This window comes from Procambarus clarkii, chromosome 30 (assembly GCF_040958095.1).
Source record: "Procambarus clarkii isolate CNS0578487 chromosome 30, FALCON_Pclarkii_2.0, whole genome shotgun sequence".
Taxonomy (NCBI): domain Eukaryota; kingdom Metazoa; phylum Arthropoda; class Malacostraca; order Decapoda; family Cambaridae; genus Procambarus; species Procambarus clarkii.
The window spans coordinates 10,080,765-10,152,853 of NC_091179.1; the positions used below are offsets into that span (position 1 = coordinate 10,080,765).

Genomic DNA, 72,089 nt, shown 5'->3' on the forward strand with positions numbered 1-72,089 from the left:
ATCGGGCCTTGAATAGTAGGCTGAGAAGTGCGTTCTGGCTATTAGGTACGACATATATATATATATATATATATATATATATATATATATATATATATATATATATATATATATATATATATATATATATGTTGTACCTAATAGCCAGAACGCACTTCTCAGCCTACTATTCAAGGCCCGATTTGCCTAATAAGCCAAGTTTTCATGAATTAATGTTTTTTTCGTCTACCTAACCTACCTAACCTAACCTAACCTAGCTTTTTTTGGCTACCTAATCTAACCTTACCTATAAATATAGGTTAGGTTAGGTTAGGTAGGGTTGGTTAGGTTCGGTCATATATCTACGTTAATTTTAACTCCAATAAAAAAAAATTGACCTCATACATAGAGAAAAGGGTTGCTTTATCATTTCATAAGAAAAAAAATATAGTAAATATATTAATTCAGGAAAACTTGGCTTATTAGGCAAATCGGGCCTTGAATAGTAGGCTGAGAAGTGAGTTCTGGCTACTAGGTACGACATATATATATATATATATATATATATTGGTGGAAATTTTCAACACTAGCAAACTACTATTGTATTATAATACATCATCATTATATACTAACTACAGTAGTTACTAATTTCACTAACGGTAGTGTCAACATAAATTAACAATTTATCTGCGCATTAGTGCTAGAATTCTCACGAAATCGAGTAGCAAAATTGCGTCAGATAATGTCTAGTTAGACACGTTTATTATCAATGTGTTAGAGAATTGAATGTGGTTCTCTAAAATTATCAGTATTCCGTGTAATAATTACCTACGGATAATATGACTCCCGATAATCCAAAACCGAGAGTTATTAACTGAAATTATTATCAAGTAGCAGTTTTATCTGTTATGTACGAATGCTATGGAGAGAATAAAAATCTTCTCCATTTCTCGTTTAACACCATTAAACGAGAATATGATAATATTTAAGTCCCTATAATTGCAACCCGGTTCTCATCAACGTATTACATCAATAATTACGCAGAAAAGAATTATCCGTGATTAATAATGTCTGTGGTGAATGCGAGAGACGGGTAGAGGGAAGGCGGAGACACCATTGTACACGAGACATCCCTGGCGTGAAGAGTGGCGAGACACGTGGTAGTGACTGGGGAGTTTTTATCGACAAGAATTACGTTGATACACGTTTAATAGTCAACAATTACCTATTCACGTGTTCTATAGTGCCCTGCCAGTTAATAACGCGTCAACAATTGAAGCCACGGCCCGTAATTACGCGTACACAGCAGTGGACGCCTGGGACTGGCTGACGCGGTTTCGGCAGACTTTAGTATTTGATACGCTCATGTTAAGTATACCATTCTCGTTTGATGCATCATCCTAGATTGTATATTTGTGGGTAGTCTGTCGTTATACAGCATGGATACCTAATACACAACGTTAGTTTATTTTCCACATGTTCTCAGTGTTCATGAATATTTGAAATAATTCGTAGCCTAATCAAATGCTACTTAAATTTCTCTGATTTCAGCGTGTATACGAGGAGTCGACAAGTTGTTTCTCATCGTTCGTGATATTCACCTCGGGTTCTTTCTTTATTGGGATCCTGTGACCACGAGGACGAATGATGAAATGGCGTTACAGAAATCGTCTTACAGATAGGACATTTATTTCGTACAACTTTATCTAAGATTATTACTGATTTCCATATAATTCATATAGGATCTTTACAGTGAATAATTTATTGCCAGAAATGATTATTTGGTAATTAATGTGTTTGCTCTGACTGTTGCTCAGTAATTCATAATCTTTAATATTCATAATTTGAGTTATCATATCTTTGAATCTATTGTAGTTTAGATTTACTATGTTACTAACTCAACAATGAACTAGTGACGAACCACACTGGTTCCTAGATATATATTAACTTCTAGAAATACCCCCCCAATGTTGATATTTGAGGCTTTGACTTTAATAAATTAATAATACAGTCTATTCATTATTTTCAAGTGATTATTCATTTAAATATTATCCATAGACACTGGTTCTCTAGTGTCATTCTAATGATCACTAATATTCGTTTTCCCTCTTTTCTCAAAAGTGGGTGGTCCTTCGATTTACTTAAATACAATAATCAAATAATTTAATATATGAGTTCAAGCCCCAGAAGTCCAACATATATATATATATATATATATATATATATATATATATATATATATATATATATATATATATATATATATATATATATATATGTATATATATATATATATATATATATATATATATATATATATATATATATATATATATATATATATATGTCGTACCTAATAGCCAGAACGCACTTCTCAGCCTACTATTCAAGGCCCGATTTGCCTAATAAGCCAAGTTTTCATGAATTAATGTTTTTTCGTCTACCTAACCTACCTAACCTAACCTAACCTAGCTTTTTTTGGCTACCTAACCTAACCTTACCTATAAATATAGGTTAGGTTAGGTTAGGTAGGGTTGGTTAGGTTCGGTCATATATCTACGTTAATTTTAACTCCAATAAAAAAAAACTGACCTCATACATAGAGAAAAGGGTTGCTTTATCATTTCATAAGAAAAAAATTAGAGAAAATATATTAATTCAGGAAAACTTGGCTTAATAGGCAAATCGGGCCTTGAATAGTAGGCTGAGAAGTGAGTTCTGGCTACTAGGTACGACATATATATATATATATATATATATATATATATATGTCGTACCTAGTAGCCAGAACGCACTTCTTAGCCTACTATTCAAGGCCCAATTTGCCTAATAAGCCAAGTTTTCATGAATTAATTGTTTTTCGACTACCTAACCTACCTAACCTAACCTAACCTAACTTTTTCGGCTACCTAACCTAACCTAACCTATAAAGATAGGTTAGGTTAGGTTAGGTAGGGTTGGTTAGGTTCGGTCATATATCTACGTTAATTTTACCTCCAATAAAAAAAAATTGACCTCATACGTAATGAAATGGGTAGCTTTATCATTTCATAAGAAAAAAATTAGAGAAAATATATTATTTCAGGAAAACTTGGCTTATTAGGCAAATCGGGCCTTGCATAGTAGGCTGAGAATTGCGTTCTGGCTACTAGGTACGACATATATATATATATATATATATATATATATATATATATATATATATATATATATATATATATATATATATATATATGTAGGGTTGGTTAGGTTCGGTCATGTATGTACGTTAATTTTAACTCCAATAAAAAAAATTGACCTCATACATAATGAAATGGGTAGCTTTATCATTTCATAAGAAAACAATTTGAGAAAATATATTAATTCAGGAAAACTTGGCTTATTAGGCAAATCGGGCCTTGTATAGTAGGCCGAGAAGTGCGTTCTGGCTACTAGGTACGACATATATATATATATATATATATATATATATATATATATATATATATATATATATATATATATATATATATATATATATATATATATATATATTAGTATATTTTGGTAGCAGTCTTTCCTGTAGACATATATTATTAAATATGACCGAAAAAGTAAGATTAATAATTCTAACACGAATTTTCTCAATCTGCCCTGACAGGTACAAGAGGACTGCCCTGACAGGTTCAAGAGGAGTGTTGTTAACGCATATGTCGACCGTGCTCTCAGCCACAGCTCAGAATGGAAGCAAGTCGACGAAGAACTCTGTAGGGTAAGGCAGGTCCTAGTCAATAACGGCTTCTCCAATGGTTTCATCGAAGACATCATAAGAAGGAAAGTGAAAAGCCATGCAACCTCTGAAGAGACAACTAACATAACACCTATACCCCCTATTAGACTATTTTACAGGAACTTCTTTTCCACAGCTCATAAAACGGAGGAAAGGGTCCTGAAAGATATTGTTAATAGAAACGTTATCCCTACAGACAAAAATCAGAGGATACAACTGACGATTTACTATAAAATCAGAAAAACGGCCAGCCTTCTCATGAGAAACTCTCCAGACACAAAACAGAACGCTTTAAAAGAGACTAACGTCGTCTATGCCTTCAAATGCCCACTTGGGGACTGTAAGCTCCAAAAAACCCAGTATATAGGCAAGACAACAACATCTCTTTCTAGGCGTTTAACGATGCATAAGCAACAGGGCTCCATTAAGGAACATATAATCTCTTCCCACAACCAAACCATCGCCAGAGAAATCCTAGTAAACAACACAGAAATCATCGATAGATACAGCGATAGCAGGCGGCTTGACGTTTGCGAGGCACTACACATCAAGAAGTCAACACCAGCAATCAACAGCCAATTATTGCACAACTATATTCTACCCACCTCAAGACTCCGCTCCAATATAGAAGCATCAAGAAATATGGACCAATAGGCTTTCTACAAACACTTCTATTCAATACCCATTGTTTGTGTTCTGTCTTGTGTTGATACTTTTAATACCCTATTAATATCCCCTCTTGTTCTGTCTTGTGTTAATGCCACATCACCCCTCCCACCTCACTCAAATGTAGATATAAAATCGGAGATACGTAAGTTCTAATCAGTTGTGTATTTGTGAACTAAAGTCTTTGAAAATGTAATAAGTTTTACGAAACGCGCCCGTGTCGCGTCAGACTAGAAATAAAAATGAATTTTGGAGGATTGATTTTTGATTTACCTCCAACAGTGAAGCGTAATGTACGAAAGATTGAGAAAATTCGTGTTAGAATTATTAATCTTACTTTTTCGGTCATATTTAATAATATTATATATATATATATATATATATATATATATATATATATATATATATATATATATATATATATATATATATATATATATATATATATATATATATATATATATATATGTCGTACCTACTAGCCAGAACGCACTTCTCAGCCTACTATGCAAGGCCCGATTTGCCTAATAAGCCAAGTTTTCATGAATTAATGTTTTTTTTACTACCTAACCTACCTAACCTAACCTAACCTAACTTTTTCGGCTACCTAACCGAACCTAACCTATAAAGATAGGTTAGGTTAGGTAGGGTTGGTTAGGTTTGGTCATATATCTACGTTAATTTTAACTCCAATAACAAAAAATTGACCTCATACATAATGAAATGGGTAGCTTTATCATTTCATGAGAAAAAAATTAGAGAAAATATATTAATTCAGGAAAACTTGGCTTATTAGGCAAATTGGGCCTTGTATAGTAGGCTGAGAAGTGCGTTCTGGCTACTAGGTACTACATATATATATATAATATATATATATATATATATATATATATATATATATATATATATATATATATATATTTATATATATATATATATATATATATATATATATATATAATATATATATATATATATATATATATATATATATATATATATATATATATATATATATATATATATATATATATATATATATATATATATATATATATATATATATTTATATATATATATGTCGTACCTAGTAGCCAGAATGCACTTCTCAGCCTACTATGCAGGGCCCGATTTGCCTAATAAGCCAACTTTTTATGAATTAATTGTTTTTCGACGACCTAACCTACCTAACCTAACCTAACCTAACTTTTTCGGCTACCTAACCTAACCTAACCTAACCTATAAAGATAGGTTAGGTTAGGTTAGGTAGGGCTGGTTAGGTTCGGTCATATATCTACATTAATTTTAACTCCAATAAAAAAAAATTGACCTCATACATAATGAAATGGGTAGCTTTATCATTTCATAAGAAAAAAATTAGAGAAAGCATATTAATTCAGGAAAACTTGGCTTATTAGGCAAATCGGGCCTTGCATTGTAGGCTGAAAAGTGAGTTCTGGCTACTAGGTACGACATATATATATATATATATATATATATATATATATATATATATATATATATATATATATATATATATATATATATATATATATATATGTAAGAGGTCAATTTTTTTTTATTGGAGATAAAATTAACGTAGATATATGACCGAACCTAACCAACCCTACCTAACCTAACCTAACCTATCTTTATAGGTTAGGTTAGGTTAGGTAGCCGAAAAAGTTAGGTTAGGTTAGGTTAGGTAGTCGAAAAGCAATTAATTCATGAAAACTTGGCTTATTAGGCAAATCGGGCCTTGCATAGTAAGCTCAGAAGTGAGTTCTGGCTACTAGGTACGACATATATATATATATATATATATATATATATATATATATATATATATATATATATATATATATATATATATATATATATATATATATGTCGTACCTAGTAGCCAGAACGCACTTCTCGGCCTACTATGCAAGGCCCGATTTGCCTAATAAGCCAAGTTTTCCTGAAATAATATATTTTCTCTAATTTTTTTCTTATGAAATGATAAAGCTACCCATTTCATTATGTATGAGGTCAATTTTTTTTATTGGAGTTAAAATTAACGTCGATATATGACCGAACCTAACCAACCCTACCTAACCTAACCTAACCTATCTTTATAGGTTAGGTTAGGTTAGGTAGCCGAGAAAGGTAGGTTAGGTTAGGTTAGGTAGGTTAGGTAGTCGAAAAACCATTAATTCATGAAAACTTTTCTTATTAGGCAAATCGGGCCTTGCATAGTAGGCTGAGAAGTGCGTTCTGGCTACTAGGTACGACATATATATATATATATATATATATATATATATATATATATATATATATATATATATATATATATATATATATATATATATATATAAAATAAACCTACTGTGCTTTTTTATTGTAACAGAACCAGGAATCAAGAAGCTGGTTGTTAAAAGGCAACATCACCCTTCACTGTGATTGGAATGGCGAAACAAATGACATAAACATTGTAAGTGCTGTAGCTTATTTTTGTAAAAGATGTTAAATAAAACATCAAGTGTTTCATTTTATTATTGTCTGTTGTAGGAATGTGTATTACTTGTTTGGTTCCATTAATATGGATTAATATATCGTACTGAAGGAAAGACAAAATAACATAATAAGTACAATAACATTTATTCTGCTAAATATCTTTTAAATATTGATTGTATGCGGCCATTAATAAGGGGCGCTATCAGAAAATGGTAGTGACAGTAAAGAGTTTGGGAACGAAGGGTTAGCAAGTTACAGTCTTAATAACCTAGTTACACCCTTTGATGAGTTATTACATTAACAATTGGTTCGAGAACGACCACATCTACAGTCTCCAGTTTCAAGTTGTACAAACTTATAATACATACCTTACCCCCCCCCCATCCAATGGGAGGCGGCGGCAAGCCTACAATATCACCAGCGAACTGGAGATATTTGTAAAAGATCTGTTGGTAGATCAAATGGGTCCCGGGTTCGTTCTCAACTTACAATCGAGAATTCCAGATTCGAATCCCGGGCAGCAGAAATGGTTGGGCGCATTTCCTATCACCTAAGGCACCCGTTCACCTAGCACTAAGAAGGTACCCAGAAGTTAGTCAGCTTGTTGTAGGGTTGCATCCTGGGCGGGGTCAGTAATTCGACCTTTGGGGGTGGGGGACCCCGATCACGTCATCCTAACGTGTATGAATACACTCTGGCGTCCTGTCCCCCGACACAATGAATAATTATATAAATTATTTAGCATGGATCAATAGGTCTTGTGCAGCCTCCTTACAGTATGATCACAGTATGGCAGGAACAGCACCATCAATGCCCCAACCACAAAGGACTAAATATCACAGAAAGAGAAATTTAAAAATATTTTCAAGAGTAAAAGATGATAGGGCCGTCGGCCCCCTTATTTATAGTTCAAGATAGCATGTATTATCACCCTGAGGTATTTGACAAACACACTACCAGCTAAAACAGACATGGTTATATTCTTATTAAAGATTTTCCAATTCTTTATATACACCAGAATCAACACCTGACCTGGCAACAGTGTACTAATATATTTTTTGTGTTCTCTTCGTATTCACCAACAGTGACTTGTAGAGCAGATGTATATGTCCATGCAAGTATAACTATGTTAACAACAACAGACAGACCAATTCCTAGTAATTCTGAAACTGGCTGAAGTTTCTTCTTATAGAACCGATAATTAGACTGCTACTTCAACACCATATGGCCAGGATTTTCACGTTTCATCTGCAATTATTTAATTTCATAATTACATATATAAACAAACAATTAAACACAATATAGAGTATTTTATAATAATTATTAGTTAAATGCCAACATAAATGTGGTTAATTTTTGGAAAATATGAGTTTAATTAAAATATGTTACATATGAAAATAATTTGCTCCTGATGGCACCATTGATTGTGTTGTAATTTGTTTGCACAAGTGATACTAAGAACATTCTCCCACAGCTCATTGTTTGTAGGTTAAGAGCTCTCCACAGACTGTTTACAGGCAAGGTGCACATCAGTAGCTAATTTGAAGCCTTATCCTATTTATATGACCCCCTGTTGGATCCGCTAATCTCTGAACACCCTGATCTCCAACGAAGAATACAAAAATTATATCGAATCGTTCCATCTTGCCCAGGGTTCGAGTCCCTTTCTCCTTTCTGTACAAAACATGTCATCTTTCAAGTAAATTATTTGCCTTTCCGTAGGATCGTCTTAATATTCGTGACTTGCACGATTCACTAAACTTTAAAAAGGTTTGTAACGTGTTGTTGAGCAAAACAACGGGAGAGTGAAGTGAGGGAGAGTGAGAGAGAGAGAGAGGGGGTTGGGGTTCACTCTCTCACAGTGCCGGCAAAAAGCCTGCAATGTTTTAGTAACGGTAAATATTCAAAATATATGTAATTGACTCACTTCTAAGTAGTGTGTACGGATGACCAGAAGTAAGAATGTGGCCCAGAAGATCCAGGCACCAAACACTATGATGATGATGACCACATACCACCCTGGTAGATGAAGACCGGCGAGTATAATGAGAGCCAAGGCTATGAGTATCAGGATGATGATATTGATCAAGCACATTATCATGTAAGGAATCAGCAGACGTGACTTGTTCTGAAAAATGAAAGAAAATATGTATAAGGCAACTGTTAACTTAATGAAAAAATATATTTATATCAAAATATGTATATGAATAATGAGGATACAGGACATTGTACACAAAAGTTATTATGTTCAGATGACGGGGGTTTTTCAGACGACGGAAACTATATCTTCACTACACACAATCCTTATCACTATAATTGCTGGATTGTAAAAACAAATTAACATATAGAAGATGCAGTGAAAATTTCCTTTCATAGAAAACGAGATTTCACTGCCACGTCGTTATTAAATTCACCAGCTAATTCTGTAGCTGGTGTTCTTATTATTCTTAATACCTTGGTCCATGGACTGTAAACCTTATAAAAACATCTCCCCTTGAATTAACTTTATTATTAGTACCAAAATAGAGTAAATGGGACCATTCTACCTCTTCTTGATATCTTGACAAGAGAGCCAGGGCATCAGTGGAGGAGAGCCAGTAGTCAGCCATTTTAATTAGACAACAGTCGCTGGGGCAAATCTGGCTCCAATAACTCCCTTGGACGGATGTTATTGAGAGTAAATTAGTGTTTCCATTATCAACAAGCAGTCATCATCTAAACAAGCGAAGTGTTCAATTCCGAAATCATATCTATTCATTCTTGGCCAGTACTGTTAGGTAGATAGTATATTTCCGGTTAGGACACGAGACACCGACCAACCCCCCCATGGTGAGCAATATTCTCATCCCCTTATTTAAATTACCAATATTTCCTCTGATATAGCTGTTATATATATATATATATATATATATATATATATATATATATATATATATATATATATATATATATATATATATATATATATATATGTCGTACCTAGTAGCCAGAACACACTTCTCAGCCTACTATGCAAGGCCTGATTTGCCTAATGAGCCAAGTTTTCATGAATTAATTGTTTTTCGACTACCTAACCTACCTAACCTAACTTTTTCGGCTACCTAACCTAACCTAACCTATAAAGATAGGTTAGGTTAGGTTAGAAGGGTTGGTTAGGTTCGGTCATATAACTGCGTTAACTTTAACTCCAATAAAAAAATTGACCTCATACATTATGAAATGGGTAGCTTTATCATTTCATAAGAAAAAAAATAGAGAAAATATATTAATTCAGGAAAACTTGGCTTATTAGGCAAATCAGGCCTTGCATAGTAGGCTGAGAAGTGTGTTCTGGCTACTAGGTACGACATATATATATATATATATATATATGTCGTACCTAGTAGCCAGAACGCACTTCTCAGCCTACTATGCAAGGCCCGATTTGCCTAATAAGCCAAGTTTTCATGAACTAATTGTTTTTCGACGACCTAACCTACCTAACCTAACCTTACCTAACTTTTTCGGTTACCTAACCTAACCTAACCTATAAAGATAGGTTAGGTTAGGTTAGGTAGGGTTGGTTAGGTTTGGTCATATATCTACGTTAATTTTAACTCCAATAATTTTTTTTTTACCTCATACATAATGAAATGAGTAGCTTTATCATTTCATAAGAAAAAAATTTGAGAAAATATATATTTTCAGGAAAACTTGGCTTATTAGGCAAATCGGGCCTTGCATAGTAGGCTGAAAAGTGCGTTCTGGCTACTAGGTACGACATATATATATATATATATATATATATATATATATATATATATATATATATATATATATATATATATATATATAGTATTTCTGCTTTTATTTGTGAGTGCTCTTTGGCAGGTGGAACAGAAGAGGAACAATAATTAACACTAGGAATCTAGTACTCCAGTTGATAAGCTGGAGGGCAGCTACACCTAAAGTGTGTCGACTGGCTTATTCATCAGTGTTCATACTGGTTGTCTAGGATATAATAACAATAAGATAAGGCCTCTCATTTTAAGTTTCCTATGTAGTCTAATACTGTAGTGAATGTTTACTAACCAATAATTTAAATGGTTGACTACATGTGAACCATAAATCCCCCATAATGTGCAAAGGCGTCGATTTGTTTGAATTTTAAAAAATACAGTCCACTTTACACCATCATACAATTTGCTATCGATATATATATATATAAATTAACGTAAATATAAATTACCATATTAACTCATATAAATTAAATATATATAAATCTTACAGGTCCATTCCCCACACCGTCCCCTCATCCTCCCGACCATTCTCCGCTCCCCTCGTCCTCCCCACCATCCCAAACTCCCCACTCCCCTAGTCCTCTCCACCATTCCTCCCTCCCCGGTCCCCTTGTCCTCCCCACCATCCCCCACTTCCCTGTACCCACGTCACCCCCACCATCCCCTACTCTCCCGTCCCCTCGTCCTCCCCACCATCCCCTACTCTCCCGTCCCCTCGTCCTTCCCACTATTCCCCCCCTGCTCGTCCCCTCGTCCTACCCACCATCCCCCACTCCCCCATCCCCTCTTCCTCCCCAACATCCCCTCGTTCCCTCTTTCAAAAAAACACATGTTTTTTACCTGTCACAGGCATGGCATCTCTATAGTAGGTATATAAAAACATGCGCGTATTCGAATGGAACGTTGTGTAAAAATTTCAAAGCAATCGGTAAAGAGGTTTCGGAGAGTTCCCTCACATGAAAACTCACTTGAAAAACAATTTAAAAAAAAAGTTTTTACCTATCACAAACGTGACATCGACATAATAGGTATATAAAAACAAAGGTGTATTCGAATGCAATGTTGTGTTAAAGTTTCAAAGCAATCGGTAAAGAGGTTTCGGAGATTTACCGCACATGAAAAACATGAAAATCAAAATTAAAAAAAAAAAAGTTTTTACCTGTCACAGACGTGACATCTATATAGTACGCATATAACAACACGCGCCTATTCGAATGGATCGTTGTGTCAGAATGTCAAATGACACTGAATATATTTAGACATGTACATGCATTTGAAAACGGGTAGGAGTATGCTTATACTTTTAGATAGAAATAGACACAGGTAGGGCGGTACAGGCAGGGCTAGAGTGCCCCCACTACAGGCAGGGCGAGAGTGCCCTTACTACAGGCAGGGCGAGAGTGCCCTTACTACAGGCAGGGCGAGAGTGCCCTTACTACAGGCAGGGTGAGAGTGCCCCCACTACAGGCAAGGCGAGAGTGCCCCCACTACAGGCAGAGCGAGAGTGCCCCCACTACAGGCAGGGCGAGAGTGCCCCCACTACAGGTAGGGCGAGAGTGCCCTTACTACAGGCAGGGCGAGAGTGCCCTTACTACAGGCAGGGCGAGAGTACCCTTACTACAGGCAGGGCGAGAGTGCCCTTACTACAGGCAGGGTGAGAGTGCCCCCACTACAGGCAAGGCGAGAGTGCCCCCACTACAGGCAGAGCGAGAGTGCCCCCACTACAGGCAGGGCGAGAGTGCCCCCACTACAGGCAGGGTGAGAGTGCCCTTACTACAGGCAGGGCGAGAGTGCCCCCACTACAGGCAGGGCGAGAGTGCCCCCACTACAGGCAGGGCGAGAGTGCCCCCACTACAGGCAGGGCGAGAGTGCCCCAACTACAGGCAGGGCGAGAGTGCCCTCCGCTACAGGCAGGGCGAGAGTGCCCCCACTACAGGCAAGGCGAGAGTGCCCCCACTACAGGCAGAGCGAGAGTGCCCCCACTACAGGCAGGGCGAGAGTGCCCCCACTACAGGCAGGGTGAGAGTGCCCTTACTACAGGCAGGGCGAGAGTGCCCCCACTACAGGCAGGGCGAGAGTGCCCTCCGCTACAGGCAGGGCGAGAGTGCCCCCACTACAGGCAGGGCGAGAGTGCCCTCCGCTACAGGCAGGGCGAGAGTGCCCTCCGCTACAGACAGAGCGAGAGTGCCCTCCGCTACAGGCAGGGCGAGAGTGCCCTCCGCTACAGGCAGGGCGAGAGTGCCCCCACTACAGGCAGGGCGAGAGTGCCCTCCGCTACAGGCAGGGCGAGAGTGCCCTCCGCTACAGACAGAGCGAGAGTGCCCTCCGCTACAGGCAGGGCGAGAGTGCCCTCCGCTACAGGCAGGGCGAGAGTGCCCCCACTACAGGCAGGGCGAGAGTGCCCCCACTACAGGCAGGGCGAGAGTGCCCTCGGCTACAGGCAGGGTAGACAGTTCAGATACAAGCAGTGGACCAGGAGGGCCTCAACTAGGCCAGGTCTGTGTTCCCAATAATATACGTGCATGAGAAGAAGTCACATGTGTACTTCTGCAGTTACTTAGTTTGTACAACCAACAGACACACCTGGATGTCTTAAGGGAAGCAACATATGTGCATACGTATTGTTGGAGATTTCCAGCACTTAATTACTAACATTCTGTACCTTAAGAAACTATTTTTGTACTGTGTAATATAATTTACTAACTCTAAATAGATAGTTTAGTAATATTGAGTTTAATTTGTTAAGGCGTAATATCCTCTCATTTCTCATCAATTTTTGTCAGGTGTTGCATCGGCCCACACGACTATAGGGAAATATTTACATTCACGAGAATTATATTAAGTTCTCCTTATTTCACATTCTTTAATGAGAATTATTATTTAATAATCGTATTGTCTTGAATATACTCGGCGAATTAAAGCTGATAATATGTTTTTATTCGATTAAACAATATAGTTTATTAGCTGGTAATAGTTCATACAGTTATTAATTGTTACTCCAGCGTTGAGCGAGAGTGCCCCCTTATGACTGAATTTTTGTCTAGCACTGTCTTCTATCGAATAGCGTTCATTTAATGATTAAGAAACGAGAATTTATATATTGTCAAATTAGACAAATTAAATCTCTGTAATTTCTGATAAACCCTAGTTCCATAAACCCTATAAATTAAATAAATCATAGAAAATATTTAGCGCGTCTCAACACGACTGCGCATGCGCGAGCGACCCGAGAGAGAAGGAGGGGGACTCGGCATGTGACGCCATGATCAGGGAGAGTGTCTGGAGGCTGAGCGTATCATCATCTTAATAGATAATCATCCGTGCATCTACGGACACCATCAACACGCAGCAGCTTCATTATCTCACAGACACCGTGTCCGGCTAACCAGTTTGTCCTTACTGCATTTTTGTATCCACATTCAATCAGTTAGTTAGGACGGTTAGTCGTCATGAGCATACCCTATAAAACAAACCTGTAAGTTTCATTCTCCTTATCTCCTCACATTAATTTCTATGAATACGTGTAGAATCATATGTTTTAAGAGACGATAACTTCTGCAACGATCACGTGTTCCCAGAGTAGCCTACTGAAACAAGGTTACGGCGACGAGTTTACGAGTTTCCGAGACACATGTTACTGTTCCTACTAACAGCTAAGCTGGTTTTCCCCTTTTTGTAGATAGCCTGTATTCATTGATTTAATAATATCATATTCCTACATATTAATTATATATGTGATTTATGAATTGATGCGCATTAGCATCTCATTATTTTATTATGTGAAGTGCATTAACTTCTCTTTACCAATTAATTCCCCCCCCCCCACGAAAGTGTGTGGAAGGATTTGGCTCTATAGTTTACAGTAAACTACAGTTCATTTATTATACATTAATAAATTTCAGTTACACTTTATATAAGAGATCCATAGGCACTGGTTCTTTAATTTATTTTCTTTTCATAAGAATGGTCCTTCGAATTATATATTATATTATTAGCACTATTCTGGAGCCAGATTTTCCCACATGAATAAATATGAATATGATGATGAATTAGAAATATGAGTAAGGATGTGAATGAATATGGTTAAGAGTATGGGGCATACTCTGTTGGGATCAAGATGACGTAGACTCGTCTAAGTTCCTGTAGTTGAACTAATAATAATAATATTATTATGATCACTCATTCAGTTACTTGCCAGACACAGCAATGCTTAACCTGATTGATCAAGTGATGATATACATCACTCAATGTGCCACGGCAGCATATTACCATTCCTTCATAGTAAATAGTTTGCTTAATGTCTTTTTTTTGTTTTTCAAAATTCAGTAATGTAAAACACATGGAAACACCTTAAATAACATGCTATGCTTATTATCTAGAAATCATGTAAATGCTAATTGTTTGCATTATTAAAATTACAACAAAAATGAAAATAAATGTCAAAGTGAACAGATATGAAACAAAATTGCATTAAATAAAGATGTTATAAACTGGACTTAAAATCCAAAAGAAGAAAACAAACAAAATGTGTATTTTGATGGATTTCTTTAAGCGACATCCACACCATCTGAGGATAACATCATAGATATAAATCTTACCTTGAAAATGCCACAGATGAGAATGATGCTCAATATCAGTTGAATGAAGCTCGTCACTACATCAACGCCCACAAGTCCAAAGACTGTAACATACATAAAATAAATAAATGTCGTTTCCCTCTTAAATACATTATTGTGTTATGTTTCAGAACACGTGAGTACGTATTATATCATATATTATGATACATTACGGCACATATTATGATACATTACAGCAACTGAAATATGCATTACAGCACATATTATGATATGACACATATTGTAGCATATATTATGATACTTTACTGCACATATTATGAGATGACACATTGTAGTATATATTATGATATATTGCAACATAATATGAGATGATACATATTGCAGAACATATCATGATACATTACAACACTTTGTAGCACATATTATGATACATTGCAACACATATTGTAGCACATATTATGTTACATTATAACACATATTATGAAACATTATTACAGATATTGTAGCAATTTTTTTTTTTTAATTTTGCCCCGAGGGGCGAGGTTATTGGGCAGCGCCACTCATCCATCGAGTGGACACACCGCCAAAGCAGCATTTATAACACCCCCCAGAAGGAAGAAAACCCGCTGGGTTGTTCATCCTATCACTTGTACCCAGACACCACTGGGACTTGCTTAACTGTCTCAAGTGAACAGTTTATCAAACAAGAAGATTAACATTTGTCAATCTTTAAAATCTTACGTTATCATGCGGGTGCAAAATGGGGGAATCATTTAAGAGCAGTATCTATATTTGACAAATAGTATTTTCCTAACTCAAACAATGTGGGGTTTATTATTCTACACATATTTTTAATGACTCTTAGTGTTCACATTCTCTCAGGTAGTGGTCAAGACGGTGAACGTCACTCTCGCCACAGATTGCCCGAAACGCTATGCGTACTAGTGGCTTTAGGTATTGTATGTATTACCTCTATCTTTAAATCTAACAGAATGTTTGTACTGTAACGCTGCAACTATGTATATACTGTTCCTAAATAAATTATTATTATTATTATAGATTCTGCAACTTCGCTGCTCAACTGTTGCTTCCATTCCGAATCTCCATGGATACTTGTATCAAAGATGGATTCTTGCTATTACTGATTTCCTCCTGTGGCCAATTCCTCTTCGTCCATAATGATTGAGATTTCCAGCTGCAACCATATTGTACCAGCGTATAGATTCACTGATTTTGTTCTTCTACCCTTCTTTCCTCAGTTACGTTGTCATGGTGATGTTGGATGATAATACCTCTAATTTGTAGAAGAATCTTGGGTATGAAGTTTTCAATATGGTCTCCTTCAGCAGCGAGCACATTTGCTCACTCATTTCCACAAATTCCAACATGGAAAGAGATCCACAGAAATTTGACAACTCTTCCCTGATTGGATAGTATTCCCACAGCTCTTAATTTCTGCGACTATTACAAGAATTTCTGCCCGATTTTTACTAAGGCTTTGTAGTGCTGCTTTAAACAAAACACTGTTAGTGTTTCGTTCAAAGAATCTTGATGCCATAACAATGGCAGTTATCTCTGCTTGAGCTGAAGAGCTCAATATGTGCTTTTTCTACTCCTTCCCAGTGCTATATAGTCGTAATGGCTTGGCGCTTTCTCCTGATAATTCCTTCCTTCATATCTGCATTGAAAGGCATTAGCCTTAATTACAGTGTAAGTTGCACCAGCCCTGCCATTGACAGGATTAGATGACCCATCAGTTTAGATTTGATCTAACTCATTTCTGGCTTCTTTATAAATTTCCTCAAGATACTCGTGCCTCATTTCTTGTGGTATCATGTTGGATTTTTTCGTTGTCATCTCATTGATAATAATCCTGCAAGGGTCATCATCTTAGGAAGGATGACTCCTCTACAGGCATAAGCTCACAAGCTTGCTAGCAGGTTCTTCGAGGTATCTTGAGATGATTTCGGGGCTTAGCGACCCGCGGCCCGATCCTCGACCAGGCCTCCTTGTTGTTACACAAGTCTGAGGTAGCAGACTGATCTGTGATGCCATTTCCCCTTCGGCTTCCCGGAGCTATCCGGGCTGATATGAATATATTAGACCCCTGGCATCAGTCAAAGCGGATGGAGTTCTAGGCCTACCAGGGGACCATGAGCCAGAACCTGGTTCCCCTCAAAGTGGCACGAGGAGCAATGGCCTATTGAAACCCCCGTGTGCTTGGAAGTATTCTATGTCTGCCATCGACCGGATCAGGCACCCAGAAAGGTAGGCACCCTAAAACAAACAACTATCTTGTTAAAAAATATTGCTATCGAAAGCCGAACTATTGGGTAGAACTCCCAAAACGAAAAACGAGCAAACGAGCATGACGTCACCACTGTCACTGAACCGCCGCCTGTGCAGTTCCCCCTCCCCGGGAGAAGGAAGGGAGAGCCCTAGACCCCCGTGCTGACCAGCCACACCTTCCTTCCCAGTTCATCAGTTCCATCAGTTCTGTGGCTGATGTGAGACCTGGCGGTTGTGCGGCTCTGACTCTAGACTTGTATCAGTGCTGTACCTTGTGGTTGTGGTCCTGTTCGTTGGTGGTGTGCGTGCCAGGAGTATTTTCACCAGTACTCTGGCTGCATGCGCCTAGAGTTCTCTTCCCTATGTGCCCTGTAAGTACTGCCCTTGTGGCTTGGGGTTCTCTTCCACAAGTCTGTCGGGATCCACCTCTACCATGGTATTTTGCTGCTCGGTGATTGCCCGCCCTTGGAGTCAGCTGAAGCAATTAGTAGTTCACTTGGTAGTTTAGGGTGCTGGTTAGCAGTACCTTACCTGGGCTTCCCCTAGCAGAGCATCTAAGGGCCCTGGAAAACTCCACTGGGGCTCAGTGGTCCGATGGATGCATCCCATTGATCCCATCTTGCTTCGTGCGAGTTTGAAGGTTGCCCCTAGTCTCAGGGGGACGATCACAGCTTGTTCCTCCATCATGCTGCCTGTTAGATCAGTGACACCTTCGACCTGGAGTCCTGCAAGTGGTGTTGCTTGCATGTACTCCAGTTCACCCAATCTACTGATTTTGATATTCGGGTGCAGGCAGCTTCGGTGTTGCATGCACGTTTTAGGTTGCTGCAACGCACTAGATTGGCTGCTCACCCGGATGCCGCTAAGGCTGCCCCATTTTGGTTATAGGGATCGACTCGGACTTGGGGGTGTTAGACTCCTTGTCTCTGTTTTTTTCGCGCCCCCTAGTCCTTTTCCTGCTATTGTTCGACCTGTTTCTCCCCCCTTTCCTCCCTGCTTCTGGCTCCGAAACGTCTGAGGGCTTCGGAGTCCGGGCAGAGTTAAGTTGGTGGTGAGACTCGAGCAGTTTCAGGGGATGCCGCATCCGATGCGGTGTCGGAGGCATTCGAGCCCGTTTCTCCAGCTGGTGCTTCAAGGTCTGACCAGTGGGCGCCCTCCCTTCCAGCTTTTCCAGCGGTTTCTGCCTTTTCCTTTGAGGCAGAGGGAATGAAGGACAACTCCGCCCCGGATCCTTATGTGGAGGTTCTTGGAGCGTGGGAGGGGCTGACTTGGGCCCCTGTTTGAACCCGCTTGAGGTTCCCTCTGAATGGGGCTTGTTGCTGCAGGGAGTGTGGGTTTTCTTATCCTTGTACGAATCTCATATGGCGTCAACCCCTCCCCGGGTTCAGTTCCAGGTTCCCTTGGGTACTTTGGTTCTTTTCTTCAGGAGGTATTCGGTCTCCTGTATCTCATCTCATGAGGTACAGGAGACCATTGAAGCTTACTTCCTGTGCGACCCGAATTATGCCTCGATAATGGATCCTTCCTCTTTCGAGTTCGGTTCTTCTTTTCCTTACTGGGTGCATTACGAGGTTCTGGAGTTGTCCTGGTTGGCAGAGAGTCTTGTTTTTCATTGGGGCATGGCATACGTTCTGTCGGTCCTGCACGCTTGAGTGGTGAGAGGCCCTTGTGGTGGTTTAGGTTTACCTGGGTTCAGGTCTACACATGGAGTCTGAATGCCTCAATGCGTGTTTTTCGCCCATGCCTTTCTGTGAGATGTTGGCCTAGTGCAGCTTCACGTGCAGGTTTGATCCCTTTCGGCTGCCCTGGTCGCTGACGACTTGCACACCCGTGACCATTTGACGTCGGTCTTACATTTCTTCTTCCTTCTCGAGCTGTCTTCGGACTGACTTGAGGACGTATAGGCGCTCGGGGCCGATCTTGGGTCTGGTGCACTGCTCTCGGTGGTGCGGGTGTCGGCTGCCCTGTTGAAGCTGTTTATGCCAATCCTACGGGAGGTGGTTTCTCTGTTCTTGGCTTCTCAACTTGCATGCTGGCAGGTGGTGCTCTCTCATTTCGTGGAATCTGGTTGGGCCCTGGCTCTTAGGTGTTCTACACCTTTTTGGCCTTTGCTGTTTGCAGAGTCTGTGGTGGTGCAGTATCTGCAAGCAGCTTCTTCGAGTTGTCGTCCCATGTCCATCTTCTTGGTTCCCTGGGGGCCCATGGGGGGGGGGGTTCTTCCCAGAGGGGTCGTGTCAGGGCTTCGGGGTTCCTCCCGTCGTGGTAGGCCAGTTGTGCCAGTTTCGGAGTCGGCGCAGACTTCAGAACTGACGACGAATGGTCAACGCTGTGATTGCTCTGCTTGTAAGTCGGCTTCACGTAAGGGGCATTGACTCTTTCGTGGTTCATCCCATTGATGGGGCGATGGGGAGAGGCTCGCGCTGTTCGCCCATGCCTGGTCTGACGATTTGTGGGCGTTTCGGTCGTTTCTTGCGGCCTGTGGTGGTGTTGGGTGGCCCCTCCCTATTTGGGGAGTTCGGGGCTGTCAGAGCAGGACTCCTCTCTTGCGCTCTGTCGGGTCATGTTGGAGTGCATTCGCTTGGGCGTGGTCGTAACGTCTTCGTCCCTCAGGTGGGTTTCCCACCTATTTCCAGTTCCGAAACGGGACCGTGCGGACCTGCGGTTCATTCTAGACTTGTCACATTTGAACCCCTGGGTCTATTGCCTCTCCTTTCGGATGTCTGCTCTGTCCCAGGTCCGTCTTCTCTTGGAGCCAGGTGTTTGGATGGTGTTCCTGGATCTCAGAGATGCGTATTGGCACATCCTGATTCATTTGGGGTTCAGGGACTGGCTCAGTTTTGTTGTAGGGCGTCAGGCTTACCGCTTTCATTGTCTTTCCGTGTTACGGACCCGAGCCCAGCGTCGTAGCACGGAGCAGCGACGTCCACGCCATCTGTGAGTCAGCTCCCGAAACCCCCTCCAAATAGACGACGCCATCTAGCGAGGACGGGATATACCGGCCACAGGGGTTGGTTTCCCGTCTTAATCAGCTAGTGACATAACCGCTGCTGACCTCTGGTGAGGTGACGCTTAGACAGCAACGCCATCTATGGAGTGGATAGGCGGGCGTTTGTGTTTAAGCCTGTAAGTGAGGTACCCTAGGGTGTCCCTAGTACTGATGACGTGTCTGATTACAGAGTCGACCTGGGACTGCTGGATTGGACGATGGGCAGTCTACCCAAGGCAGCCATAGTATCTCCACGTGTTTGCTGCAGCAGCTGTGAGTCACCTCCCGGATGAACACTGTTGTGTTAGCCTGCCTGTGAGGTGGCAGAACCAGGAATTGTCGTACCCGGGGCTGACTGGTGGAGAAGACTAGCCACTGGGGTGTTGTTGAGAAAGGAGAGTGATCTGTGGAATCACACGAGGCTCCTGCCTAGGGCTCACAACCCTAGTATCGGTCGTGGAGTGGCCTACGTGGCGGAGCGGATTGGAACCTGCCAGCTACAGGCTGGATTTGTGGTTGAAGGCCTCCACGATGGTACACCCAGTGGGACTGTGATTTGGGTGGCCTGAGGCCAGGGTAGACTCGCTGAAGGAATCGAAGGATTCATCGTGAGGCCACAAGAAGAAAACCAGGGCTACTCGTCTTGAGCACCGTGGAACATTCTGCGTCTTCAGAGGAAGACGATTCTGCACATTGAACATTTATACCCCCCGTGTGACAGTATATATATTTATTTATTGGTGGTGGTAATTATATATTTAATTTGGTGTATTTGTATCCCTTCCCCTTTAATTTACTTGCGTTACGGAACACACCCCTTGAAAGCCACTACTAACTTGGGGCCGGATACCCAAACTCTACTAACATCAGAGAAGAACCCCAGTTGCGACCCAATAGGGCTGTAACATTCAGTCACCTTGGATCTGGCACCTGTGTGTTCACATGCCTTACCCGGGACGTGGTGGCCTGTCTGCGTCTCTTAGGGGTTCCGTCTGCTCGCCAGGGATTTGGTTCTTTCCCTATTCGCTGGGTTTTGGTTCCTGGTGAACTGGAGGAAGTCCCATCTGGGTCCCTCTCAGGTTCGGTCTTGGCTGGGTCTTGTTTGGGACTCTTGGTCCACTTCTTTTTCTCTAACTCTGGAGGCTCTGGTGTCGCTAAGGCCCCGAATTCGCCTGTTTCTTGGAAGGCTCCCGGGGTCAAGAAGTGGTTGCTCGAGGGTTTGTGTGGGAGTCTGAACTTTGCCGTAATGGTCAACCCGCTGGATCGGGTTTGGCTTCGTCGGCTGTTCTGGTTCATTCGGGGACGTCCCTTCTGCCTCTCTCGTGATCGCTGGGTTTGGTCTCCGAGTGCCTTAGGTTGGCTGCGTCGCCAGCTTTTTCTTTGGGCTATTAAGGGTTCATTGCCTTCCTCGATGTGTTCATGAACGCGTCGTCTCTTGGCTGGGGCTTTGTGACCAGTACTCACCAGGGACGGTGGGGTCCGTCCTTCTGTCGGGCACACAGCACGGTGCGGGAGTTTGCAGCTGTATGGATGTTACTTTGGAGCATTCGGGGCTCGCGGATCGACGATCTGGCTCCACTCGGACTGCTCCCCGATGGTTCATTGCCTGAATCGTGGGCATTCGATGTAGTCCTTGGCTCTTTGGGGCTGGTCGCTTCATGCAAATCGTCTCCTGAGTTCTCAGGGTTTGGCTCTCCTGGCCCTCTCCGTTTGGCTCTTACAACACATATCATGGCATGACACATATTGTAGCACATATTATGATACATTACAACACATGTTATGACAAGAAACATATTGTAATGCATATTATGACATTCAGTCTAGTTTTATGATACATTAAACCAAATATTGTTACATGTGATACAATGTATCACATATGCTATAATGTGAGTACATAATACATATGTGATAATATTATAATATCACATATGCGTTTTATATTATATTATTATAATATAATATTATATTGCACATATGTCTTAATGTGATTATAATATATTTTCTATATTATGATATAATGGCCTATATAATGACAACTTATAATATATAACACACAGCATGGCATAATTATAGCATTTATTGTAACACATATTGTAGTTTATATCACAGCACATATTATTTGTAATACATTATGACACATAATATGACATGTCTTATGACATGCAATGACACAACTTGCTGGATACAGAGAAGCACCTATTATGACAAATAACATCTCACATCATTATATCCCAAATTATACTCATTTTTACATTATGATTCATTTAATCACATATTATGATTACGTTAACATATATTGATTCAGTGATTGATTCATTGTACCATTATTGATTAATTGTACCATTATTGATCCATTGTACCATTATTGATTCATTGTACCATTATTGATCCATTGTACCATTGTTGATTCATTGTACCATTATTGATCCATTGTACCATTATCGATTCTTTGATAGTCTTGTGATTATATTTCATCATATACCATGATTCATTTTATCACTTTGTAATTCATTGTCACATTTATGATTCATTGGGCAACATATTCGGGTAATTATAGTACATGACATGGCATATACAATATGATGTATATGCCCGAAACTGCCCGAAACGCTTTGCGTAATAGTGGCTTTAGGCATTGTATGTACTAGCTCTATCTATTAATCCAACAAACTTTGTGAAATCTCTTGTATGTATGTACCTTACCTAAATAAACATTTATTTATTTATTTATTTATGATATATTATTCTACACATATCAGCCCATTATGGTGTATAATGCATATATTATGTCATATTCTGTAGAACACTATATTTCAGTTAATATGTCATATTATTGCATAATGACACATCATGTTGCATATTAAACATATTATGGTAGCTAATCCAGAACATAGCCATCAATATGGAAATGAATACAAAATGTACCATAAACGAATCAAGGGGTCAGGAATTCGTATACATACTCAAATTCAGCATCAGATGTGCACACTCGGTGAATACTTCTGCACTATGAGTTTGGCCAGAGCAGAGTTGGTGAGCCAGTTGGTGCGCCGTCCCATTAATCGCGATGCGTATGAAGTTGATGATATTCAGGATGGCACTGATCTGAAGCATTATTGTGTCGTTACAAAGGGAAGATGGCTTAGTTTATCATTACTAAAGTTATTACTTATGCACACTTATTTGAATTTTAATGTAGGGATTTATAGGCAGGTTGTTGCTCCATGGTTGGTGTGTGATCTGGCCTTGGAGCGTCTAGGCCCTGCATTGCTCAAGCCTAGCAGTCTAAAAGGAAAGTATTTATAGTAACGATGTGGCCGAAAGGTCACATATGACGTGATGGACCACCAGAAAGAACATCTTTGTATTAGTGAACTTTGCTAATATGAACTACCCTAATCATCCTAGTCCTAATGAACACTATCTGAGGTCTAATGAAGTACATATTATGTAATATATATATACATATTATATACTTCATATACATGAAGTACATATTATGTAATATATATATATATATATATATATATATATATATATATATATATATATATATATATATATATATATATATATATATATATGTGTGTGTGTGTATATCACGAAAATAAACACGTGATTAAGAATGTGACCACGGAGGAAAAATGAAACAGGAAATTTCCTTAAGTACTTTCGTATATTAAATACATCTTCAGAAGGTCATTTTACAGATCGAGTGATAAGTATAAATAGGCAGGAAGGAGTGGTGAAGTAAGGTGAGGTACAATACTTGGACAACGCAGACGGCCCATTGGCCCATCAGATGCACCCAATTGGCACATCCGATGTAGCCCAATGGCCCATCTGATACAGCAGACATACAAGCATAATATATAGGTAATTATAACATAAAGAAGTAAATATATACAATAAATTAGTGAGACAAATGTTTTTCAATGATTCTACTTAAATCGCCCTTTAGCTGATCTATTAGAAATGGATCTAAGTTATATAGACCACTGCTAATATTCAAATTACTTTCTTTGCTGATCTGTATCAAAGCAGATTCAATTATGTTTCTGTTATAGGTGCTTTTACAATTTGTTATTGAAGAGGCACTCTCCCAATCAATTTGGTGAGCTTTTTCTGACAAATGCACAAACAAAGCATTAGACAATTGGCCATGTCTTACAGAGTATTTACAGTGTCTTACAGAGTATTATAATAATGTATGCAGTGAAAGGATTCGCCCAAAGAATGTGTTATGTTTACCATGTTTCTCTGGGTTTGAGAATATTGTCAAGGCCTTGAAACTTTTTAATATAGATGTAATGTTTAGCTACGAAAACACTGTTGGTAAGCTATTAGTAAGGAACAGCCCTCGTAGTGATAATTGCGTCATTTATAAAATACCTTGTAAGAAATGTAATAAGTTCTATGTCGGGCAAACATCTAAAGATTTAAAATGTAGAATATCGCAACATAAATACTCTGTAAGACATGGCCAATTGTCTAATGCTTTGTTTGTGCATTTGTCAGAGAAAGCTCACCAAATTGATTGGGAGAGTGCGTCTTCAATAACAAATTGTAAAAGCACCTATAACAGAAACATAATTGAATCTGCTTTGATACAGATCACCAAAGAAAGTAATTTGAATATTAGCGTTGGTCTATATAACTTAGATCCATTTCTAATAGATCAGCTAAAGGGCGATTTAAGTAGAATCATTGAAAAACATTTGTCTCACTAATTTATTGTATATATTTACTTCTTTATGTTATAATTACCTATATATTATGCTTGTATGTCTGCTGTATCAGATGGGCCATTGGGCTACATCGGATGTGCCAATTGGGTGCATCTGATGGGCCAATGGGCCGTCTGCGTTGTCCAAGTATTGTACCTCACCTTACTTCACCACTCCTTCCTGCCTATTTATACCCATCACTCGATCTGTAAAATGACCTTCTGAAGATGTATTTAATATACGAAAGTACTTAAGGAAATTTCCTGTTTCATTTTTCCTCCGTGGTCTGACATTGTCATATATATATATATATATATATATATATATATATATATATATATATATATATATATATATATATATATATATATATATATATATATATATATATATATATATATATATATATATATATATATATATATATATATATATATATATATATATATGACAATGTCAGACCACGGAGGAAAATTAAAACAGGAATTTCCTTAAGTACTTTCGCATATTAATTCATCTTCAGATGAGGGGCCTCGTAGCCTGGTGGATAGCGCGCAGGACTCGTAATTCTGTGGCGCGGGTTCGATTCCCACACGAGGCAGAAACAAATGGGCAAAGTTTCTTTCACCCTAAGTGCCCCTGTTACCTAGCAGTAAATAGGTACCTGGGAGTTAGTCAGCTGTCACGGGCTGCTTCCTGGTGTGTGTGTGTGTGTGTGTGGTGTGAAAAAAAAAAAAAAAAAAAAAAAAAAAAAAAAAAAAAAAAAAAAAAAAAAAAAAAAAAAAAAAAAAAATAATTAGTAAACAGTTGATTGACAGTTGAGAGGCAGGCCGAAAGAGCAAAGCTCAACCCCCAGAAAAACATAACTAGTAAACACACATATATATATATATATATATATATATATATATATATATATATATATATATATATATATATATATATATATATATATATATATATATATATATATATATATATATATATATATATATATATATATATGCAACAATGATCACAAAAACACTGATCCAAGTATGCAACATATGTATATATATATATATATATATATATATATATATATATATATATATATATATATATATATATATATATATATATATATATATATATATATATATATATATATATAATAAATACCACCTCTGGCTGGAACAAGGGGAACCCATAGCCTCGGAGGAAACCACGCATAACACATTAGAGGAGATGTCTCTCTCTCTATATATATATTTATATATTTATATATTTATATATATATATATATATATATATATATATATATATATATATATATATATATATATATATATATATATAGATATATATATACTTACTTACTTACTTTCACTTACAAGATGGAGAAGGATGGGAAGCTGCCCTTTCTTGATGTAACAGTCATGGAAAGGAGGGGAGGTTTCCACACTGCAGTCTACACTAAGGAAACAAACAGAAATGTGCCTCAATGCCAACAGTGACTGCCCAGACAGGTACAAGAGGAGTGTTGTTAACGCTTATGTCGACCGTGTTCTCAGCCACAGCTCAGGATGGAAGCAAGTCGATGAAGAACTCTGTAGGGTATGGCAGGTCCTAGTCAACAACGGCTTCTCCAATGGTTTCGTTGAAGACATCATAAGAAGGAAGGTGAAACACCATGCAACCTCTGAAGAGACAACTAACACAACACCTGTACCCCCTATTAGACTATTTTACAAGAACTTCTTTTCCACAGCTCATAAAATGGAGGAAAGGGTCCTAAAAGATATTGTTAATAGAAACGTTATCCCTACAGACAAAAATTAAAAGATACAATTGACGATTTACTATAAAACCAAGAAAACGGCCAACCTACTCATGAAAAACTCTCCAGACACAAAGCAGAACACTTTAAAAGAGACCAATGTCGTCTATGCCTTCAAATGCCCACTTGGGGACTGTAAGCCTCAAAGAACTCATTATATAGGCAAGACAACAACAGCTCTTTCCAGGCGATTAATGATGCATAAGCAACAGGGCTCAATTAAGGAACATATAATCTCTTCCCACAACCAGACCATCACCAGAGAAGTCTTAACAAAAAACACAGAAATCATCGATAGATACAGCGATAGCAGGTGGCTTGATATCTGCGAGGCACTACACATTAAGAAGTCAACACCAGCAATCAACAGCTAATTAATGCACAACTATATTCTACCCACTTCAAGACTCCGCACCAATATAGAAGCTTCAAGAAATATGGGCCAATAGGCCCTTTGCAGTTACTTCCATTCTTCCCTTTAACTTACAAAATATTATACCCATTGTTTCGTGTTCTGTCTTGTGTTGAAAGTTTGTTTTTACCTCATCCAAAACTGTTGTAACATATCACCTCACCCAAATGCAGGTATAAAATGAAAGCTGTTTAAACTCTGTTTAGTGTTTGCAGGTTATAGTTGTGTGTGTGTAAACTAAAGTTTTTGAAACTGTAATAAGTTATTACGAAACGCGTTCAAGTGTCGCGTCAGACTAGAAATAAAAATGAATTTTGGAGAATTGAGTTTTCAATTACCATCAACAGTGAAAAGAATCATAAGAAATATTGAGAAAATTCGTGTTAGAATTATTAATCTTACTTTTTTGGTCATATTTAATAATATATGTCTACAGGAAAGACTGCTACCAAAATATACTAATATATATATATATATATATATATATATATATATATATATATATATATATATATATATATATATATATATATATATATATATATACATATATATATATATATATATATATATATATATATATATATATATATATATATATATATATATATATATATATATGTATGTATGTATGTATATATGTATGTTGTTGTTGTTTTTGAAACAGAATGCCTTGAAAGAAACCAACGTCGCCTATGCCTTCACATGCCCACTTGGGGGACTGACAGCTCCAAAGATCTCAGTATATAGGCAAGCCAACACCGTCTCTCTCTAGGCGATTAACAATGGACAAACAACATGGCTCCATCAAGGAGCATATAATCTCTTCACACAACCAGAACATCACCAGAGAAATCTTAACAAGTAACACAGAAATTATCGATAGATACAGCGACAGTAGAAGACTCGAAATCAGCGAGGCCCTACACATCAAAAAGTCAACACCAGCAGTCAACAGCCAATTAACACATAATTGCATTCTATCCACTTCAAGATCCCGAACCGACACAGAAGCAAGAAGAGAAAATACGCAATGTGCCCATTGATTCGTGTTCTGACTATGTAAAATTATCTTAACCCATTGGTTTGTGTTTTATCACCTCACCCAAAAACATTTGTCATATCACCTTACCCAAAAACATTTGTCACATCACCTCACCCAATAACAAATATTTGCATGAAATGGAGTACATAAAATTTGTCTTGGAAAATGTGAGCAGTCTCTTGCGAAACACTTCTAGGCATCACACTATAAATAAAAATGTGAAAATGAACTTTGGAAAGTTAACTTTTCAATTATCCTCGACAGTGAAGAAAAACGTTAGAAATATTATGAAGATTCGTGTTAGAATCATTAATATTACTCTTTCGGTCATATTCAACAACATATGTTAAGGATATATGAAGGAATTTCATACAACTTCATCACCATGGAAGCTGTGAGAATTGTTGGGCATCATCAACTGTTGCACCTCCCACTACTTGCCCTCAAGACCTGACTGTGACCTCCCGTAACCTCCTGAAGCGGACCTACCCCCCCCCCCCCAGACTAGTGTACTTTGTGCACTAGTTTGCACAAAGGTGCTTTATCTGCCAGAATCTCATGGCTCAAATACACCTTTTTCTGCCATGTTGGCAATACTCGACTCATCTGTTTTGTTTGCCATATCCAACTACAATGCGACAGCTTACAACCAGATGGCTATATGGCAAGATTTTATTGAATCATCTGACTTTTCTTGACGCTGGTTATACTTAGGAAAAAGGGGTAGCATTGTAGCTAAGTCTCTCAGTGAAACATAACTCATTTTTAAGAATTTTTGGCTCTTAATTGACTGGAAGCAGAATAGTGTTACAGTTCAAGCTTTATTAACAAACAAAAAACCAGGAGTACTGGTAGGACACTCCACAAGTGATCTGCTTCATATGTCTATGTGGCTACCAGTAACTGTGGCGGCTAACAGGTAAATACCAACAATCAAGTGACTGTCCATGACAGTACATTGTTTCATGGTCAGTTCAATCAAAATATTGAAAGTGGAAAGTTATGTGGGGCGATTTGGCAGTAAAGGAAGGTCGAGCTTGTGTTAGAGGTTGTACCTATGACTAGCTTACACATGACTGATAGAAGAAGCAATTCACCATTTTGCTTTTAGGAAATTTCAGAGAGTGCACAGGAGTGCATGAAATTCTAACTTTCTTAATATAGCAGCTAGAAGGTCGAAATTGGGGTTCTTTGAAAAGTAGACACCCTCGGCTGTCCAGAAAACTCACGATGGCCGCCGTAGCATTACTGAGTAAACAGTTACAGCATTAGCACGATTTTAAGCATCTGGCTGCTTAGAAACACTAGGTGTGGGAAATTTTTACCCACCTACCTATATTATCATCTAAGAAATGTATAATTTTTATATTATTTCTATATCATATCTAAATCAAATCAAAATCAAATCAGAATCATTATAGATTCATTATATATCTTGATCCTAGATGACAATGCCACTATGATCACGTACACCATAGGGCCCTATAGGTGCCTACGTGACTTTGTGCATGATCTCTCAAGGATCCAGAAGCTTCTAGAAGGATTTCTTAATTAAAAAACTATTGGAACATTAATTGCTTCCGGTAGGGATTATAAATCGAATCCTTAATAAGAATCAGTGGTACTATCATGTACTACTTATAATCTATAAATCCTATATCTAATTATATTATAATCACATCTTATCTCAATCATAAGTCTAGACAGTAAAAATAATCAATCAATATTCATTGAAAGCTACCCCTCAAGGGAGAGGGAGGAGCATCTGGGGAACAAGAAGCGCCCACCACACCCTGCGGCACTATGCATTTGTTTACAACACAGTGAACAAGTGTGACGGATCCTTAGCGAACTTTACTAGCTCAGGACACCTTATCTAATTATCTTTATCACCAGTGAACACTCTCTAGAACTGGGGGAGTACCTGGACAATATATCTACAAGGAAAATCCCTAGAACATTTATATCTATAAGTGTAGAGTGGAGCACACAGTGACTCTTGTCTCCACCTTCACCCTCATCTTTCTGCAACTGCAATTAAATAAAAATCATGTAGCAACACTACTAGATCATCATACAGCAAAGCTGTTATATAAAATATCATGCCTATACTCGTGACAAGAGAGTTATCAAATCTGGCACACTGTCAGACAGGCATTCTGGCATTCAGAGAAGTATATTGAAGGTTATTTTAGTATATTAATTGGCCAATTGTATGCTTGTATGACTTGAATATCCTATAAGTCTGTCTGTCAGATATAAAGCGAGGCAACGCCTCATACCTCAGTAAGTTTATTAATATTGTAGTACAGTAGTTGAATCTTTAAGCACCAAAACTCATGAGTGTCCAGTGTGTGAGAAAAGATTCAGTCGCAATAAGTAAACAAAACCTCATAAGTGTCCATTGTGTGGGAAAGGATTCAATTAAGCAGACTGTACCTCATCATATAAATTGAGTATAAATATATGTGTATATATACTTGAATATATAAATTAAGTTAACAATTGCTTGCTTAGTTATTTTTTAAGTTATCATATAAGTTCATTTAATTGAATATAATTTCTTGTACTGAGTAACAGTACTTAGACTACATTTAAAGTCATTTATCATACTTTTACAATTTAAATTGTTGTTTATAGTATAAGAATATATTGGCTGTTAATAGTTATGGTGCTAGGCTAGACTATGTACATGTTTAAATTTCTGATTTAAACAGAGCCAGTGTTCAGTCATATAACTGAATTTATTAAATCTTATCCTTGTATAAAATACAAGCTGATGTGAGATACCTGTTGGCAGGTGGACTGTGGATCTTCAATCAACCTATCAACTAATTCATTCACCTCACCTGCCCCTTACAGCCCACAATCTGTCATTAGGAAAAGAGGAGCTAGGATTTACGACCCTAGCTAGAGATTTTAGTTGAATTAATTTGCAGACAGTAAATTTTTAATTTAGTTCAGTACAAGTCCCTGGTAGTCTCCTTTCATATCAATCTCGACAGGTTTTTCCTACAACAGGCGAGGAGCTAGGTGATTGTAAGCTGGTGCCCCTAACGGGTTTCCCTGGCCTTAGGGTAGGCCTCACCGGCAGGTGCTTCTCATTGGCCGAGGCACTATTGGGCCTCCAATATGCCGTCACCTGATTGGCCATCTCAAAAGACAAGGGGGATGCCACCGGCACCTTCCCGTCTAATGGACTTCATTATGATGAGCAATCCTGGGCTGTGTAGACGTGTTGTCCTGATTTCGGCCAAAATCAGAGTAATTTCCTGTCTATCGTAAAGTTCAGCAAGCTCAAGTATATCTATTCCGTCTAAGCGTTATCGTCTCAGAATCCGGTACCCGCTCGGCGCGAATAGACACATTTAGCGAAGATACATTGAAGTGTAAATCCACGCCACACGTGTTCGTCTACAAGTGCATGAGGACTGGAGTATTTGATCCGTGTTCATATGAGTTCTAAAGAGCGATCTGTCACCATATCGCTAAGTAAACTGTGTGCAAAGAATCTAGGAATACGATTCCCAATGGTTGAGTTCAAAATTCTGAGTGAATTAACGTAAAATTGATTGTGGACGGTGTGGACTCTGCATGCTCACTTCTCCAAGATCCTTTTATTTCGTCCATTGTGCTGTCGACCCCGTGTTTTTATCACGTGGTGTTCATTTTGTTCCACCAGTGTTTCACCAGCAGATCACGCTGCTCAAATTCTCACCCCAAGTGCGCTCTAAAATGCACCCTCTGCCTCCACCCTCTATCTTTGGGTGAGGGAGCTGGGGGGGGGCAAAGAATTCTCGCCCTTGTGGCCTGGTGGCTTGCTACCTCACCCGCTCGCCACCTCCACTCCACCTCACCCTCCACCAGTGGTCCCTGTGCACGAGGACCTCCTACCACGGGCTGCCTGTGTGGTGTTCAATCTTCAGTCAACAGCGGAATCCTAGTGAGCGTGGTAGAGTGTGATGAATGTATACCGGTATTTTCAAAGTGAGTACTCAAATAATTAAATTTCTGTATTTGTTGTCTGAAGTGCATTATTCCTTTGTGCTGAGTTAGCCAGCCTAACGGCCTGTTGTTTCTTTTTTATAATCCCACAACGGGAAGATCCACAACCGGGAAAGCACAATAGGTACAGGCAGTTATAGCCAGTCTGTGTGTTAACTGTAATACTGACCTGAGAGTATTTGTAATCTTTCACTTTGTTACACATTTAGTATTTGCGTGTTTATATTAATTGTGGGTATTATTTAGTGTGGTTTAATTTATACCATCACTCTTTGTATAATCATTTCCGTGTTGTCTTTCTTTTCTTTCGTTCCAGAAGACAAGCTGTTATAAAAAGTAAGAGAGGGTGTTTTACTCCTTTATTTCTGTGTTTTATTATTGGTCATTTATTTTGTGACAGTGTTGTGTTATGCTATTCAGTGCTGTGGTTGAGCACTGTATTTGCTACTGTATTGTGTTGGTCTATGTGACTGAGTGGTGTGTTGATTTGTGTTCATTTAAGCGCAGTCAGTGATATTGTAATTAGTGTAATTAATTACCATCATTAGTAGAGTGAGGTAATTAGCAACGTGTTGACTAATCGGTGTTCGTAAAGCGATCTCAGTGATCAGCTAAGTGCTAACATAATTCTTTGTGAGTTAATTGGCTGTTAGTTTTGACAGTAATTAGTGCAGTTACTCAGTGATTGCTAATTACCGGGTGTTTGGCTGTTTTACGGCGCTATGCCTTGTTTGGTTGTTTGACTGTGTTGACAGATTGTAATTAACGTAAATTACCTTGCTTTTGTTTGACTGTCCAGGTGACAGTAATTAACGTAATTAGTGTTGCTAATAAACGTAAATTTGTTGAGATTTGTTTTGATTGAAATTGCTTAGATCAATTGTCTTGTGTTTGTCATAGTGTTGTAACGTAACTGATTGCTTTGATTGCCGTCCGAAAGACGACCTTCATCGTAATTAACTGGGTGTTGTATGGAGGTTGGGCGTTATTTTTAAGAGGACGGGTTGGAGTGACAGGTCTGTCTGTTGTGTTTTAATTGTTGTTGTTATTATATTGTTTTGCCGCAGTCGTTACAAACTGCAACTTGACCAACTGAGTGGTCGCCCACTGTTTCAGTTTAGTTAATGTTGGAACCGCAAGCGGTCTGAACCAGAAGTCCGATTATTCCGGCTTGGATAGTGTTGACAGAGTGCCAGTATGGACTTTAACGTAACGTTAAGTTATTGTGTACTTGGATTGTTATTAATAAGTTTTATGAATAAATATCATTGGTTGAACTACAAGTGCCTTTCCGTTCACACCTTCTAAGACCCTTGTTCCCCATTAATTAACTCTGTCTTACGTTTTGAAGTGAAACATACATGTTGCTCCGGATACTTGAACTCAAGCCAATTTCATAGCCACACACCAATATAAATGCTTTGGTGTGAGACCCACTAGAGCTACTCTGACAACTGCCCTCAGCAGTTACAGAAGCTCCACGACCCAGTGGATCATAGAGTGCCAGGGATTTGGACTCCGGCGGCGGCTCTATGCCACCTACGTCAGTCTTAAAGTAATAAGCTGTCATTACAGCACTCGTTTGCTGTCAGTGCAGTCCTTTCTGACTGAGGTCACGTGTATTAATGCCATCCCCAGTAGGCAGTAATCTCACACCTTGTCTTGTCGAGGATCACCATGTCAAGAGAACTACAAGTTGTTCTTACCAAGGACAGAAATCCAATAATAATACTTCCAGTCCGTAACCTGAAGCAACAGCAACTTTGTGGTTCCCACATCTTGAAATCTGAAATATAAAAATCAGATATATTAAATTCATGTACACTAATAATTTGCTCACAGGACATATATTGACGTTAAAAGTATCCCAGAATAACGTAACAAACAGAGAAAGAGAACATTGGAAAAGTAGATAACATGAAACCTTCTATGCTCAATTAAACATCAGTGGGAGTGGAATTTTCTTCCAGTTTTACAATTCTACTACTATCAGTCTGTTATATATATATATATATATATATATATATATATATATATATATATATATATATATATATATATATATATATATATATATATATATATATATATATATATTAGTATATTTTGGTAGCAATCTTTCTTGCAAACATAAGTTGTTGAATATGACCGAATGGGTAAGATTAATGATTCTAACACGAATCTTCTCAATATTTCTTACGTTTTTCTTCTCTGTCGAGGGAAGTTGAAAAAATAACTCTCCAAAGTTCATTTTCACAATTTATTATGGTCTGACGCCTAGGGATGCGTTTCGCAAGGCACTCCATACTTTTTCAAAGACATATATGCAATGCTTTAGCAAGAGCTTATATTCTCTTGGAATGAGGTGATACAGAATGTGATTGAGACGAACACGTGGATGAATGGATATTAATAGGCTATTACAAGCATGAACACAGCTTATGTTCATGCTTCTACTGTCTCTGTGTTGGTTTGGGGTCTTGAATTAGATAAAATGTAATTATGTGTTAACTGGTTGTTGATTGCTGGTATTGACTTTTTGATGTGTTGGGCCTCGCTGATGTCCAGTCTTCTGTTGTCGTTATACCTGTTGATTGTTTCGGTTTGTTAAGATGTCTCTGGTGATGGTCTGGTTGTGTGAAGAGATTATATGCTCCATGATGGAGCCCTGTTGCTTGTGCATTGTTAATCACCTAGAGAGAGAGATGTTGTTGTCAGTAGTAGGGATGATGCTCCGTGTAAAACCGAGATTTTTCCAGTCCAGTTTTAGCTGGGTCTTCGGTTTTCCTTACAAATTTTTCAGTTACTGTTGGAGTGTTGGATTTCCTGATGATTTTTTTTTCCAGTTTCATCTGGCGCCTCGGGATTCCTGATAAATTTCCCAGTTTCAGCTGGAGTGTCGGGTTTCCTGATAATTTTTTCCCAGTTTCACCTGGTGCTTCGGGTTTCCTGATAACTTTTTTCCAGTTAATGCTGGCGCTTCAGGTCTCCTGATAAATTTCTAAGTTTCCAATTTGGAGTTAAAGAATTCTTATGGGGAAAATTCAAACCGAAAATAATTTCAGAGTTCATAGAAGTATGTTACAGAAAAATTTAAGGGAAAAGTCCACTCCCGTCTTACTGAGAATAAACTCTACAGTCATTTTTTTTTCAAAATCACTCGTACGTTCTTACAGGTTTCTTATGAGAAAAATTCAGACAAAAAATCACTCATACATTCTTAAAGAGTTCTTATGGAAGAAATTCAAGAATTTTCAGAGTTCAGTTTTATGAAAATACTAGCTGTACCCGGCCACGCGTTGCTGTGGCTCAGCAATGCATGTGCGATGCTGAGCCACAGCAACCTTCCCCTGTCTCCCAGTCCTCCCCACCATCCCCCCCTCTCCAATCCCTTTCTCCTTCCCACCATTTCCCACTTTACCGTCCCCCTCATCCTCCTAACCATTCCCAACTCCACTGGCCCCCTTGTCCTCCCCACCATCTCCCACTCCTCCGTCCCCTCATCTTCCCTAGCATTCCCCTCTCCTTCGTCCCCCTCATCCTCCCCACCTTGCCCCACTACCCTGTCTCCTTGTCCTCCCTACCATTCTCCATTTACCCTGTCCCCTCGTCCCTACCATCCCCAACTCCCCCATGCCCTCGTCCTCCCCACCATTACCCCCCCTCCCCTCGTCCTCCCCACCATTACCCCCCTCCCCTATCCACTCGTCCTCACCAGCATCTCCCAATCCCATCCCCTCGTCCTCCCCACTATTCCCCACTCCCTTGTCCGATACATTCCCAAATGATCTGATGTTCCCATCAGAAAATTGGGAACATCAAATGATCTGATGTTCCCATCATTGAAATATAAGAAAAACAGTTAAAAAACGAAATGAAAAAAATGAAAAACATAAATAAACAAAACTCACGAAATGAATGGAATGGTAAACAACACAGCTCAATTCCAACGCATTGTCACATAAAATAATTAAATCAAAATGAAAGTGTATCTAAATTGTGAAAATTCAATTTATCAACAAAATCTGAAACATTGAAATGGAATCGTAACATATTTAGTATAGCGTCTGTTGCTCCTACGTTTAACAGATGGCACTGTTTTTCAAAAAGAGCATGCACTTACCAGTCACAGGAGTGGCATCTATACTTATTCTCACGAAATAAACAGAATGGTAAGCAACACAGCTCAATTCTAATGCAAAGTTACACAAAATAATTAAATCAAAATGAAAATAAATCGAAATCTATGAAAATTTAATTTGTCAGTGTAACTGGAAACATTAAAATGGAATCGTAACGTATCTAGCATAGAGTGCATTGCTCTTACGTGCAACAGATGTCGCTGTTTCCTAAAAACATAATGTTTTTACCTGGCACGGGTGTGGCATGTATACTTATACTCACGAAATGAATGATATGGTAAACAACACAGCTCAATTCCAATGCAATGTCACACAAAATAATTAAATCAAAATGAAAAAAATCGAAATCTATGAAAAATCAATTTATGAATGCAATCGGAAACATTAAAATGGAATCGTAACATATCTAGCAAAGTGTGTGTTGCTATTACATGCCACAGATAGCGCTGTTTTAAAAAAAAAAAACATGTTTTTACCTGTCACAGGTGTGGAATCTATATAGTAGTTATATAAAAATATGAGCATATTCAAATAGTCCGTTGTGTCAAAATTTTAAAGCAATTGGTGAAGAATTTACAAAGATTACAGTGTGTGTTGCTCTTAAGTCCAACAGATAACGCTGTTTTTGTAAAAAATGCATGTATTTTCCCTGTTACAGGTCAGGCATGTATAAAGTAGATATATAAAAACACGCACTTATTTGAATGCAACGTTGTGTCAAAATTTCAAAGCAATCACTAAAGAGGTTTTGAAGATTTCCTACACATGAAAAAAACAGTTTTTCAAAAAAGCATGTTTTTTCCCATCACAGACGTGACAACTATATAGTATGTATATAAAAACCTGCTCGGATGCGAATGGAACTTTTTTGTAAAAATTTCAAAGCAATCGGTGAAGAACTTTCGGAGATTAGCGATTTTGAACAAACAAACATTTACATTTTTATTTACATAGATTTCACTGTTCATATAATCATAGAAGTTTATTGACAAGTTTAAGACCAAATTTCATCAGAGACCATTTTCATCAGAGTCCAGTAGAAGGCAGAAATAGACCCGAAATTGACAGAGACCATTTAAGACCAAAAATCACCACTGAATTCTTAAAGAGTTCATATGGAGAATTCAAATATTATCAAAGTCCGTTTGAAGACCAAAATTCGTCAGAGTCCAGTAAAAGACCGAAAATTAGCCAGAGTCCAATTTATGCCCAAAATTCATCAGAAACCATTTAAGACCAAAAATATTACAGAGACCAGTAAAAGACCAAAAATTAGCCAGAGTCCACTTTGAGACCAAAATTCGTTAAGAGTCCAGTAAAGGCCAAATAATTTCAGAAACCATTTTGAAGAACCGAAATAATTTCAGAGACCATTTAATACCAAAAATATGACAGAGTCCAGTTTGAGCCCAAAAATATTCAGAGTCCAAACTGAGACCAAAATTCATCAGAGTCCACTAAAAGACCGAAAATTTGTCTGGTCCAGTTTAAGCCCAAAATCCGTCAGAGTCCACTTTGAGCCCGTAAATATTCAGAGTTACTGAATACATTTACAGTTAAAGACCAAAATGTGACAGAGACCATTAAGACCAAAATTTAACAGATATTGCATTTATAAGTATAGTTTCGTTACTAATAGCCCAATTTTAGCCCAAATTTAAACAGTCATATTTCAGACGTAGTACAATAAATCCAAACAATTACCGAACTCTAGCTCATGTCTCCGCCTTAGTTCCCTGTCGTAGATTCAATACTAACAGTCCTATCCCCCTGAAACTCGGTAACACTATTTTCTTTTTTTACTACTTATGTAAAAGTAGTAAAAAACTTTTTTACTATTTTTTTTACTGTTTATGAGATGAAAATGAAAACATGACAGAGAACACAGTGAACATAGAAGAGAGGTGAAAAATATAAACTGAACATGCTAAGAACATTATGAGAAAATGGAAAACATGGACAAACAGGTGAAAATATGATTTGAATGAGCAGAAAACATGAATAGTGGGTATAAAAGTTGTACAGAGAACTTGTGATGAACATTTGCAAAACATGAAGAATATGACAAAGAACACAGAAACATGGAGTGAACATGAATAATGAGTATACAAGCTGTATTTTTTTTAAATTCTGGGGAGAGAGGGAGGCTTGGGTGAAGTTGGGGAATGGGTTAGATGAAGGGGGAGTAGGGGGAGATAAAGGAGAGGAAGATAATGGGGGAAGGTAAAAGGTGAGGGGGAGATAACGGCGAAAGGGAGTTTGGGAAGGTAAGGGAGGGGGGAAGGTAAGGGATGAGAAGGTAAGGGGGGAAGGTAAAGGGTGTGGAGGGATAAGGGCGAAAGGGAGTTTGGGAAGGTAAGGGAGGGGGGAAGCTAAGGAGCGAAGAGAGATAAGGGATGAGATGGTAAGGGTGGGAAAAAGTAAGGTGTGATTTGACTGTGTCATTATTACATAGCTGAGTAAACAATAGGTATTTAAGGAAAGGTGCGATCTGACCGTGCTATTTTTATTACCGTGTGAATATTAGCTATATTATTAGTGATTATTTACATAGCTTAGAAAAAACAGGGTATTAAAGGACATATATTATCATATTTAATTTTATAAAGGTGATAGACAAGAGAGCATCTTGATCTGAATTAATTTTGATGAACATTAAACTAAAGCGGAGGACAAGAGTTGGAGTTTGGTAATTTGCTTTTGGTTTATTTTACAGGGGGTCTGAAATGTAGTTGGATTTTAAATGTCAGGGGATTTGGGCTGATAATAAAGAACTTGTACAAAAGAACTAAGGCAGGGGACAAGAACTAGAATTCGGTAACACTTTTTTTCATTACTTACTCAGTTAGAAGTAGGTCTACTTTAAATTTCGGGAAAATTGTTGAGGTATTAATGGTGATATGAGAGGGGGTTAAGGTGGGGGGGACAAGAGTTGGAGCTCAGTAATTGTTTAGATTTATTGCACTATGTCTGAAATACAGCGGTGTTAAATTTCAGCAAAATTGGTCTGTTATTAAAGTATACCAATGATATAAGGTTGGGGACAGGAGCTGGAGCTCGATAATTGTTTAGATTTATTTTACCACGTACGAAATATAGCGGTCTTAAATTTCAAGGGGTCTGGACTGTTAGTACTAAATCTACGACAGGGGACTAAGGTGGGGACATGAGCTAGTGTTTGGTAATTGTTTGATTTATTGTACTACATCTGAAATGTGATTGTTTAAAATTGGGCTATTATATATATATAATTCTGGCTACTGGGTACGACATATATATATATATATATATATATATATATATATATATATATATATATATATATATATATATATATATATATATATATATGTCGTACCTAAATTAAACATATATACATATATATATATATATATATATATATATATATATATATATATATATATATATATATATATATATATATATATATATATGTCGTACCTAGTAGCCAGAACGCACTTCTCAGCCTACTATGCAAGGCCCAATTTGCCTAATAAGCCAAGTTTTCATGAATTATTTGTTTTTCGACTACCTAACCTACCTAACCTAACCTAACCTAACTTTTTCGGCTACCTAACCTAACCTAACCTATAGAGATAGGTTAGGTTAGGTTAGGTAGGGTTGGTTAGGTTCGGTCATATATCTACGTTAATTTTAACTCCAATAAAAAAAAATTGACCTCATACATAATGAAATGGGTAGCTTTATCATTTCATAAGAAAAAAATTAGAGAAAATATATTAATTCAGGAAAATTTGGCTTATTAGGCAAATCGGGCCTTGCATAGTAGGCCAAAAAGTGCGTTCTGGCTACTAGGTACGACATATATATATATATATATATATATATATATATATATATATATATATATATATATATGTCGTACCTAGTAGCCAGAACGCACATCTCAGCCTACTATGCAAGGCCCGATTTGCCTAATAAGCCAAGTTTTTATGAATTAATGATTTTTCGACAACCTAACCTACCTAACCTAACTTTTTCGGCTACCTAACCTAACCTAGCCTATAAAGATAGGTTAGGTTAGGTTAGGTAGGGTTGGTTAGGTTTGGTCATATATCTACGTTAATTTTAACTCCAATAAAAAAATTTGACCTCATACATAATGAAATGGGTAGCTTTATCATTTCATAAGAAAAAAAATTGAGAAAATATATTAATTCAGGAAAACTTGGCTTATTAGGCAAATCGGGCCTTGCATAGTAGGCTAAGAAGTGTGTTCTGGCTACTAGGTACGACATATATATATATATATATATATATATATATATGTCGTACCTAGTAGCCAGAACGCCACTCTCAGCCTACTATGCAAGGCCCGATTTGCCTAATAAGCCAAGTTTTCATGAATTAATGTTTTTTCGACTACCTAACCTACCTAACCTAACCTAACCTAACTTTTTTCGGTACCTAACCTAACCTAACCTATAAAGATAGGTTAGGTTAGGTTAGGTAGGGTTGGTTAGGTTCGGTCATATATCTCCGTTAATTTTAACTCCAATAGAAAAAAATTGACCTCATACATAATGAAATGGGTAGCTTTATCATTTCATAAGAAAAAAATTAGAGAAAATATATTAATTCAGGAAAACTTGGCTTATTAGGCAAATCGGGTCTTGCATAGTAGGCCAAGAAGTGCATTCTGGCTACTAGGTACGACATATATATATATATATATATATATATATGTCGTACCTAGTAGCCAGAACTCACTTCTCAGCCTACTATTCAAGGCCCGATTTGCCTAATAAGCCAAGTTTTCCTGAATTAATATATTTGCTATAATTTTTTTCTTATGAAATCATAAAGCAACCCTTTTCTCTATGTATGAGGTCAAATTTGTTTTATTGTAGTTAAAATTAACGTAGATATATGACCGAACCTAACCAACCCTACCTAACCTAACCTAACCTATATTTATAGGTAAGGTTAGGTTAGGTAGCCAAAAAAAGCTAGGTTAGGTTAGGTTAGGTAGGTTAGGTAGACGAAAAAACATTAATTCATGAAAACTTGGCTTATTAGGCAAATCGGGCCTTGAATAGTAGGCTGAGAAGTGCGTTCTGGCTATTAGGTACGACATATATATATATATATATATATATATATATATATATATATATATGTCGTACCTAGTAGCCAGAACGCACTTCTCAGCCTACTATGCTAGGCCCGATTTGCCTAATAAGCCAAGTTTTCCTGAATTAATATATTTTCTCTAATTTTTTTCTTATGAAATGATAAAGCTACCCATTTCATTATGTATGAGGTCAATTTTTTTTAATTGGAGTTAAAATTAACGTAGATATATGACCGAACCTAACCAACCCTACCTAACCTAACCTAACCTATCTTAATAGGTTAGGTTAGGTTAGGTGGCCGAAAAAGTTAGGTTAGGTTAGGTTAGGTAGGTTAGGTTGTCGAAAAACAATTAATTCATGAAAACTTGGCTTATTAGGCAAATCGGGCCTTGCATAGTAGGCTGAGAAGTGCATTCTGGCTACTAGGTACGACATATATATATATATGTCGTACCTAGTAGCCAGAACGCACTTCTCGGCCTACTATTCAAGGCCCGATTTGCCTAATAAGCTAAGTTTTCCTGAATTAATATATTTTCTCTAATTTTTTTCTTATGAAATGATAAAGCTACCCATTTCATTATGTGTGAGGTCAATTTTTTTTTATTGGAGTTAAAATTAACGTAGATATATGACCGAACCTAACCAACCCTACCTAACCTAACCTAACCTATCTTTATAGGTTAGGTTAGGTTAGGTAGCAGAAAAAGTTAGGTTAGGTTAGGTTAGGTAGGTTAGGTTGCCGAAAAACAATTAATTCATGAAAACTTGGCTTATTAGGCAAATCAGGCCTTGCATAGTAGGCTGAGAAGTGCGTTCTGGCTACTAGGTACGACATATATATATATATATATATATATATATATATGTCGTACCTAGTAGCCAGAACGCACTTCTCAGCCTACTATGCAAGGCTCAATTTGCCTAATAAGCCAAGTTTTCATGAATTAGTTGTTTTTCGACTACCTAACCTACCTAACCTAACCTAACTAAACTTTTTCGGCTACCTAACCCAACCTAACCTATAAAGATAGGTTAGGTTAGGTTAGCTTAGGTTAGGTAGGGTTGGTTAGGTTCGGTCATATATCTACGTTAATTTTAACTCCAATAAAAAAAAATTACCTCATACATAATGAAATGGGTAGCTTTATCATTTCATAAGAAAAAATTTGAGAAAATATATTAATTCAGGAAAACTTGGCTTATTAGGCAAATCGGGCCTTGCATAGTAGGCCCAGAAGTGCGTTCTGGCTACTAGGTACGACATATATATATATATATATATATATATATATATATATATATATATATATATATATATATATATATATATATATATATATATATATATATATGTATGTCGTATTTTACAGCTAACCTGATAACGCTCCACGTACACTCTCACACATATGAAAATGTTCCCTGGATATCAGAGAACGCTCTGGTTATGGAGATATGACTCTTTAAGCTGAGTTAGGAGAAATATAGAGGTGGAGCACCATCACAGTAAGTTAATTTTTTTTTAATTTGAGTTACAACTAACAAAGATATCTGACCGAACCTAACCTACCCTACCTAACCTAACCAATTTCATTATGTTTGAGGTCAATTTTTTTTTATTAGAGTTAAAATTAACGTAGATATATGACCGAACCTAACCATCCCTACCTAACCTAACCTAACCTATCTTTATAGGTTAGGTTCGGTTAGGTAGCAGAAAAAGTTAGGTTAGGTCAGGTTAGGTAGGTTAGGTAGTCGAAAAACAAATAATTCATGAAAACTTGGCTTATTAGGCAAATTGGGCCTTGCATAGTAGGCTGAGAAGTGCGTTCTGGCTACTAGGTACGACATATATATATATATATATATATATATCATACCTAGTAGCCAGAACGCTCTTCTCGGCCAACTATACAAGGCTCGATTTGCCTAATAGGCCAAGTGATTATATTATTTTCAAAAAATTCTTTCCACTTGGTTTATTTGAATTATTATTAATATATTATATTAAGAGCATAAATTATTTACATAGTTATGTTAGTTTAGGTTAGGTTAAGATAGGTTAGGTAGGGTAGGTTTGGTTCGGTCAGATATCTTTGTTAGTTGTAACTCAAATTAAAAAAAAATTAACTTACTGTGATGGTGCTCCACCTCTATATTTCTCCTAACTCAGCTTAAAGAGTCATATCTCCATAACTAGAGCGTTCTCTGATATCCAGGGAACATTTTCATATGTGTGAGAGTGTACGTGGAGCGTTATCAGGTTAGCTGTAAAATTGCCATTTAAGTTTGATTATGCAAGGGGCTTACGCCCTTTTGGGGCACAAGATGGCGCCGAGCCATTCTGTTTCCCTCCAAAACGTTGTAACACCTCCCGGCACCTAATTGGCCAGGTGAGGTCACGTGCAGGAAGTAACCAATAAAGAGAGCCCTCAGGCGATGTGACATCACGAGACGGAGGGCTTCCGGGGCGGCTGGCGCCTGGGTGGGCAGAGTACGCCACTAGCCGCCCTAAAGTGTGGACGCGCTCGAGGGAGCTCCAGATCTTGAGGCCAGAAAGTCCCTACCAGTGGATTTAAGCATCACTTTAATACTAAAGATATCCCGTGGAGTGCCAAGGAGACAGGATTGGCCGGGATAGAGAGTCAAGAGCTCTATATTCAAGAGTCTGTAGCATGGGCGAACGTTGGGCTGGAAACGTCTGGGACCACTGGCGAATTACGTTCTACATATCAAGCGAGTAGCGACGGCCGGGCCGAATCTACTGGTAGTGAGGCAAGGGGAAGCTCCACTGGACTGCAAGTGTGTCTACAGCGCCAGTGAGAGGAGGAGGAGGACGACGGCGCAGGTACCTGACTCCAGTACCCCGAATGAGGAGAGGAGGAGGACAGTACCTGGCGGGTGTGAGTACGGCAAGGACGCGATATTACGAGGACGACTGAGGAGCTTGTGTGTGTGGGAACTGATCAACGGAAGACCAGAAGCCAGGATCAGGAACCTCATCATCCCTCGTCAGAGGAGGAGTCGGCTTCGTAAAGGAATGAAGTAAGGTAAATAGTTATCCCTCTCTTTACCCCTTTGATCTAGGTGAGGTAGGATATTTTATATATCGTGGGCATTTCTTGTTACCATTTATTGTCTATATTATAGTGTTAGTCTAGGAGCCTAGGAGCTCATGTAGGCGTAAATTGGTGGTGGAACATGAGTACGTAGATGCGGTGACATTAGTGTATCTGGGAATAGCAGCTGGTTCTCAAGAAGCAAGAAACGAATTTTGAAGCAGCCAACTGATCGTGTTGTCAGAGGCGCGAGGTGTCTCCCCACCGGTTTGATGGTTGGAGCCACCCGCTGATCGTGTTGTCAGAGGCGCGAGGTGTGTGCCCGCCGTCTGACGTGTGGACCCAGTCAGCTGACCGTGTTGCCAGAGACGTGACGAGAGAAGGTTGCCACCATCGGAAATTTCCACCTGATTATTTCCCTATACAAGTGTATATATTTTTCTTCAGTAAATTTTTAATCTTACCTATTTGTTTGAGTGAGCCTCCATTCTCAAGGGCCATTTTGAGTGAAACCATTGATATCACCTTGCACTGCACTTGAGATTGCATCCTTAAATTAAGATAACTAATGAGACTACTGACGTGTTGCTGGGACACGAGTATAAACACCCAGCTGCCGACCAGATATCAACGAGGGAGGGTCCCAGTGTCAAGACAGGACAAGTTCAGGTGTGTCACAGGTAGATTTGAACCTCTCCACTCGCTAGGGGTATATATAAGGCCAGCCCTTAGTTGACTGGGGGTGCCCCAGGGTGAGCAGTGGCGCTTGGTACTGAGGGGCGAAGACCCGTGGGACGACACCAACCATAGGTAGGAAGGGGTGAACCTTGACATTAAACATAATGAAATGAATAGCTTATGAATAGCTCATAAGAAAAAAATGGAAAATTATATTAATTCAGGAAAACTTGGCTTATTAGGCTAATCAGGCCTTGCATAGTAGGCCGAGTACTGTATTCTGGCTATTAGCTACTACATATATATTGTGACGGTGTCCCACCCCTATATTTCTCCTAACCTAGCTCAAAGAGTCATATCTCCATAACCAGAGCGTTCTATGATATTCAGGGAACATTTTCATATGTGTGAGTGTGTGAAGCGTTATCACGTTGGCTGTAAAATTGCCATTTAAGTTTGATTATGCAAGGGGCTTACGCCCTTTTGAGTCACAAGATGGCGCCGGGCCACTCTGTTTCCCGCCAAAGCATCGCGGCACCTGATTAGCCAGGCAGGGTCACGTGCTGGAAGTGACCACTGACGAGAGCCCTCTGGCTGTGTGACGTCATGAGGCGGAGGACTCCTGGGGTGGCTGACGCTCGGGTGGGCAGAGAACGTCACAGACCATCACAGAATGTGGGCGCGCTCTAGTGAGCTCCGGATCTAGAGGCTAGAAAGCCCCTACCAGTGGATTTAAGCATCGCTTTGATACTGCGAACATTCTGGGAGGTCACTCGACTTCCGTGGAGGGCCCTGAAGCAAGGATTGGTCGGGTTAGAGAGTCAGTAGCTCTGTTATCAAGAGTCTACAGCAAGTACGAACGTTGGGCTGTAGACGTCTGGGACGCCCAGCGGACCTCATTCTACATATCAAGCGAGTAGCGACGGCCGGGCCAAATCTACTGGAAGTGAGGAAAGGAGAAGCTGTACTGGACTGCAAGTTGTGTCTACAGTGCCAGTGAGAGGAGGAAGAGGACGACGGTGCAGGTACCTGACTCCAGCACCCCCGAAGAAGAAGCGGAGGAGGACCGTGACTGCCGGGTGTTAGGACGGCAAAGACGCACTACCACAAGGACGACTGAGGAACTTGTGTGTGTGTGGGAAACTGATCAACGGAAGACCAGAAGCCAGGACCAGGAACCTCAACATCCCTCGCCAGAGGACGAGTCGGCTTCGTAACGGAATGAAGTAAGGTAGATAATTATCCCTCCCTTTACTCCTTTGATCTAGACGAGCTAGGATACTCTGTATATCGTGAACATTTTGTGTTACCATTTATTGTCTATGTGACAGAGTGTTAGGCAAGGAGCCAAGGAGCTCATGTAGACATGAGTTGGTGTGTGTGAGCATGAATGTGTTGATGCAGTGACGTTAGTGTATCTGGAAATAGTGGCTGGTTTTTCAAGAGGTCAGAAACGAACTTTGAATTGTCCAGCTGATCGTGTTGCCAGAGGCTCGAGGTGTATCGCTGTCGGCTGACAGTTGGACCCAATCAGCTGATCGTGTTGCCAGAGGTGCGAGGTGTATCACCACAGACTGACAGTTGGACCCGACTAGCTGACCGTGTTGCCAGAGGCATGACGAGAGGAGTGTTGCAGCCATCGGACAATTCCACCAATATTATTTCCTTATACAAGTTTATATGTTTTCTTCAGTAAACTTTTAATCTTAACAATGTGTTTGAGTGAGCCTCCATTCTCTAGGGCTATTTTGAGTGAAACCATTTATGTCACCTTACATCACACATGAGATTGCATCCTTGATTTAAGATAACTAAAGAGACCACTGACGTGTTGCTTGGACACGAGCATAAACACTCAGCTGGCGACCTTGAGTAGACTATGCAGGCGATGAGTCACAATAACGTGGCTGAAGTATGTTGACCAGACAACACACTAGAAGTTGAAGGGACGACGACGTTTCGGTCCGTCCTGGACCATTCTCAAGTCGATTGTCAATCGACAATCGACTTGAGAATGGTCCAGGACGGACCGAAACGTCGTCGTCCCTTGAGTAGACTATATATATATATATATATATATATATATATATATATATATATATATATATATATATATATATATATATATATATATATATATATATATATATGTCGTACCTAGTAGCCAGAACTCACTTCTCAGCCTACTATGCAAGGCCCGATTTGCCTAATAAGCCTAGTTTTCATTAATTAATGTTTTTTCGACAACCTAACCTACCTAACCTAACCTAACCTAACGTTCTCGGCTACCTAACCTAACCTAACCTATAAAGATAGGTTAGGTTAGGTTAGGTAGGGTTGGTTAGGTTCGGTCATATATCCACGTTAACTTTAACTCCAATAAAAAAAATTGACCTTATACATAATGAAATGGGTAGCTTTATCATTTCATAAGAAAAAAATTAGAGAAAATATATTAATTCAGTAAAACTTGGCTTATTAGGCAAATCAGGCCTTGCATAGTAGGCCAATATTTAATAATATTTTCGGCCATATTTAATAATATATATTATTAAATATGGCCGAAAAAGTAAGATTAATAATTCTAACACGAATTTTACTTCCATTCTGGAATTACTTCCATTCAATATCCATTGTTTCGTGCTCTGTCTTGTGTTTGAATTTAATACCCATTCAATACCCATTATTTCGTGTTCTGTCTTGTGTTTGAATTTAATACCCATTCAATACCCATTGTTGAAAGTTTGTTTTCACCTCATCCACCTCACCCAAATGTAAATATAAAATCGAAGATGTGTAAGCTCTATTCAGTTTCAGTTGTGTGTTTGTAAACTAAAGTCTTTGAAAATGTAATAAGTTTTACAAAACGCGCTCAAGTGTCGCGTCAGACTAGAAATAAAAATTAATTTTGGAGAATTGATTTTTGAATTACCATCAACAGTGAAAAGAAACGTAAGAAAGATCGAGAAAATTCGTGTTAGAATTATTAATCTTACTTTTTCGGTCATATTTAATAATATATGTCTACAGGAAAGACTGCTACCAAAATATACTAATATATATATATATATATATATATATATATATATATATATATATATATATATATATATATATATATGTGTGTGTGTGTGTGTGTGTGTGTGTGTGTGTGTGTGTGTGTGTGTGTGTGTGTGTGTGTGTGTGTGTGTGTGTGTGTGTGAGAGAGAGAGAGAGAGCTGCATGAACGCGCAAGCCATAGATCACTAAGAACTCTTTGACCCGTCCAGGATCACCCCAAAACGTACACAGTACCGTGACCACCGTACCAATGACCGTCTGCGCACCAATGATTACACGATCATTGGTGCGGTTGCCACGGTACTGTGTACGTTTAGGGGTGATCCTGGACGGCATGGGTTCGAATCCTGGCCGGGTCAAAGAGTTCTTAGTGATATATATATATATATGATGGTACCCTAGCTGGTTCCCAAGACTCCCTCCTGGAGGACATCAGAAAAATCCAGGAGCAAGGTGCAGTTTTAGGCTTCACCCTGAACCCTTCAAAATGTGAAATAATATGTTCCAACCAGGGCATCGTAGAGAGAATAGAGGGTCTTCTGTCAAACATCCATAAAACTAAACCTGAAGACAGCACACTCCTTGGAGCTCCCCTGGGGTTGAAAGCCATCGATGAGGTCTTTGATAAGAAAATCGCCGACCTTAAGAGGATGGATGGGAGGATTGAGGATATTGATGCTCATGATGCACTCTACCTCATCACCAGATGTCTGTCCCTCCCCAGGGTAACCTACTTTTTGAGGTTTTCACCATCCTACAGTAGCCAAAAACTAGGTGAGTATGACCGGTTACTGAAGTCAATGCAAGAAAAAGCCCTTAACCTCTCTCTTGATGACCTACAGTGGAAACAAGCCTCTCTTCCCGTAAAACTTGGGGGCCTCGGAGTACGAACAGCAACGCAAATCGCTGTTCCAGCCTTCCTGTCCTCCTCATCGGCATCCGACGACCTTGTGAAGGAAATTCTACCTGCCCACTTACATCAGCTGGCAGGTGTACATGATCCCAATTTTACACGCTGTGCCACAGAGTGGGCCTCTCGTGCAGGCCTATCATCTCAACCACCATCCCCAAAAGCCCACATTCAATCCAGCTGGGATGGCCCCATTGTAGACCAAGTTGCTGCAGAGTGCCTGGGTGCTGCAACAACACAACACGACATTGCTCGCCTCACAGCAGTAACAGCTCCACATGCAGGGGATTTCCTGTTAGCAACCCCAATGTCGGCAACTGGCACGCGTCTCATACCACACGCTCTCTGAATTGCTGTGGCCCTCCGCCTTGCTGCCCCAATCCACACCAGATATAGGTGTATTGGCGCCGAGGTGGTGGCTGACAGGTACAGCCACCATGGCCTACTCTGCCAAAGCACAGGGGGATGGCACTCGAGGCACAGTGAAGTTAACGACATCATTAAGAGGAGCCTCACCACAGCTGGATGCCCAGCTGAAAGAGAGCCCCGTTACCAAACGCCGCGTAACTCTGATGCTCTTATTGGTCGCCCGGATGGTATCACAGTGAACCCCTGGAAGAATGGCAAGCAGTTGGTATGGGACTACACGTGCGTATCAACCCTGGCTAACACCTACATTCACCTCAGTGTTGCACAACCAGGTGGCGCTGCCACCCACAGGGAAGCAGCCAAATCCCGTAAGTACAGAGAACTGGATCACCTTTACAATTTTGTCCCCATTGCTTCTGAGACACTCGGTGCCTGGGGTAAAAGTACTACCAGTTTTATTAAGGAACTAGGTTCTAAGCTCATTGAAACAACAAGGGACCACTAGAGCTGCCAGCTTTCTTTCCAGCGCCTCAGCGTGGCGATACAGAGGAAAAATGCACACTGCATTCAGGGTTCCTGCCCGCCATCTGAGAAGCTGGAGGAACTCGACAACTTATGATAATCATCTTTGTACCCTATATGTAACCCCTTTTCTGTAACAAAGTTCAAATAAAACAAATATATATGTGTACATACAAAAGAATGGGGGGTGGTAGGAGAAGATAATATTAATGTTCAGTGAGAAACCACAAGGTCTTCTCTGAATACTTTTTATTTTCTTCTCCGAGGCTATGGGTCCCTACAGTGGCACCAGATGTTGTACCCTCACAAACTTTAACATTATATATATATATATATATATATATATATATATATATATATATATATATATATATATATATATATATATATATATATATATATATATATATATATGTATATATATATGTCGTACCTAGTAGCCAGAACGCACTTCTCAGCCTACTATGCATGGCCAAATTTGCCTAATAAGCCAAGTTTTCATGAATTAATTGTTTTTCGACTACCTAACCTACCTAACCTAACCTAACCTAACTTTTTCGGCTACCTAACCTAACCTAACCTATAGAGATAGATTAGGTTAGGTTAGGTAGGGTTGGTTAGGTTCGGTCATATATCTACGTTAATTTTTACTCCAATAAAAAAAAATTGACCCCACACATAATGAAATGGGTAGCTTTATCATTTCATAAGAAAAAAATTAGAGAAAATATATTAATTCAGGAAAACTTGGCTTATTAGGCAAATCGGGCCTTGCATAGTAGGCTGAGAAGTGCGTTCTGGCTACTAGGTACGACATATATATATATATATATATATATATATATATATATATATATATATATATATATATATATATATATATATATATATATATATGTCGTACCTAATAGCCAGAACGCACTTCTCAGCCTACTATTCAAGGCCCGATTTGCCTAATAAGCCAAGTTTTCATGAATTAATGTTTTTTCGTCTACCTAACCTAGCTTTTTTTGGCTACCTAACCTAACCTTACCTTACCTATAAATATAGGTTAGGTTAGGTTAGGTAGGGTTGGTTAGGTTCGGTCATATATCTACGTTAATTTTAACTCCAATAAAAAAAAATTGACCTCATACATAGAGAAAAGGGTTGCTTTATCATTTCATAAGAAAAAAATTATAGTAAATATATTAATTCAGGAAAACTTGGCTTATTAGGCAAATCGGGCCTTGAATAGTAGGCTGAGAAGTGAGTTCTGGCTACTAGGTACGACATATATATATATATATATATATATATATATATATATATATATATATATATATATATATATATATATATATATATATATATATATATATATATACGTTTCTGCCAATCTGGGCCTTTGTCAACACTGGACTGAAAAAAATCACAAAGGAAGAGTGGAGGCAGACACTAGATCCTGACCACCATTTCCTTGCGAAAGAATTACCCAGAAAAAAGTATAGATTAGCTTAGAGTGGTCAGAAGGATTTAAGCGGTAAGAATAAAAGATTAAAGAAAAAGCCTCATTGAACCTACATAAAATATTAATATAATATTATTATGAGACAATGTAACTCTCCCTATCATAGTTTTTCTTAAACTGTTGTGCAATATTGTAACTTAAAATTGGGTCAAGTTTGTACAAACCAGTAGTAACATTGAAAAGATTTGGACATTGACTAATTAGGGCAGACTCAATTAAATTCCGCTCCACAAAGCCATTGCAACTGGCAATGCTTTTCGCCCCATCCAAATTAATAGCGTGATCACACAAACTTGTGTGTAGATACAAAGCATTAGACGTTTGGGCAGTTCTCATACTATAAGCATGTTGGGACATACGAAATTGTAAGGATTTTCCTGTTTGTCCAAGGTACACAGACTCACAATCATTGCAGGGAATTGAATACACACAACCTGTTGTAGCAGGGGAGTTTTTTTTATTAAATTAGACTTGATCGTATTATTACTGAACACTAAGTTGGTATTAAGGTTCTTAAAAACTGGGGAAAGTTTCTCAAATCCCATCGCATAAGGTACCACCAATGAGTTTCTAATTTCTGGTTTCGCTTTGGAGACATTATTATAAAACGTACGTTTAGCTTTCCCAAACAAACAATCCAAAAACATCTTAGGGTACTGTAAACTCTTCCCAATTTCATATATTCTAGCTATCTCTTCATCCAAAAACTCAGGGCTGCATACCCTCAGTTTTTTACATACATACAGTTTTTTGATGAGGGAGAGGAGGGGGGGGAGGTATAGCTGGTCACGATATGACCAGCGAAAATGAGATAGACAAATAGGGAGATAGGAAGAGAGGGAGGAAGGAAGGAGGTACAGAGGGGGGAGGGAAGGGAATGTGAGAGAGTGAGAGAGGGTCATATATCTACGTTAGTTTCAAATCAAATTACAAAAAAATAGCTCATACAAAATATAGCTTTATCATTTCATAAGAAAAAAATAGAAAAATACTAATATTCCAGAAAACTTGGCTTATTAGGCAAATCGGGCCTTGCATAGTAGGCTGAAAAGTGCGTTCTGGCTACTAGGTACGGCATATATATATATATATATATATATATATATATATAATATAAGTTTGTGAGGGTACCACCTCTGGTGCCAATGTGGGGACCCATAGCCTCGGAGAAGAAAATAAAAAGTATTCAGAGGAGACCTTGTGGTTTCTCACTGAACACTAATATTATCTTCTCCTACCACCCCCATTCTTTTGTATGTACACATATATATTTACTTTATTTGAACTTTGTTACAAAAAAGGAGTTACATATGAGTTACAAAGATGGTTGTCATAGGTTGTCGAGTTCCTCCAGCTCCTCAGATGGCGGGCAGGAACCCTGGATGCAGTGCGCATTTCCCCTCTGTATCGCCACACTGAGGCGCTGGAAAAGAAAGCTTGCAGCTCTCGGGTCCCTTGTTGTTTCAATGAGCCTAGAACCCAGTTCCTTCAAAAAACTGGTAGCACTTTTACCCCAGGCGCCGAGCGTCTCAGAAGCAATGGGGACAAAATTGTAGTGGTGATCCAGTTCTCTATACTTACGGGATTTGGCTGCTTCCCTGTGGGTGGCAGCGCCACCTGGTTGTGCAACACTGAGGTTAATGTAGGTGTTAGCCAGGGTTGATACGCACGTGTAGTCCCATACCAACTGCTTGCCATTCTTCCAGGGGTTCACTGTGATACCATCCGGGCGACCAATAAGAGCATCAGAGTTACGGGGCGTTAGGTAACGGGGCTCTCTTTCAGCTGGGCATCCAGCTGTGGTGAGGCTCCTCTTGATGATGTCGTTAACTTCACTGTGCCTCGAGTGCCATCCCCCTGTGCTTTGGCAGAGTAGGCCATGGTGACCGTACCTGTCAGCCACCACCTCGCCGCAAATACACCTATATCTGGTGTGGATTGGGGCAGCAAGGCGGAGGGCCACAGCAATTCGGAGGGCGTGTGGTGTGAGACGCGTGCCAGTTGCCGACATTGGGGTTGCTAACAGGAAATCCCCTGCATGTGGTGCTGCTACTGCTGTGAGGCGAGCAATGTCGTGTTGTGTTGTTGCAGCACCCAGGCACTCTGCAGCAACTTGGTCAACAATGGGACCATCCCAGCTGGATTGCTTGTGGGATTTTGGGGATGGTGGTTGAGGTGATTGGCCTGCACGAGAGGCCCACTCTGTGGCACAGCGTGTAAAATTGGGATCATGTACACCTGCCAGCTGATGTAAGTGGGCAGGTAGAATTTCCTTCACAAGGTCGTCGGATGCTGATAAGGAGGACAGGAAGGCTGGAACAGCGATTTGCGTTGCTGTTCGAACTCCGAGGCCCCCAAGTCTTACAGAAAGAGAGGCTTGTTTCCACTGTAGGTCATCGAGAGAGAGGTTAAGGGCTTTTTCTAGCATTGATTTCAGTAACCGGTCATACTCACTTAGTTTTTGGCTACTGTAAGATGGTGAACACCTCAGAAAGTAGGTTAACCTGGGGAGGGACAGACATCTGGTGATGAGGTAGAGTGCATCATGAGCATCAATATCCTCAATCCTCCCATCCATCCTCTTAAGGTCGGCGATTTTCTTATCAAGGACCTCATCGATGGCTTTCAACCCCAGGGGAGCTCCTAGGAGTGTGCTGTCTTCAGGTTTAGTTTTATGGATATTTGGCAGAAGACCCTCTATTCTCTCTACGATGCCCTGGTTGGAACATATTATTTCACATTTAGAAGGGTTCAGGGTGAGACCTAAAACTGCACCTTGCTCCTGGATTTTTCTGATGTCCTCCAGGAGGGAGTCTTGGGAACCAGCTAGGGTACCATCATCCAAGAACCAGATGTTAAGCTCGCTGGACAGGACCTCTGTGACTTGTTTGATGACTAAGCAGAAAAGGAGAGGAGCGAGGGGGTCACCCTGTTGGACGCCTTCTCGCGAGTCAATTTCATGTTCGCCAAAAAGTAGCTTAAGATCCATACTGTAGCATGAATGTACAAATGGGTAGAGGGAAGGGAAATGACTATGAACCTCACGGAGTACAGCATCCCTCCGCACCAAATTGAAGGCATTTTTGAAATCTAGCTTGATAAGGGCCTTTTCGTCTGTGATGTTGGCGATGAAGGCTCGAGCTGCATGGGCTGCCGCCTCACACCCTTGAGGAATGCCAAACCCGAGCTGTTTTGGCTTCAGCATGTTGGCCGCTGCATCACTAACTGTTCTTGCAGCTGCCTTTGCGACGAGACGCCGGAGAGAATTGCCCACAGCTATTGGCCTGATCCCTCCATCCTTTTTCTTTAGAGCACAGAGAGATGCTCCAAAAAAGATAGGTCTTATGGACGCTGGTATGTTGCCAGCTAGACATGTGTTGGTGAATCTGGTTAGTTCCACCAAGAGGTTCTTTGCAATGTCACCCAGTGCAGGGTTGAGCATTTGCTTGAGGTGGTTGGGTTTTAGTCCTGTGAACCCACCTGCTGATCCTGTAGGGAAGGACATGGCTGCTTTATGGACCACAGATTCAGCCACCCAGAGAGGTTCTGCTCCGGTAGCCCCCACTTGTACAATGTCGTCCTCACGCGGAGCCCTGGGTGGGTGTTTCTCCCTTAGGGCTTGAGCTGTTGCGGCATCTCTGTCGGCAATTGAGTCCTCACTGGTGATGACTCGTATTGCGCCAATAGTGTTTCCTTCTTCTATTTTCTTGGTGACTGATGTTCTGATTTTTGATGTCTTTTTTGTTTTTTTTTGTTTTTTTTGTTTTGATGTCGATTTTTGTTTTGATTTTTTGATATATATATATATATATATATATATATATATATATATATATATATATATATATATATATATATATATATATAATATAACTAAAGTCTCCACACTCCAGAAGGATTCGAACCTAGACAGGCAGGAGCAATAAGCACCATGGCGTACCTGATTCTTTAACCACTAGATCCCACGACTATAGTAGAGTCGTGTGGTATAGTGGTTAAAGATCCAGGTACAACATGGTGCATAGTGCTCCTGGCTGTCTGGGTTCGAATCCTTCTGGGGTGTGGAGTTTTCAGTGGCAATGGCTTGGGGACCATTCAAGCTTGTTCGCATAATTGGTTAAATATTACTGGCATTGATGATCTTATAGTGTAAGCTTTCTGTGATTCTAACTATCTTCTTAGTGTCGGGATTAAGAAAAACAATCAAATTACCAAATTCACGGGAAAGAATCTCTAGTTATTATTGAAGGATTTGTTTCTATAATGTTTCGTTCCTCTCTGGAAGACCTTCAGGTAAAGAATGAAAACACTTAATAATAATTAAGTGTTACTAATTACTTGAGTGAATAATTACTAGAGTTTCTTACCCATGAATTTGGTAACTTGATAGCTCTTCTTAATTCTGACACTAAGAATATAGTTAGAAACATGGAGCAAAATAGCGGCATAGCAAGGGGATAAATTATACAAAAGTTATCCCATATGATTTTGTGATCGGTGTCACATAAACATGTAATTCGATCACTTAGACCGATCACTTACATGCTGAGATTTCTGGTCCATATCTAGGTGACTTCTTGTGTCCAGTAGTACCAGTGTTCAGGTCCTTCCCTGTCTGGCCATTATAAACTTTGTTATCTTGAGATGATTTCTGGGCTTTAGTGTCCCCGCGGCCCGGTCCTCGACCAGGCCTCCACCCCCAGGAAGCAGCCCGTGACAGCTGACTAACTCCCAGGTACCTATTTACTGCTAGGTAACAGGGGCATTCAGGGTGAAAGAAACTTTGCCCATTTGTTTCTGCCTTGTGCGGGAATCGAACCCGCGCCACAGAATTACGAGTCCTGCGCGCTATCCACCAGGCTACGAGGCCCCTCATTACAATCATTTCATGGAATCTTACAGACTCCGGCACCCCCAGCTTTATTTTTTTCTGATGGACGTTTAATAATTTATTTCTGATTTTATTTGGGTAACTGAAAATTAATTTCGTTTTACTAATTTAGTTTATGTTGTTAGCAGTCTGCACATAGTTCTATCACAGAGCATAATGGTTCTGATGGAAAGACAGTAAATAGTTCCAGGACCGAGCTTCTCTAAAGCTTAGTCCTGGAACCAGGACTTTACTCTTCCTATTTATGTGAATGACCTACTTGAAGGAGAGCGCTCGAACATTTTTTTTTTTTTTTTGAGATATATACAAGAGTTGTTACAGTCTTGTAGAGCCACTAGTACGCGTAGCGTTTCGGGCAGGTCCCTGGAATACGATCCCCGCCGCGAAGAATCGTTGTTACAACTACACATTTTTTACTGTTGCGTTCAATAGAGGCTACAGTTAAGCATTTGCGCCCAGTAAATCCTCCCCGGCCAGGATAAGAACCCATGACAAAGCGCTCGCGGAACGCCAGGCGAGTGTCTTACCACTACACCACGGAGACTGCGAATTACCATGCAAACATGGTAATGTTTGCAGACACAAAGCTAACAAGGAAGGTGTACTCCGAGGAGGACTGCGGAAATTTGCAACAAGTACTTCAGAAATACCAAAAGTGGGCAAACAAATTATTGCTTGAATTCAATTTCAACAAATGCTAGGTAATGAAGATGGAATAGTGAGAAAGAAGGCCAAAATCTCAACACCATAAGGTGTTGTAACCATAAACCATAATAACCATACCATAAGGTAACTAAAGGAATCGGAGAGAGGAAAAGATCTGGGTTGGAAACAATTTCATCATTCATCAATAACATCGGAGGCACACATAAGTAAAATGACATCTGCAGCATACGGGACACTGGCGAACATTAGAACGTCGTGCAAAAACCTAAATCAGGACTGTTTCAACTACATTTAGAGCCTTTGCTAGACCAATACTGGAATATGCAGCACCAACCTCGAATCCGCACCTTGTGCAGCATAAAACAAAAATGAAATAATTTCAAAGGTTCGTAACAAGATTAGTGCCAGGGCTAAGAGTGTTAAGCTTTGAGGATAGGTTAAGGGAACTGAACCTCAGGTCATTGCTGAGGAGAGTAGAAACAGACAGGGAAATGATCACAACATATAAGATACTAGGGGAAATAGGCAAGGTGAAGAAAGACAACCTTTTTAATCTGAAAAGACAAAAATGGGTACAAGACTTTGATTAAGTTAGTTTAAGGTAATTTATGGTAGGAACATTCCGAAATATTTTATAGATACTTGACTCTAAATGATATTGTTCGCAATTACGGAAAATACTACTTAATATCCGGATTATCACGAAGGCACCAAGTGCTCGGTTACATAGTAAAGTACAACATTTTCATAAGTCACCTACGGCTTCCACACAGCAAACATAACCTTCCTGACACACTGCAGCCTCACTCACACTTCACTACTGTCTATTCGCCAACAATTTCTCTCAAGAACTCTCAAAACTTGTTAAAGACTTACCTCAGAACAAATCCTGCGTGAGAAGGTATAAACTACAGAGGTTCCGGATGTGTGAGAGCGTGTGTGGACGTCTCGCACGGCGACGGTCAACTGAATGGGAAATGAGAGCCTCAGGGCCCTAAATTATGGTGTCTAGAATCATCCAGTTAGTGATTTCCGTTACTGACGTCATTACTGTTGCCTATGGTGAAGACTCTCCAGTGGAGTATTACATTTACATCTGTAAGTTTGAGCCCTGTGAGTCTGTTATCGCTTAAGCGCCTTAACGGCTAATCAAGAAAATTAAATCAATTAGTTTTCTTTATCATAACATTTGTAGGAAAGCAGAGTTTGACGCAAACTTGGCAGTGAAGGTTGTTAAGAGGAGAGTTCGTGTTTATTCTCCATTGCTTAGAGCTGTTGCAAGGGCCAATCTTGTGTTTGTAACTAATGCAACATTTATCAGCTGACGAGGTTCTAAATTGCTAAAAGAAGCATTATGCTTCTAATTTTCCTGCTATTCTCTAACAGCAGCTTTTTGGAAGGTCGGGCTGAAAAACATTAATGGAGCATTTTCATCCTTGCATGCTCAGTCTGGAGCATTAATGGTGCATTCTCAACCTTGTAAGGTCAGTCTGGAGCGTTAGTAGAGCATTATCAATCTTGTAAGGTCAGTCTGGAGCGTTAGTGGTGCATTCTCAACCTTGTAAGGTCAGTCTGTAGCGTTAGTAGAGCATTATCAACCTTGTCAGGTCAGTCTGTAGCGTTAGTGGTGCATTCTCAACCTTGTAAGGTCAGTCTGGAGCGTTAGTGGTGCATTCTCAACCTTGTAAGGTCAGTCTGTAGCGTTAGTGGTGCATTCTCAACCTTGTAAGGTCAGTCTGGAGCGTTAGTGGTGCATTCTCAACCTTGTAAGGTCAGTCTGTAGCGTTAGTGGTGCATTCTCAACCTTGTAAGGTCAGTCTGGAGCGTTAGTGGTGCATTCTCAACCTTGTAAGGTCAGTCTGTAGCGTTAGTGGTGCATTCTCAACCTTGTAAGGTCAGTCTGGAGCGTTAGTGGTGCATTCTCAACCTTGTAAGGTCAGTCTGTAGCGTTAGTGGTGCATTCTCAACCTTGTAAGGTCAGTCTGGAGCGTTAGTGGTGCATTCTCAACCTTGTAAGGTCAGTCTGGAGCGTTAGTAGAGCATTATCAACCTTGTAAGGTCAGTCTGGAGCGTTAGTAGAGCATTATCAACCTTGTAAGGTCAGTCTGTAGCGTTAGTGGTGCATTCTCAACCTTGTAAGGTCAGTCTGGAGCGTTAGTAGAGCATTATCAACCTTGTCAGGTCAGTCTGTAGCGTTAGTGGTGCATTCTCAACCTTGTAAGGTCAGTCTGGAGCGTTAGTGGTGCATTCTCAACCTTGTCAGGTCAGTCTGGAGCGTTAGTAGAGCAGTGTTAAACATAAATGGGCCAGTCTGGTGTATGGGGTGAGCATTTCCAACCTTTAAAGGTCAGTTTGGAGTATTAATGGAGCATTCTCAGACAGTAACGAGAGTAAAACTGACAAGTCAAGAGAAGGTACGGTAAAGTGCGTTTATTTATATTCTCAAGATGAAGACTAGAACAATGGTGACAGTGATAATGATGACAGTGATGTGCATGAAGAGAGTGACAGTGGTGATAATAAGGTACAGAAGCAGTAAGAGCAGGTCGCGGTATCATAATTCGCCAGAGATTAAAATTCCCAGGTCCACCGGAAACACAGTCAAGACAGAAGTACAGGAAAACCCTGACGTGTCCGAAGAGGATAAAGTCACTAAAAACATCATATGAACTGTTTCATAGTGTGGCAGAATCCATGAGAATGTGTCCAGCAGCCATGACAGTAATGAATATTGACCATTTTCAACACCAAACAGCAGTGAAGTGACATCAAGATACTCGATTACAAGTTCATTTTAATCTTCGCGATGTAAATTCCACTTTAGTTATCAGTACCTACCCGGTCGTCGAGTTTTGTCAGCAGTGAAAGCAACCTGCCATCGCTTACTCCAGAGAGATACACAGCAACATGTGGTCAATGAACATTGTGGCAGTCGGCATTTCCTACGTTGTACAAGTCAAGGGCAGAGAACACAGGCATGACTTCAGAGTTGACGGGATCAAGGAGCTGAAGGAAACATAACTACACAAGAGGCCAAACACACTTCCCTGTGGTATGCTTCCCAGTGCCTGAGAGCCCGAGATGCTCAGTGCCTGAGAGCCCGAGATGCCCAGTGCCTGAGAGCCCGAGATGCCCAGTGCCTGAGAGCCCGAGATGCTCAGTGCCTGAGAGCCCGAGATGCCCAGTGCCTGAGAGCCCGAGATGCCCAGTGCCTGAGAGCCTGAGATGCCCAGTGCCTGAGAGCCCGAGATGCCCAGTGCCTGAGAGCCCGAGATGCCCAGTGCCTGAGAGCCCGAGATGCCCAGTGCCTGAGAGCCCGAGATGCCCAGTGCCTGAGAGCCCGAGATGCCCAGTGCCTGAGAGCCAGAGATGCCCAGTGCCTGAGAGCCCGAGATGCCCAGTGCCTGAGAGCCCGAGATGCCCAGTGTCTGAGATACCCAGTGCCTGAGAGCCTGAGATACCCAGTGCCTGAGAGCCTGAGATACCCAGTGCCTGAGAGCCCAAGATGCCCAGTGCCTGGTAGCCCGAGATGCCCAGTGCCTGGGAGCCTGAGATGCCCAGTGCCTGAGAGCTTGAGATGCCCAGTTCCTGAGAGCCCGAGATGCCCAGTGTCTGAGAGCCTGAGATACCCAGTGCCTGAGAGCCTGAGATACCCAGTGCCTAAGAGCCTGAGATACCCAGTGCCTGAGAGCCCGAGATGCCCAGTGCCTGGGAGCCCGAGATGCCCAGTGCCTGAGAGCCCGAGATGCCCAGTGCCTGAGAGCCTGAGATGCTCAGTGCCTGAGAGCCCGAGATGCCCAGTGCCTGGGAGCCCGAGATGCCCAGTGCCTGAGAGCCCGAGATGCCCAGTGCCTGAGAGCCTGAGATGCCCAGTGCCTGAGAGCCCGAGATGCCCAGTGCCTGGGAGCCCGAGATGCCCAGTGCCTGAGAGCCCGAGAGCCTGAGATGCTCAGTGCCTGAGAGCCCGAGATGCCCAGAGCCTGGGAGCCCGAGATGCCCAGTGCCTGAGAGCCCGAGATGCCCAGTGCCTGAGAACCTGAGATGCCCAGTGCCTGGGAGCCTGAGATGCTCAGTGCCTAAGAGCCTGAGATGCTCAGTGCCTGAGAGCCCGAGATGTTCAGTGCCTAAGAGCCTGAGATGCCCAGTGCCTGAGAGCCTGAGATGCCCAGTGCCTGAGAGCCTGAGATGCCCAGTGCCTGAGAGCCTGAGATGCCCAGTGCCTGAGAGCCTGAGATGCCCAGTGCCTGAGAGCCTGAGATGCCCAGTGCCTGAGAGCCCGAGATGCCCAGTGCCTGAGAGCCTGAGATGCCCAGTGCCTGCCACTGCCTCAGTAGTCTGTGGTCCCGTGGAGTAGTAGAATGTTCCTAGTGCGTGACTGAACAGAATATTAGTAAGAGCAGGGCAGATGAGGGAGGTGAGCAGGGGGAGGACAATGTGAACAATGAGGAATATGAGAGATGAGAGGAGAGCCCGGTTGTTGTGACGGACGACAATAGTGAGGGTGAAGTGTGTGTGACGGTGCCTCCAACACCAGTTTTTCCCGTCACTCACACTGGAACATTGTGGACAGGATGAGATAGGAGGAATTCTTGGAAAGTGTCAAGCCATTACGACTATATAGCACTGGGAAGGGGGGTCAGGATAAGGATTTGGGATGGGGACGAGGGAAAGGAATGGAGCTCAACCATTTGACGGTCGGAGATTGAACGCCAACCTGCATTGAGCGAAACTGTTGCTCTACCGTCCACTCCAAGTAGTTGGACAGGTAGAGAAGTTTAACATTTCACGTCTATGTAGTCTGTCAGTCATAGACCATTATCAAGTCAACCATTTGACTTGATAATGGTCCAGGACGGACCGAAATGTCGTCGTTTCTTCATCTTCTGGTGTGTTGTTTGGTCATCACTCGTGTTCACTAGTGCCTGAGGGAATAAATCATGCCCCAACCCTTAAATGAAAGGTACATCAGATATAGCGAATATGGACCTCACCTGTCTCCCTCTCTTTCCTTACCAAGAACTTTGATTGCCAAACGACTCTACAGATCACACCTCTCTCACTGGCCTCTGAAGGATGAAGACCTCTAGCATGTCGCTCCTTTGTCTCCAACCACCTGCAAGCTCACAGGACCACTCATCGCCAATGAGAGCGTTAAATATTATGTCACACCAATATGTAAAAAGCGAACTAAGGCTTCTTATAATTATCTTCCATTTATCTTAAGGTCGAAAATCGTCAAACTTACCTTCATGATTTTCGTAGAACTTATTCATGTTTGCCCAATCTTATTTTGTATTAAATTTTAGCACTTTTTATGTATTCGACAAGAGATAGTCAATAGAAGTGTTTCTTGATATTTAGAACGCCCTTGATAATGTTATCCAAGAGTTTGTTAATAAATGAAAAACTATGGCATAGAAGGTCGTGTATTGCGGTGGTTGGTATGTTGGTTGTCTGGAAGCAAACAGGTGTAGTTGCTAACGAAAATGTGTCAGATAAACAAATCAACAAGGGCCGTGATGAGGGTTCGAACCTACGTCCGAGAGGATCCCAGACGCGCCTTAATCGACTGAGTTACGACATGACAAGAGAAATGTAACCGTGAATTCAACTTAACCTACCACGGATTCTGCAGTCTCTCCGAGAAACAAACTGGGTTTTTATACAATTCCCTCATACACCCGAGCTCTGCCAATAACTTATTCTACCTCTTCGCCCTTACTTTATTACACACAAAGAACGCTAATTGGAGTACGGCTCCTGTCTTAACGAGCCTGACCTGAGGACAGGTTAAAATGTACTGCAAATAACAATAATTGCCACCAGAACCTTACAACTTAATCTAACCTAAGTCAGGCATGGCTAATTACATTACGGTATGTAATAATATTAACTTACAACTGAGAAACCATTTATTTTGAATATGCAGTATGTTAATAAAATTGGTGAATGTGTCTCAAGTGAAGACTGCCCTAAGAACAAGCCTAACCTGAGGACAAGTTCAACTTGTTTTACAGCAGAGAGAATTGAGAGTAATCATGTGGCTGACCCAACATGTTATGCTTATGGAATTTCCAGTTACAAAGTTTTCCTAGAGTAGAATTCCCAAATAGCCCAGCAGTGCTCCCATTTCACACCTTCACGGGAATCCCCAGCGAGTACATAAGAGCTAGGGGGTCTTTCCCTTATCAGCTAACTCACTAAACTCTATATTGTCTAACAGATCTCTAACTCTCTCGATGAAGGATAAAAAAGAAAATGTTTATGCTGGTTAGCACTGTAAATGAAAAGCTACGTCTGTGGTAGAAAAGGGGAAATAACCTAAATAAAAGTTATCATGGACCCTCTTATCTTGATATGATTTCCGGGCTTTAGTGTCCCCCGCGGCCCGGTCCTCGACCTGGCCTCCACCCCCAGGAAGCAGCCTGTGACACATGACTAACTCCCAGGTACCTATTTACTGCTAGGTAAGAGGGCCATCAGGGTGAAAGAAACTCTGCTCATCGTTTCTCTCTGGCGCCCGGGGTCGAACCCGGGACAACAGGATCACGTGTCCAGTGTTCTGTCCGCTCATCCACCGGCTCCCACCCTGCAGTCAGCTAGGGTACTGTCGCCTGTAATTACACAACTAGGCAGTTACACTGATACTCTGGTTGTTGATGTTTTAGATTCAGCTACTCGGAACAAAAAGTTCCAAGTAGCACCGGTTATGGTGAGCACACAGATGCCGGCCGGTTTGCAATTAAGTGGCAACGCGCTGAAGCTGTGAAAAATGAACACCTGCTCTATGTAATGAGGGTAAAAAATACACAAATCATATGGATGTTGTGTAGAAGTAAACAACAGGTTTAGAAGCATATTTTATGTACACAGAGACGTGTTGATTTGTATGCAATTTAAATTTATATAGTCTCGTTATACTGAATAAATTGTACTGGTATATAGCAATTTGGGAATTTATGAATGCATTTTTTTTAATTAAAAAGACAATTATATATATATATATATATATATATATATATATATATATATATATATATATATATATATATATATGCGAACAAGCCTGAATGGTCCCCAGGACAATATGCAACTGAAAACTCACACCCCAGAAGTGACTCGAACCCATACTCCCAGAAGCAACGCAACTGGTATGTACAAGACGCCTTAATCCACTTGACCATCACGACCGGACATAATGAGGTGATAGCCGAGGCTATTTGAACCACCCCACCGCCGGCACTCGGATAGTTATCTTGGGCATAGCATTTTACCAAATCACCTCATTCTTTGGGGCACACGTGAGGAACACAAATGCGAACAAGCCTGAATGGTCCCCAGGACAATATGCAACTGAAAACTCACACCCCAGAAGTGACTCGAACCCATACTCCCAGAAGCAACGCAACTGGTATGTACAAGACGCCTTAATCCACTTGACCATCACGACCGGACATAATGAGGTGATAGCCGAGGCTATTTGAACCACCCCACCGCCGGCACTCGGATAGTTATCTTGGGCATAGCATTTTACCAAATCACCTCATTCTTTGGGGCACACGTGAGGAACACAAATGCGAACAAGCCTGAATGGTCCCCAGGACAATATGCAACTGAAAACTCACACCCCAGAAGTGACTCGAACCCATACTCCCAGAAGCAACGCAACTGGTATGTACAAGACGCCTTAATCCACTTGACCATCACGACCGGACATAATGAGGTGATAGCCGAGGCTATTTGAACCACCCCACCGCCGGCACTCGGATAGTTATCTTGGGCATAGCATTTTACCAAATCACCTCATTCTTTGGGGCACACGTGAGGAACACAAATGCGAACAAGCCTGAATGGTCCCCAGGACAATATGCAACTGAAAACTCACACCCCAGAAGTGACTCGAACCCATACTCCCAGAAGCAACGCAACTGGTATGTACAAGACGCCTTAATCCACTTGACCATCACGACCGGACATAATGAGGTGATAGCCGAGGCTATTTGAACCACCCCACCGCCGGCACTCGGATAGTTATCTTGGGCATAGCATTTTACCAAATCACCTCATTCTTTGGGGCACACGTGAGGAACACAAATGCGAACAAGCCTGAATGGTCCCCAGGACAATATGCAACTGAAAACTCACACCCCAGAAGTGACTCGAACCCATACTCCCAGAAGCAACGCAACTGGTATGTACAAGACGCCTTAATCCACTTGACCATCACGACCGGACATAATGAGGTGATAGCCGAGGCTATTTGAACCACCCCACCACCGGCACTCGGATAGTTATCTTGGGCATAGCATTTTACCAAATCACCTCATTCTTTGGGGCACACGTGAGGAACACAAATGCGAACAAGCCTGAATGGTCCCCAGGACAATATGCAACTGAAAACTCACACCCCAGTAGTGACTCGAACCCATACTCCCAGAAGCAACGCAACTGGTATGTACAAGACGCCTTAATCCACTTGACCATCACGACCGGACATAATGAGGTGATAGCCGAGGCTATTTGAACCACCCCACCGCCGGCACTCGGATAGTTATCTTGGGCATAGCATTTTACCAAATCACCTCATTCTTTGGGGCACACGTGAGGAACACAAATGCGAACAAGCCTGAATGGTCCCCAGGACAATATGCAACTGAAAACTCACACCCCAGAAGTGACTCGATCCCATACTCCCAGAAGCAACGCAACTGGTATGTACAAGACGCCTTAATCCACTTGACCATCACGACCGGACATAATGAGGTGATAGCCGAGGCTATTTGAACCACCCCACCGCCGGAACTCGGATAGTTATCTTGGGCATAGCATTTTACCAAATCACCTCATTCTTTGGGGCACACGTGAGGAACACAAATGCGAACAAGCCTGAATGGTCCCCAGGACAATATGCAACTGAAAACTCACACCCCAGAAGTGACTCGAACCCATACTCCCAGAAGCAACGCAACTGGTATGTACAAGACGCCTTAATCCACTTGACCATCACGACCGGACATAATGAGGTGATAGCCGAGGCTATTTGAACCACCCCACCGCCGGCACTCGGATAGTTATCTTGGGCATAGCATTTTACCAAATCACCTCATTCTTTGGGGCACACGTGAGGAACAGAAATGCGAACAAGCCTGAATGGTCCCCAGGACAATATGCAACTGAAAACTCACACCCCAGAAGTGACTCGAACCCATACTCCCAGAAGCAACGCAACTGGTATGTACAAGACGCCTTAATCCACTTGACCATCACGACCGGACATAATGAGGTGATAGCCGAGGCTATTTGAACCACCCCACCGCCGGCACTCGGATAGTTATCTTGGGCATAGCATTTTACCAAATCACCTCATTCTTTGGGGCACACGTGAGGAACACAAATGCGAACAAGCCTGAATGGTCCCCAGGACAATATGCAACTGAAAACTCACACCCCAGAAGTGACTCGAACCCATACTCCCAGGAGCAACGCAACTGGTATGTACAAGACGCCTTAATCCACTTGACCATCACGACCGGACATAATGAGGTGATAGCCGAGGCTATTTGAACCACCCCACCGCCGGCACTCGGATAGTAATCTTGGGCATAGCATTTTACCAAATCACCTCATTCTTTGGGGCACACGTGAGGAACACAAATGCGAACAAGCCTGAATGGTCCCCAGGACAATATGCAACTGAAAACTCACACCCCAGAAGTGACTCGAGCCCATACTCCCAGGAGCAACGCAACTGGTATGTACAAGACGCCTTAATCCACTTGACCATCACGACCGGACATAATGAGGTGATAGCCGAGGCTATTTGAACCACCCCACCGCCGGCACTCGGATAGTAATCTTGGGCATAGCATTTTACCAAATCACCTCATTCTTTGGGGCACACGTGAGGAACACAAATGCGAACAAGCCTGAATGGTCCCCAGGACAATATGCAACTGTAAACTCACACCCCAGAAGTGACTCGAACCCATACTCCCAGGAGCAACGCAACTGGTATGTACAAGACGCCTTAATCCACTTGACCATCACGACCGGACATAATGAGGTGATAGCCGAGGCTATTTGAACCACCCCACCGCCGGCACTCGGATAGTAATCTTGGGCATAGCATTTTACCAAATCACCTCATTCTTTGGGGCACACGTGAGGAACACAAATGCGAACAAGCCTGAATGGTCCCCAGGACAATATGCAACTGAAAACTCACACCCCAGAAGTGACTCGAACCCATACTCCCAGGAGCAACGCAACTGGTATGTACAAGACGCCTTAATCCACTTGACCATCACGACCGGACATAATGAGGTGATAGCCGAGGCTATTTGAACCACCCCACCGCCGGCACTCGGATAGTAATCTTGGGCATAGCATTTTACCAAATCACCTCATTCTTTGGGGCACACGTGAGGAACACAAATGCGAACAAGCCTGAATGGTCCCCAGGACAATATGCAACTGAAAACTCACACCCCAGAAGTGACTCGAACCCATACTCCCAGGAGCAACGCAACTGGTATGTACAAGACGCCTTAATCCACTTGACCATCACGACCGGACATAATGAGGTGATAGCCGAGGCTATTTGAACCACCCCACCGCCGGCACTCGGATAGTAATCTTGGGCATAGCATTTTACCAAATCACCTCATTCTTTGGGGCACACGTGAGGAACACAAATGCGAACAAGCCTGAATGGTCCCCAGGACAATATGCAACTGAAAACTCACACCCCAGAAGTGACTCGAACCCATACTCCCAGGAGCAACGCAACTGGTATGTACAAGACGCCTTAATCCACTTGACCATCACGACCGGACATAATGAGGTGATAGCCGAGGCTATTTGAACCACCCCACCGCCGGCACTCGGATAGTAATCTTGGGCATAGCATTTTACCAAATCACCTCATTCTTTGGGGCACACGTGAGGAACACAAATGCGAACAAGCCTGAATGGTCCCCAGGACAATATGCAACTGAAAACTCACACCCCAGAAGTGACTCGAACCCATACTCCCAGGAGCAACGCAACTGGTATGTACAAGACGCCTTAATCCACTTGACCATCACGACCGGACATAATGAGGTGATAGCCGAGGCTATTTGAACCACCCCACCGCCGGCACTCGGATAGTAATCTTGGGCATAGCATTTTACCAAATCACCTCATTCTTTGGGGCACACGTGAGGAACACAAATGCGAACAAGCCTGAATGGTCCCCAGGACAATATGCAACTGAAAACTCACACCCCAGAAGTGACTCGAACCCATACTCCCAGGAGCAACGCAACTGGTATGTACAAGACGCCTTAATCCACTTGACCATCACGACCGGACATAATGAGGTGATAGCCGAGGCTATTTGAACCACCCCACCGCCGGCACTCGGATAGTAATCTTGGGCATAGCATTTTACCAAATCACCTCATTCTTTGGGGCACACGTGAGGAACACAAATGCGAACAAGCCTGAATGGTCCCCAGGACAATATGCAACTGAAAACTCACACCCCAGAAGTGACTCGAACCCATACTCCCACCCAGCAAACAATTTTAGGTTGCCACAACATATCTGGAAAGTATTTGAAAGTATTGGAAACGTTTGTTTTATCGTATCAGATACGATATTGTGTGTGGACTTAAATAGGTTTCCAAAACTTATAACCAAGACATATGTATCTAACACTAATTTGAGATGTTGTGGCAACTTTACACTCCTAACATGAGTCATTCATAATCCATTCATATACCAATATGAATCTCTTATGAAAGGTTTGAGCCAATAATCTGAACCCTTTTCACATCTTTGTATTTAAAGTTAAATTTCTTGAAATTAAATTATATTTTTTATTATATTATTTTTATTATATTTTATATTATATTATTATTTTCAATTTAAATATTAAAACCAATTTAAGGGTAAAAAAAATCTAATAATTTATATTTCTTTTATTATTTACTAACAATTATAATTATTTACTAACGGAGAGAGGGGAGGCTGTACGGCAGAGAGTGGCGGCTGTGGCGGATAGTGGCGGCGGGCGGACAGTGGCGGCGGGCGGACATTGGCGGCGGCGGGCGGGCAGTGGCGGCGGGCAGACAGTGGCGGCGGTGGCGGATAGTGGCGGCGGGCGGACAGTGGCGGCGGTGGCGGATAGTGGCGGCGGGCGGACAGTGGCGGCGGGCGGACAGTGGCGGCGGGCGGACTGTGGCGGCTGTGGCGGATAGTGGCGGCGGGCGGACCGTGGCGGCTTTGGCGGCGGTGGTGGACAGTGGCGGCGGGCGGACAGTGGCGGCGGCGGCGGGCGGACAGTGGCGGCGGCGGGCGGACAGTGGCGGCGGCGGGCGGACAGTGGCGGCGGCGGGCGGACAGTGGCGGCGGCGGGCGGACAGTGGCGGCGGCGGGCGGACAGTGGTGGCGGCGGGCGGACAGTGGTGGCGGCGGGCGGACAGTGGAGGCGGCGGGCGGACAGTGGTGGCGGCGGGCGGACAGTGGTGGCGGCGGACGGACAGTGGTGGCGGCGGACGGACAGTGGTGGCGGTGGCAGACAGTGGTGGCGGTGGCAGACAGTGGTGGGGGTGGCGGACAGTGGTGGCGGTGGCGGATAGTGGCAGCGGGCGGACAGTGGCGGCGGTGGCGGATAGTGGCGGCAGGCGGACAGTGGTGGCGGTGGCGGATAGTGGCGGCGGGCGGACAGTGGCGGAGGGCGGACAGTGGCGGCGGTGGCGGATAGTGGCGGCGGGCGGACAGGGCGGCGGCGGGCGGACAGTGGCGGCGGGCGGACAGTGGCGGCGGGCGGACAGTGGCGGCTGTGGCGGATAGTGGCGGCGGGCGGACCGTGGCGGCTTTGGCGGCGGTGGTGGACAGTGGCGGCGGCGGGCGGACAGTGGCGGCGGCGGGCGGACAGTGGCGGCGGCGGGCGGACAGTGGCGGCGGCGGGCGGACAGTGGCGGCGGCGGGCGAACAGTGGCGGCGGCGGGCGGACAGTGGAAGCGGCGGGCGGACAGTGGAGGCGGCGGGCGGACAGTGGAGGCGGCGGGCGGACAGTGGAGGCGGCGGGCGGACAGTGGAGGCGGCGGGCGGACAGTGGAGGCGGCGGGCGGACAGTGGTGGCGGCGGGCGGACAGTGGTGGCGGCGGGCGGACAGTGGTGGCGGCGGGCGGACAGTGGTGGCGGCGGGCGGACAGTGGTGGCGGCGGGCGGACAGTGGTGGCGGCGGGCGGACAGTGGTGGCGGCGGGCGGACAGTGGTGGCGGCGGGCGGACAGTGGTGGCGGTGGCAGACAGTGGTGGCGGTGGCGGACAGTGGCGGACAGTGGCGGCGGTGGCGGACAGTGACGGCGGTGGCGGACAGTGGCGGCGGTGGCGGACAGTGGCGGCGGTGGCGGACACTGGCGGCTGTGTCTGGCGGTGGTGGCGGGCGGTGGCGGGTGGCGGTGTCTGTGATGAGTGGTGGCGGCTGGCGGTGGTGGGTGGTGGCGGCGGTGGTGGTGGGTGGTGGTGGCGGCGGCGGCTGGTGGTGGTGGTGGCGGCGGCGGCTGGTGGTGGTGGTGGCGGCGGCGGCTGGTGGTGGTGGTGGCGGCGGCGGCTGGTGGTGGTGGGTGGTGGCGGCGGTGGTGGTGGGTGGTGGTGGCGGCGGCGGTGGTGGTGGGTGGTGGTGGCGGCGGCGGCTGGTGGTGGTGGGTGGTGGCGGCGGTGGTGGTGGGTGGTGGTGGCGGCGGCGGCTGGTGGTGGTTGGTGGTGGCGGCGGGTGGTGGGTGGCGGCGGCAGCTGGTGGTGGTGGGTGGTGGCGGCGGGTGGTGGGTGGTGGCGGCTGTGGTGGGTGGTGGCGGGCGGTGGCGGGCGGTGGCGGGCGGTGGCGGGCGGCGGCGGCTGTGGTGGGTGGTGACGATCGGCGGTGGGGGGGCTGGTGGCGGCTGGCGGTGGCGGCTGGCGGTGGCGGCTTGCGGTGGCGACTGTGGCAACGGGCGGTGACGGCGGATAGCGGGCGGTGGTGGCGGCTGGTGGCGGCTGGTGGCAGGTGGTGGTGGCGGCTGGTGGTGGCGGCTGGTGGTGGTGGCAGCTGGTGGCGGTGATGGCGGCTGGTGGTGGTGGCAGCTGGTGGCGGTGATGGCGGCTGGTGGTGGGTGGTGGCGGGTGGCGGCTGGTGGTGGGTGGTGGCGGGTGGCGGCGGGTGGTGGGTGGCGGGTGGCGGCGGGTGGTGGGTGGTGGCGGCAGGTGGTGAGTGGCGGTGGTGGGTGGCAGTGGCTGGTGGCGGGTGGCGGCTGGTGGTGGCGGGTGGCGGCTGGTGGTGGGTGGTGGCGGGTGGCGGCTGGTGGTGGGTGGTGGCGGGTGGCGGCTGGTGGTGAGTGGTGGCGGGTGGTGAGGGGTGGCGGGTGGCGGCTGGTGGTGGGTGGCGGCTGGTGGTGGGTGGCGGGTGGCGGCGGGTGGCGGCTGGCGGCGGGTGGCGGCTGGTGGTGGGTGGCGGGTGGTGGCGGGTGGCGGCTGGTGGTGGCTGGTAGTAGTAGGGATGGCAACGCACAGAACATTTTTTTTTTCTGGGGAAAAAATGTTCTGTGAGAGCCATGGTTTTCAGGTCCAAAGGGGAAAA

At 41.7% G+C, this 72,089-nt stretch overlaps 1 protein-coding gene across 1 annotated transcript; it reads right to left on the reverse strand.

Moving 5' to 3' along the window:
* Positions 1-7,043: 7,043 nt before the first annotated feature.
* Positions 7,044-58,999, reverse strand: LOC123765529 (lysosomal-associated transmembrane protein 5). The gene is made up of 6 exons (XM_045754183.2): positions 58,359-58,999; positions 34,265-34,344; positions 23,514-23,655; positions 15,294-15,376; positions 8,844-9,044; positions 7,044-8,164 (listed from the first exon to the last, which is right to left on the reverse strand). The coding sequence occupies exons 2-6, from the start codon at positions 34,334-34,336 to the stop codon at positions 8,126-8,128; spliced, it is 537 nt and encodes a 178-aa protein (XP_045610139.2). The 5' UTR covers positions 34,337-34,344; positions 58,359-58,999; the 3' UTR covers positions 7,044-8,125.
* Positions 59,000-72,089: the final 13,090 nt, after the last annotated feature.

Coding starts and splice junctions, on each gene's coding strand:
- LOC123765529 (XM_045754183.2), bottom strand. CDS start 34,336: ATGTGGGAACCACAAAGTTGCTGTTGCTTCAGGTTACGGACTGGAAGT. Junction 15,377..23,513: donor ACATCTGATGCTGAATTTGA/GTATGTATACGA, acceptor TGTATGTTACAG/TCTTTGGACTTGTGGGCGTT. Junction 8,165..8,843: donor TCCGTACACACTACTTAGAA/GTGAGTCAATTA, acceptor AAATAATTGCAG/ATGAAACGTGAAAATCCTGG.